General features: G+C 45.6%; 1 protein-coding gene across 1 annotated transcript; it reads right to left on the bottom strand.

The window, feature by feature from the left end:
* Positions 1–22,418: 22,418 nt before the first annotated feature.
* On the bottom strand, positions 22,419–48,931 carry S100A11 (S100 calcium binding protein A11). Its single transcript, XM_069218054.1, has 3 exons — positions 48,801–48,931; positions 23,795–23,953; positions 22,419–22,737 (listed from the first exon to the last, which is right to left on the bottom strand). Exons 1-3 carry the CDS (start codon positions 48,801–48,803, stop codon positions 22,576–22,578), a joined length of 324 nt encoding a protein of 107 aa, XP_069074155.1. The 5' UTR covers positions 48,804–48,931; the 3' UTR covers positions 22,419–22,575.
* Between the last annotated feature and the right edge of the window lie 23,158 nt (positions 48,932–72,089).

Genomic DNA, 72,089 nt, shown 5'->3' on the forward strand with positions numbered 1-72,089 from the left:
TGAGGAATTCAAACTCCTTTCTACATAGTCAAAGTGAGTTTTTGATTTACAATGTGGATCTTAAAATCTGCTATGGTTTTCTGCACTGTCTCCAATAACTGTTCTGTGTCCTTAATGCTGGAATCAGTAGCTATTTCTATTTCCTCAATTTCTTTTAATTCAGACTTGTTAATGCGTAAAGCTGTCTCAATAAATAATGCAAGCCAATCTCGAGAGCATTTTGTTCACAGCCCACTAAATTGTGTCAAATAGATTGTGTCAAATATGAAAATGACCTGTATATTTCTGACTTGCAGCCCTTGAGGTATTGTATTATTCTTCAAATGTTCAAGCAACACTTGGGCATATAATTGCGTATGTATGTTTTTCTTTTTGAGTTGTTGAAGTCTTTCGTCTTTGTCTAAATTGGTTGCTGTTGGGACTGCTTGGTGTTCTAATAATCTGTTGACCAGGCGGGGCCCGTCCTTTAGGGCTGAGGGGCCACGCCCCCCATCCTTTTGCCCCTCATGAAGAGTGTCTGTCAGGGTGAACAAAGGTCAGCCTGACAGACACTTTTCATATTCAGCTCTGACAGCCAGGAGTGAGACATGCGCAAATTGCGCAGACTCCTGGCTGCCTGAGCTGAACTTAGCTGTGCTGAGGAGGTCACAGCTCCTATGGGCATGACCTTCTCGGCTCAGCAAAGGTGCCTCGAGGCCCTCCCCTGGGTGACGAGGAAAGCGTCACCCATTGACTTCGGCCTGGGCGCTTCAGGTTTAAGCCTTGAAGCGCCCAGGGCGAGTGTCAATCAGTGACACTTCGTCACAGAGTTGGGTGTGGTCAGCAGTCTCACTGACCCCATCCCACTCTGTGACGAGGCTGGGACTGCTGCCTTCCCTCAATGGCTGACCTAAGGTCAGACAATGAGGGTAGGCAGCAGTCCCAACCCTCCTGGGACCTCGAGGCTGAAGGTAAGTTGTGTGTATGTGATGTTTTAAAATGAATGTTTGGTGCGTGCGTACATGTTTGAATGTTATGAGTGTTGTTAATGGATGTGCGTGCTTGTGTGAAAGAATGAGTGTGTGTGAACTTTTAAAATGAATCTTTGGTGCGTGCGTGCATATTTGAATGTTATGAGTGTTGTTAATGGATATGCGTGCGTGTCTGTGTGTGAAAGAATGAATGTGTGTGTGTGCTTCCCGCCCGCCCGCCTGCCCACCCCCTCCCTCCTAAAGCTGCCGGCCGCCACTGCTGTTGATCTGTGCTTTGGTATAATGCACTGGATGTGGTTCTGACATGTGTCTGGAAAAATGGCCAAACCAAGCTCAGGAAAGAGATTACTTGACTCTTTCTCGTACTTGTGTTACCACAATACCAAGTTTATATTCATCCCACACACCTAAAAAGGTGCAGTTAATCTCTATACCAACAAGGGGGTTTGCCCAAATAATCCCACATATCCTGGGCGTATAGATCTGACACACAGACAAACAACAGGGGGACAAGTGGGAATGAATTGTAAATTGTTCTGAATGAACGGTGAGAACATTAATCAGACACTGTACATGCTGGTGTATATACTATCATCACTGAAACAAAGAGTTTGTTCTATTTTTGAAGTAAGCTCAAGTTCCAGTGCTCGCATTTTGTTTTATTTTTATAGCATACGTATTCTATGTCGGGAACAGAGGCTTCGGATTATGCTTTTTCTTTCTTTACTGAGAAAATAACAGCTGTCAATGAAATATTAAAATCACAGAAAACTATATTTCCCAGTATCCCTTGTAGTCCACATCCTGCTCCGCCTGCTCCCGGTATATATGTCTGTGCGACCTCAGTCTTTCGCTTTCTTTGCTGCTTGCAGCCAAGTTGATTCATATATATATATATATATATATATATATATATATATATATATATATATATATTGATGTTTAATGTTTACTCAGGCTTACGCCTTGGGGATTATCTAATTATTTAAACCATTTCCCCATTATGAGTTTTGGCAGTGGAGCGGAAGCGGGGATTGCATGAGCCATTCGCAGAGGGCCGTGACCTCTTTCTGCTGCGGCGTCGCATATGCGTGTGGACTGATCATTGGTATTTTTCCTCTGAACGGTCCGCGTTCGGCGCTGATTAGCAACAGTGTTCTCTATTAAGTGTCAAGAACACCCGCTTGGGCACTCAGATTCAGGCACTGTCCTGACACAGCTCTGTCCCCCAGGTGGACGGAGCTTGAGCGAGCGCTTTCGTCTTGAGAACCTTGTCCTCTTTCTATGTTTATGTTCGCACGTGTGCGGGCGATCTTCGACCTCCAAAAAGTATCGGAGACCAGCTCTGGTGCAACGTTGCTCATTGACATTAACTTTGCTCCCCTTGATTGCCCAATGGGCACATAAATGTGTTAGGGCCTTGCCTTAGGGGAATGTGGCAGGTGCTCCCTCCACATTTATATTTGGGTCGACAGAGACATTTTGTCTTTCATTTTATGAAAAAGTTTCCTCCTTACTTGACCTGCTGGGACTATTTCCTCCCCCTCTGGACTCCCCCATATCCTCTTGCCTAACCAGCAAGGCCTACTACACCGAAGAGGACGAATACTTTCAAGAGATGGCAGATGTGCCTTTTGAATACCAGATAGAGGAGAGACTAGTGCAGGGCCTGGGGAATCATGTCAGGTCTCTGTTAATCAGGCTCCTATAAATGCCCTTAAGCCATTTACTCAACCGCTTGTTTGGGCAATGAGAGTTGATGGGGAGACCCCCTCTCTGAGACACAGAGAAACCCAGACTTTTGATGTGGGCCTTGCCCAGAGAGCCTCAGTGGAACCTACCTCTTCAGCTGAAATGTTTGAGCAAATGGCAGCATCAGTCCTTAAGGGTCATGAATATGGATCCATGGCCTCCTTAGAATTTTCTGGGATCTTCCTAGTCCTTTCTGCGCCAAATGCAGATGCAATCCAATCCACCTCTTCTCACTCTTCCGATTCTGAACAGGTGCAGGATGAGCCCAAGAAACCATCCGAACGCAAACGAGAGACCCACTATCTGAATGGAGAGTCCCTAGTTCACAAAAACGTATTTTTCGATCCAGATAATATTATACACTCACGATCCACAGAGTGGGTACCATGTATGGAAGTGGCACATTATGTGCAAAAGAGGTTGTGAAAGAGCTTCAACGTGGTCGTGTGCAATACTTTGCATTCAGAGTGTCCCCGCCCCTCTCTGTTAGGCAAAGTGGCAGATACTCCAGAATTAGACCCCAGTATAACCATGCTTCTCAAAAAAATTGCGAAGTGCCTAGATCGAGTGTGGAGAGGTTGTCAAGACAAACTTCTCAACATCTCGGGTCCTATTACTAAGATCCTTGAGTTAGCAGTACAGGCAAAAGACTCCAACTACCAGTTGGACCCTGAAGCTATTTAGCGTGGGCACAGAGGGGGATATGTCTTTTGGGAAATGCTAACTGTGCTATGTCCACGGAGCATCGGAAGTCCTTTCTGATGCGTATTGACCCTTAGCTTGCCCCATCAGAAGCAGGTACTATGGCAAACAGCCTATTGTTCGTGGACAAATTTGTGAAAGATGTAGGGAAGGATGTGGCTACCTTCTCCATTCTAGATAAGGCCCAGACATCTATGAAGAGGCTGTTCAATGGGGGCCTTTTTACCAGGGCCGGGTGCTACCGAGGCAGGGCGCCTGGCTATTGTTTTTACCAGGCCCCAACAGGATGCCCCCAGTCGGGTCGAGGCATTTACTACATCTGGATTCTACCCTACCCGGAGAGGTCATGGTTGCGCCTACAGAGGTGAAGTCGAGGTGGTTTCAATGCAGCGGACGCCACAGCATCAGGTGAGAGTGAACTCCTTTTCAGAAGTTATTCTGGGAGGTTAAAATGGCATCTTTTATCTTGAGAACACATTTCTCAGGATCCATGTATCTTATGGTCCAGGGTTACAAGATGGGATTCTATTTCCCCCCACAGCTGGAGTTTCTTCTCTATCCACTTCTTTTTTCCCCAGAGAGCAGTTGCATAAATGACAAAATTGGGTCGCTACTTCACAAACACGCAATAGTCGAAGCGGATCCCCACCAGGCAGGTGTTGCCAGTACAATATTTTTGGTACCAAAAAAAGGCGGGGTTCCCGCTAGGGCCTCAATGTAAAGACTTTCAGTTCCCGGATAATGTACCGCCATTTCAAAATGTAAAGTGTCAATTTTTTAAGAGATCTATTGCAAGAAGGCAGTTGGCTTGTATGATTAGATCTCCAAGACGCCTATTTAACTATTTAACTGACCTATTTTACACTCCTTGCAGTTTTTTCTTCAATTTTGTTGACAAGACCAATGGTACATGTTCCCTGTCCTTCCCTTTGGCCATTCCTTGGCCCCTTGGTGTTTCACAGAACAGTTGCGGCCGGTGGTGCAATTTTCCAGGAAAGAGGCTTGCACCTCATCATCTATCTCAAAGACATTCTGATCATGGCCCAAAGCAAAGAGTAGTTTCTATTGCATCTGTCCTAGACTTTCCAGATTCTTCAGGATCTGGGTTTTCTGATAAACTCTGACAAATCGATGAGCCCCCCTCAATGCATAGAATTCTTAGGCTTTCAGGTCGACTCAATCAGGGCTCAGTTGAAATTACCTCTAGCGAAGCAGAATTGGATGAATAAAGAGTTGAGGAGAGCCCTTGCCTCTCCGACTATATCATTGAAGACACTTGCTTGTCTGGTGGGGCATTCAGCCTCCTTGATCGAGGTAATTTTTCCGAGTCCTCTGCGGTATCGTGCCCTTCAATGTCTAAAGATCCTACATCTTTGCAAGGGGCTCTCCTATTCGGAGCAGGTACTATTGTCAGACGAGGCCAGATCGGAGATAATCTGGTGGCTGGAACACATGGATGCGTGGAACAGCAAAGCCATTTCACGTCTTAGTGATCAAATCGGATGCCAGCCAATGGGACTGGGGAGCTCGGTGTGGAGCAGTGGAGATGGAGAGGGGCAGTGGTTCTCGGAAGAATTGAGTCTCCATATTAATTGTCTAGACCAGGGATACTCAAAGTGCGGCCCCTCTGACCTTTACATGCGGCCCCTGGGGCAACAGGAGCACTGGGCAGCTGTTTGCTCAACTCCGCACTAACAAAAATATTAAATACACACACAATCTTTTATTTCAAACTTAATTGGTGCTAAAGAAAGGAAGAAGGGACTCCTGCACTTAAATTTGGAAACACCTTCATTTTTAAAGACATCTTGCAGCATAAGTGTAAAACTAAGACAGTCTCTTCAAAATTAAGTGTATTTAGTTAACATGCAGAATCTTTTCGCCTTAGTACAATTTATTTTATCAGTGCATTGAGATGTATTCCTTTTAAAGTGATAGTTTTCAAACATAAATTTGGAAACATTAATTATTTCCCTTACCCTCAGAACACCACCAATAGTAAATTAAAGAGGCAAGTCACTTGCTATGTGCACTTTATGGGTGGCCTGGGTTCCTATCATACATAAACAACATTATAGTTTATTAAATCAAACATAGAAGCAGGTTTTGTGCAGCGCACCCCATTAATCATGTATTTCGAGGTCATCTTAAATGTAATAATGCAGAAAAAGGAGGGAAAGTGACACTAAACAATTGCCTAGGATCACACAATTTGGAAAAGTGGGTAAGCTGGGATTAATTCTAGGTTTTCTGGTTTCCCATTGTTTATTTCAGCCACTAGATGTATATCCTTTGTTTCCCCTACACCTACCTTGCCACCAATCCCCCTAGTCACCCCACCTGACCGCCACCACCCTGGCATCAGTGCAGCCCCCAGGTACATCACAGACCAAACTTTTTGGCCCCTGGGAAATTGTTTGCAAGTACCCATGGTCTAGACCTTCGAGCTTCTAGCAGGGGGCTTTGTGATTTGCTCCCTTTTTCCCCTCAAGGCAAGTTGTTGCATACTGCTACGTATGGACAACATAGCAGTGGTTCGATACATAAATGGCCTAAGAGGGACCAGGACATATTATGATCCACACATAGCAATCCGTCACTATACAGACACACACGAGTCCGCCAGCCCAAAGGTCGGTGATTAACTGGTGGTATCCAAACCCACACCGTTACGCCAACAGAGCTACACCCACAACATTATGACCCACGAATCACAGCGGACATTCAGTGGCGGTAAACCATTGCTGGTACATACCGCTGTGCTCAAAATACACACACACATACAAAACACCACCACATTGGACAATTCAAACTACACACACCTGACACCCACACCTACACCACACCCACACAACTAGAAAACACACACCAACATTACCCACAACCCTTTACGAATACAAACAAGTGCCACAAGAGAGATAGCAAGACCACAGACAAGACCACAGCCACACACCACCATCACCAATACACCATCCACTCACCTAACATCACACACCCCAACACATCACCCTACACACTCTCATCCACACCACTCACACTACACCCATGGCACCACAACGACACCCCAGGTTCTCAGAGGAGGAGCTAAGGGTCATGGTGGTGGAAATCATCCGGGTAGAGACACAGCTATTCGGATCACAGGTGCAGCAGACATCCATTGATAGGAAGATGGAGCTATGGCGGAGAATCGTGAACAGGGTTGGCGACGTGGGACAGAACCCCAGAACAAGGGATGACATCAGGAAAAGATGGAACGACCTATGGGGGAAGGTGCGTTCTGTGGCAGCAAGACACCAACTATGTGTACAGAGGACTGGCTCTGGCGGCAGCCATTGTCCCGGTTTCTAGCCTCCCCCCTTCAACTTACTCTACCCAATCCCATTCTCCTCAACCCCAACCTATCCCAAGCACACAGGCAGACCAGCATGCATACAAGACAACACACAGGAGTGGTTCGGCAAACACAAGCACCACACATCATCTTACAGGCCCTCACACAAACACCATCCAGATGCAGACATACCAACATCCACTTCCTCCGCTGTGTCCCCCTCCTCCTCGTCGTCCACCTCCATCCCAGTTGCATCTACACTCGCACCTGCACTACATCCTCATCCACTCCCACCATCACGCCTATCACTACACGCCCCTCACTGGCAGTCACCACTCCCACATCCAAGCACACGTCCTCTGAGTCCTCTCCCACTGTGCCTGTGCCCCCTCCTCCCAAAGTACACAAACGCAAGCACTCAGACACCCAACAGCCATCCACCGCACAACAGCATCCAGCCTATGCACCTGCACCCAAAATAAGCAGACACCTTCTACAACCACTTCCTCTTCCTCCACTCCCAAACATTCACCCTCTTCCCACCCCAGTTTCCCTAAGAAGCTTTTCCTCTCCTCCGTTGACCTCTTCCCTGACACCCCCACCCCCTCCCGTCCTTCATGTCGGGCCAGGGTGGTCAGAACCCAGGCGAGCACCTCAGCCACCCAGTCCATGGCCACAGTAGTGTCGACAGCTACTCCAGCTGGGATAGGATACCAGTCAGCCACACTGAAAGGGTGCCTGCACCAGCCGCTGCAAGGAAGGCTAAGGAGGCACCACCAGCTGCGTCAAGGAAGTAGAAGGAGGCACCCCCAGCTATTCCAAGGAAGAGCAAGGAGGCACCCCCAGCTGCTCCAAGGAAGAGCAAGGAGGCACCCCCTGCTGCTACAGGGAAGGGCAAGGAGCAATCCCGGCTGCTGACAGGAAGTACAAGGGGCCTGCACCAGCAGGCAGGAATGACAGGAGGCCTGGTGCTGGGACTCATTTGGAGCCCCCACCACCAACAATGGTGGTTCAGCCGTCTGAGGCTGCAGGGGAAGAGCTGGAGCCTCCCCCCACCACTGCCAGCACCGCCACCAGCACCACTGCCAGCAGCCCCTGTGGGCAGCTGTCCAAGGCTGCAGGGGAAGGGCTGGAGCCTCCCTCCTACCACTGCCCGCTCCGCCACCAGCAGCAGCAGCCCCAGTGGGCAGCCATCCAAGGCTGCAGGGGAAGGGCTGGAGCCTCCCCCCACCATTGGCAGCTCCACTACCAGCAGAAGCAGCAGCCCCTGTGGGCAGCCATCCATGGCTGCAGGGGAAGGACTGGAGCCTCCCCCCACCACTACCAGCACCACCACCACCAGCCGCAGCCCCAGTGGGCAGCCGTCCAGGGCTGCAGGGGAAGGGCTGGAGCCTCCCCCCACCACTGCCAGCTCTACCATCAGCACCGCCACCAGCAGCAGCAGCCCCAGTGGGCAGCCGTCTGAGGCTGCACCTCAGAGCCTCCCCCACCACTGCCTGCACTGCCACCAGCACCACTGCCAGCAGCCCCATTGGGCAGCCGTCCGAGGCTGTAGGGGAAGGTCTGGACCCTCCCCCCACCCCTGCCAGCAGCAGCAGCCCCTGTGGGCAGCTGTCCGTGGCTGCAGGGGAAGGACTGGAGCCTCCCCCCACCACTGCCAGCACCGCCACCAGCACCACTGCCAGCAGCCCCAGTGGGCACCACTGAGCAGCCGTCACCGCCGGCGGACGGTGTGTAGTCCTGCATCCATGGGCTGCTGTGCGGCCTGGCCCCTGCAAATCCTGTGGGTCTGACACCCAGGTGAGAGACTGTGACCTTGCACTCCCCAAGATCTGCATCACAGGGTACAATGCCCACTCCAGAACCAGTGGAAGAAGCCATCCACTCTCCCCATCCTCCTCAGGAAGAAGATCACTGGGGACCATGTCCCCTCCAGAACCAGTGGAGAAGTCATCCACTCACCCCACAATCCACAGGATGAAGCTCACTGGGCACAATGCCCCCTCCAGAACCAGTGGAAGAAGCCACCCACTTGAGAGACTGTGTCGTTGCACTCCCCAGGACCAAGCAGTGGGCAAACCACCCACTTGAGAGACTGTGGCATTGCACTCCCATGACAGCGCACAGGGCATGTTGCCCCCTCCAGGACTAGTGTTGTTGTACCATCTTCCAGCTGAGGTGCACCCCATTCCCCGTCCCCCTGAGGTGCCTGTCTGTTTTCGACCTGATGCCCCTGCAGTGTCCTCTCCATGTTGTTGCAGGAGTGCGGTGGGCCCTTGGCCTATGTGTTGTGGCCCTGTGGCGCACGGCCATAGAGGACTGGGCAGTGTCCCTACATTTGTACATATGTATATAGGTTTGGCCTTTTGATGCACTTATTCATAGTATTTTATCGTATTATACTCACTTTCTTCAAATCATTTTGTCCTTGCATTAATCCTGAGGGGTACAGGGTAGATATTGTATTGTATTGTAATAGTATTTATATAGCGCTTACTACCCCTGACGAGGTGTCAAAGCGATTTTTGGTGAGTAGCACGCTACTCCAGAACCCAAAATGAATTTGTGGTGGATTAGTATAAGGAAATAGGAGTACAGTTTTAGTATTATTATGAGTTAATTTGAGCTGCGGATATGTGAGTTTGTTAGCTGGATTGACTGGAGTAATGGAGGGGTGAAAGACTGAAGAATCCAGAAGTGTTAATTGGGAGCTTATGGTAATAGGATTTAGGCTTAGGATGAGTAAAGGGGGTTGGAGGAGGGAATAGTCTGTGGAAAGGGTTAGGGAGATCATAGTAGCAGGGTGAGATAAAGGAGGGAGAATTTAGTAGGGTTGTTTGGGAGATCATGGTAGTAAAGTGAGGTTTGGGTGACTTAAACGTGGAAGAGGAGGGAAGAGCTTAAGCAGGGTTATTTAGGAGATGGAAGTAGTAGAATGGATGTGGGACTAGTCAGAGTGGAAATGGAGGATAGATTGATAGAGACATGGCACATGGTGATGGAAAGGCAGTGTTAAATAAAATGAGAGCAGGGATTCATAAGTATCTAATATAACAAGTTATCTAGAAGTTTTGCAATGACCTATGAACATGTTAAGCATAGAATAACATACATACACATATATATAGACACACATACATACACACATGAATACACACACATATGTACATACATATACATATTTAAATCATGAGTAAATATACATTAGTTAAACAGGTTTTAAAGAGTATGGGTAGTTTATTGTTATGACATAGTAGCTATACATATTTTCTAAAGAACTATATATAACTAGAATATACACATAATCAGATAACAAATATTTATCGGCATATGCAGTCCATAGCTGTTTGAATATAGTGGTTATGAAGGAAAGAGACAACTCTTGAGTAGTTTTCTGAAGACAAGATAGTTATCTGTGGCTCTTATAGTTGAGGGTAATGAATTCCATAGTTTGGCTGCTTGAACAGTGACGGATGTATCACCTATAGTCTTTTTCTTGTATGGTGGTGTTCTAAGGCGGAGTGGAAATCTTGAGTGCAGGTTTCTTTGTTGAAAGTATTTGGTTATTTTGTTTCTGATAAAAAGTGGTCCTGTTCCATGTATAGCTTTGTGGGTGATACAAAGCAGCTTGAAGGTGCATCTTCTGGCAAGGGGTGACCAGTGTAGTGCTCTCAAGGCAGGGGAGATGTGGGCTTGTGGTTTTACATGTATTAGTAGACTGGCTGGGGAGTTCTGAATCCGTTGTAGTTTTTTCATAATAGATAGAGATGATCCATGGTAGAGGCCATTGGCGTAATCCAGTTTGGATAGTACAAGCGAGATAGTAGCTTGCACCTTGTGTGGAAATCTGAGGTGGGGGAAGATGCGTCATAGAGTCTTCAAGGTGATAAAGCTTGTTTGTGCTAATTTGTTCACTTGGGCATTCATTGTTAACTTAGTCTATGGTGATTCCAAGGTTTTTAACTTCCTTGGCTAATTGAGGAGGTGGCCCGAGATAGTCAGGACAGGCGCACAGTGGGTCATACTTTTTCCAGTCACCACATACGAGTATTTCTGTTTTGGAGGCATTTAGTTTGAGATCGCTCCAAGTCATCCACTGATCAACGGCTCTGAGGCAAGTGAAGATTAGTGAGTTTTCAATGTTTTTGGGACATTCTAATTTAAGTAGTATTTGTGTGTCATCTGCATAATTGTAGCATGTGAGATGAAAATCATTGATCGGTTCTGGTAATGATATCATGTAGATGTTGAAAAGCAAAGGTGAGATGGTTGATCCTTGGAGGACCCTTGCTTTTGTGAGGTAGGGTTTGGACGAGAAGAGGGGTGAATAGATATTCGTTATTTTTTTAAGGTAGGATGTAATCCAGTCAAGAGCAGTCCCTTCTATGCCGGCTTCGTGGAGTCTTTGAATTAGGGTGTCATGGTCAGCCGTATCAAAGGCAGCCAAGAGGTCAAAGAGAAGTGCAGCAACTCCATTGCGGTCGACTGTGTTTTTAAGACCACCCCAGATTGCTATGAGTGCCAATTCAGTGCCTCTACCTGGGCGGTATCCAGTTTGGAAGTCTAAAAGTATAGAACTGTTTTCAATGAATTGTGACATCTGGGTGAATGCTGTTTTCTATCAGTTTGCTCAGGAAAGGTCCATTTGTGATTGGTCTGTAGTTGTTGGGGTCTAGGTTTGTTTTCTTTAATAACAGTCGCATGTATGCCTTTTTCAGGTCTACAGGAAAAGTTCCTGTAGTTAAAAAGTTGTTGATGATGATTCTTCTTACAGGTGTGGCAGCAGAAGTATATAAAAGAATGTTCTTGAAGATGTGTGGTGGGCAAGGGTCAGAAGGGCAACCGGAAGGTATGCTTGCTTTGACCAAATCCATAAATTCACCTTGTGATATTTGTTTCAAGGACTGTAGAGGCTTGGTTGGTTTATTCTTAGAGGTCATTTTAGGAAAGGGGTTGGTGCTGATGGTTTTCTTCTGTTTTAAATAGGAGTCCAATGTGTCTGCCTTGGTTGTGTAATGAGTTGCCAGTTTGTTTGCCAGATATGTTATGTTGCCGCTTCTGGTTGGGTGTATGGTGTTGGGGATTGGGGGTGTGTGTTGTGTGTGTGTGTCACTCTTTTTCCTCCCCCCTCCCTTGTGTGCTAGGCAGAAGTACTCACCGTGGTCGTCTTCGCCGGCGTTGTTGTTCATAATGAAGCAGAAGGTAGCTGAGCATGGGGAAAACTTGCAGCTCGGGCTCCATGGCGTTGTGGTTGTTCCAGAGTCTCCACAGGTGAGTCCTTCGACTTCTGAGATCGGTTTAGGCCAGGCTTTTGATGTTGTTGGTACCACCCCGGAAAAGGTGGCGGATAGGCTGGTCATAATAGAGTGGGCGATACATTGTCTTCCTCCTGGCTGTTGGCGGTTACCGCCGTGGTGCTGGTTGATTCCACCCTGGCGGTGGCAAAGCGGTTTCCGCTGTGGTCATAATTCCTTTTTTGTTACCACCGGCCTGTTGGCGGTATTACCGCCGCTTTATCACCGACTGCCAGGGTTGTAATGAGGGCCTTAATCTTTTCTTATCCCTTACTAAGGCCCTCATTACAACCCTGGCGGGCAGTGGAATAGTGGAGGTATTACCGCAAACAGGCTGGTGGTACCTACCTCCACTATTATGACATTGGCAGTTTGGCTTTGGCCAAACCGCCAATGTACCACACCGACCGCCACGGCGGTAATGACCGCCGGGCTGGAGACTTCAGTCCATGGCATTATGACCCCGCCTACCGCCATGGTTTCAGTGGTTTCGGTACTGCCACTGAAACCATGGTGGAAGGCACTATCAGTGGCAGGGAATTCCTTCCCTGGCACTGATAGGGGTCTCCCCTGCCCCCCCCCCCAGAATCCTCCCCCACCCGACCCCCCCACACATTTACAGACATACACCCACGCATACACATTCACCCACACATTCATACACACTCACAGCAACACTCATGAACATACATCCAGGCACACAATCATTCTCACGACAACATGCACGTTTACTCACACCCACTCATGCATACACACATGCACGCATTCACACACCCCCACTCACAACACCCCCCCCCCCCCCCATCTCCTGTTGGAGAACCCAACTTACCTGCTTGCAGGGGGCCCTCCGGCAGGATACAGGATGCGGCGCTGCTTTCAGCAGAAGCGTCCACCAGCAAAACACTGCCAGGCCATATCATGGAACATGATACAGTAGGCAGTGTTTTGCTGGCATTACCTTACCGCTGTCCGCCGCCATGACAGTTGACGGAATTCCGCCAGCCTTCTGGCGGTATTCTGTCTACGGTCATAATGCCATGGACAGCCGGTAGCCACGGCATGTTGGCGATTGTCGCTGTGGCGGTAGGCGGTATTTGCCACCAATGTCATAATGAGGGCCCAAGTTTGTCTAGATCTGATGTACATTAGGTTCCCCCCCTTACCCCTACCCAAGCCTATACAAAAAGTGTAAACTCCACAACTATACAATATTCTAAGGTAGTTGAACTGTCTTGGTAGGTTACCGTTAATTTCAGAATACATAGGTTTACGGTTAGGTAGCTTACACAAGTTAGAGAAGTGTGTTGAGCTGGATTAATCCTATGTTGGTGGAATTTATGTGACATCTGGTTTGAGTGCAGTTTCGTGGCTGCCCTTGTGCACTTAAACTTCAGAGTGCAATCTAACAAGTATGTTAAGGAAATTAATATTATTTGGTAAAGGGTTTTTTGTACATGTTTTGACGGAGGACTCAATTTTCTTCACTCTCCGCACTGCTCACATGCTGGTGCTATGAATGGTGGCATAGGTATTTGGGTGTTGGTTGTTTCTTCATAATTCATTTTTTTTGTCTGCCAACTTCTCCATTGAGGCAGTAGAAAGCCATACTATTTCAGTCCTTCTACAGCCACTTGTGCCCTTTATCACACAACCTCCTTTCAAAAGTTAGACCTAAAAATACTAATTTATTCTCTCTACCCATAGCAAAACATACCCAAGGATTACCATTCAATTCCACAGCAAAATTCAGCACAGACAGAAAGTTATTTTGCTTTACGTTACGAATGTTTACCACCTAGTAAATAGAGAAAAAAAAGGAAAGATAAACCTGGCATTTTACTTCAAGAAACCATAGGTCACATACAAACCACATTACTAAAATAGTTGGGTAGACAAAGTAAAATGCTGCCCTACGACCTCCATGAAGAATACAACAGTAACTTTAATAGCAAAAAAATATATATAAAATAAAAGACACTCTAGTATTCAACATGGAATTTTGACGAAGCAAGCGGATGGACAATTTCCAGACTTTCTGAAGATGACAAGGAGTCTTATGTAATTAACACCAATGCTCGCAAAACTCATGACCCAGCATTTTGGGCTAGACTGAATAAGAAAAAAAAAATGATCCCAGCATGGCTGCCAACTGATTTTAAGGGCCCTGGGATTGGGAGAAAGGGAGTCGTTTACCTTTAATGGAAAACTAGACATGTTCTACAAATGGAAATCCCAGCCCGTGAAATGTGCACCCTGTCAATTCCCACAAGGTGGGAAATGAAAAGGTCACTTACCCAGTGTACATCTGTTTGTGGCATTAGTCGCTGCAGATTCACATGCTGCGCATAGTCTGCCGTCTGGTGTTGGGTCGGAGTGTTACAAGTTGTTTTTCTTCGAAGAAGTCTTTTCGAGTCACGAGACCGAGGGACTCCTCCTCCTTTGTTTCCATTGCGCATGGGCGTCGACTCCATCTTCGATTGTTTTCCCCGCAGAGAGCGAGGTAGGAGTTGTGTATGTTAGTAATAGTGCCCATGCAATGGAATGAATAAGTATGTACAAAATAAAGTTTAAGTAATATTTTTACAAATGTACAAATGTTGAAGATTACTTCCAAACGGCTACAGGCTCCCGGGGAGGCGGGTGGGCGCATGTGAATCTGCAGCGACTAATGCCACGAACAGATGTACACTGGGTAAGTGACATTTTCAGTTCGGTGGCATGTGTAGCTGCAGATACACATGCTGTGCATAGACTAGTAAGCAGTTATCTCCCCAAAAGCGGTGGCTCAGCCTGTAGGAGTGGAAGTAGTTTGAAATAAAGTTCTTAGTACGGCTTGACCTACTGTGGCTTGTTGTGCGGATAGCACGTCTACACAGTAGTGCTTAGTAAATGTGTGAGGCGTAGACCATGTGGCTGCCTTACATATTTCGTTCATTGGAATATTTCCTAGGAAGGCCATGGTAGCGCCTTTCTTTCTGGTTGAGTGTGCCTTTGGTGTAATGGGCAGCTCTCTCTTTGCTTTAAGGTAGCAGGTTTGGATACACTTAACTATCCATCTGGCTATACCCTGTTTTGATATTGGGTTTCCTGTATGAGGTTTTTGAAATGCAATAAACAGTTGTTTTGTTTTCCTAATTAGTTTTGTTCTGTCAATGTAGTACATTAGTGCTCTTTTGATGTCTAATGTATGTAGTGCCCTTTCAGCTACTGAGTCTGGCTGTGGAAAGAACACTGGTAGTTCTACTGTTTGATTTAAGTGGAACGGTGAAATAACTTTTGGTAAAAATTTAGGATTGGTTCTTAGAACTACCTTATTTTTGTGTATTTGAATAAAAGGTTCCTGTATAGTAAACGCTTGAATTTCGCTTACTCTTCTTAGAGATGTAATGGCAATGAGAAATGCAACCTTCCACGTTAAGAATTGCATTTCGCAAGAATGCATGGGTTCGAAAGGTGGACCCATGAGTCTTGTTAAGACGATGTTGAGGTTCCATGAAGGAACAGGTGGTGTTCTTGGTGGTATAATTCTTTTTAGGCCTTCCATAAACGCTTTAATGACAGGTATCCTAAATAGTGAAGTTGAATGGGTAATCTGCAGGTATGCAGAAATCGCTGCGAGGTGTATCTTTATGGAAGAGAAGGCCAGATTTGATTTTTGCAAATGTAGTAAGTATCCTACTACATCCTTTGGAGATGCATGTAATGGTTGAACTTGATTACTATGGCAGTAGCAAACAAATCTTTTCCATTTACTTGCATAGCAGTGTCTAGTGGATGGCCTTCTAGCCTGTTTTATGACCTCCATACATTCTTGGGTGAGGTTTAAATGTCCGAATTCTAGGATTTCAGGAGCCAGATTGCTAGATTCAGAGATGCTGGGTTTGGATGCCTGATCTGTTGTTTGTGTTGTGTTAGCAGATCTGGCCTGTTGGGTAGCTTGACATGGGGTACTACTGACAGGTCTAGTAGTGTTGTGTACCAGGGTTGTCTTGCCCATGTTGGTGCTATTAGTACGAGTTTGAGTTTGTTTTGACTCAATTTGTTTACTAGATATGGAAGGAGAGGGAGAGGGGGAAAAGCGTATGCAAATATCCCTGACCAATTCATCCATAAAGCATTGCCTTGAGACTGCCTGTGTGGGTACCTGGATGCAAAGTTTTGGCATTTTGCGTTCTCCTTTGTTGCAAATAGGTCTATTTGAGGTGTTCCCCAAAGGTGGAAGTAAGAGTTTAGAACTTGGGGGTGAATCTCCCATTCGTGGACTTGTTGGTGATCTCGAGAGAGGTTGTCTGCTAGTTGATTCTGGATCCCTGGAATAAACTGTGCTATTAGGCGAATGTGGTTGTGAATCGCCCATTGCCATATCTTTTGTGCCAGGAGGCACAGCTGTGTCGAGTGTGTGCCCCCCTGTTTGTTTAGATAATACATTGTTGTCATGTTGTCTGTTTTGACAAGAATGTATTTGTGGGTTATGATGGGTTGAAATGCTTTCAACGCTAGGAATACTGCTAACAATTTGAGGTGATTTATATGCAACTTCGTTTGATGTACGTCCCATTGTCCTTGGATGCTGTGTTGATTGAGGTGTGCTCCCCACCCTGTCATGGAAGCATCTGTTGTTATCACGTATTGTGGCACTGGGTCTTGGAAAGGCCGCCCTTTGTTTAAATTTATACTGTTCCACCATAGAAGCGAGATGTATGTTTGGCGGTCTATCAACACCAGATCTAGAAGGTGACCCTGTGCCTGTGACCATTGCGATGCTAGGCACTGTTGTAAGGGCCTCATGTGCAGTCTTGCGTTTGGGACAATGGCTATGCATGAAGACATCATGCCTAGGAGTTTTAATACCATCTTTGCATGTATTTTTTGTGTCGGATACATGGCTTGTATAACCTTGTAAAAATTTTGAACCCTTTGTGGACTTGGAGTGGCTATCCCCTTTGTTGTGTTGATTGTCGCTCTTAAGTATTGCTGTGTTTTGCACGGCAGAATGTGTGATTTTGCATAGTTGATGGAGAAACCGAGTTTGTAGAGGGTTTGTATGACATACTCTGTGTGGTGTGAACACTTTGTTAGGGAGTTGGTTTTGATTAGCCAATCGTCTAGGTAGGGGAACACGTGTATTTGCTGCCTTCTGATATGTGCAGCTACTACTGCTAGGCATTTTGTAAATACTCTTGGTGCGGTTGTTATACCGAACGGCAACACTTGAATTGGTAATGTATTCCCTTGAATACGAACCTTAGGTATTTCCTGTGCGAGGGATGTATCGGTATGTGGAAATACGCGTCCTTTAGATCCAAGGTTGTCATATAGTCTTGTTGTTTTAGCAGTGGTAATACGTCTTGTAGCGTGACCATGTGAAAGTGTTCCGATTTGATGTAGATGTTTAGTGTTCTGAGATCTAAGATTGGTCTCAGTGTTTTGTCTTTTTTTGGTATTAGAAAGTACAGTGAGTAAACTCCTGTGTTCCTTTGTGTACGTGGTACAAGTTCTATTGCGTCCTTTTGCAGTAATGCCTGAACTTCTAATTCCAGAAGGTCTAAATGCTGTTTTGACATGTTTTGTGTTTTTGGTGGGACATTTGGAGGGATTTGGAGAAATTCTATGCAATAACCATGTTGGATAATTGCTAAGACCCAAGTGTCTGTTGTTATCTCCTCCCAAGCTTTGTAAAATTGGCTTAGTCTTCCCCCCACTGGTGTTGTGTGAAGGGGTTGAGTGACTTGTGAGTCACTGTTTGGTTGTAGGGGTTTTGGGACCTTGAAATTTTCCCCGGTTTCTAGGGAATTGTCCCCCTCTGTACTGGCCCCGAAAGCCTCCCCTTTGGTACTGTCCCTGGTAGGTAGACAGTGTTGATTGTGAGGTGCTGGCTTGTGTGGCTTGACCCCGAAACCCCCCTCTGAAGGGTGTTCTGCGAAATGTGCCAAAAGTGCCTCTGCCCTGCGGGGAATAGAGTGCGCCCATGGCCTTGGCTGTGTCAGTGTCCTTTTTCAATTTCTCAATTGCCGTGTCCACATCAGGTCCAAACAATTGTTGTTCGTTGAACGGCATATTGAGCACTGCCTGTTGTATCTCGGGTTTAAACCCGGATGTGCGCAACCATGCGTGCCTTCTTATGGTTACCGCGGTATTTATTGTTCTTGCAGCTGTATCCGCTGCATCCATAGAGGAGCGTATTTGGTTATTAGAGATATTTTGTCCCTCCTCGACTACTTGTTTTGCCCGTTTCTGTAATTCTTTGGGTAGATGCTCGATGAGATGCTGCATCTCATCCCAATGGGCTCTGTCATATTGCGCTAGGAGCGCCTGAGAGTTCGCGATGCGCCACTGGTTTGCAGCTTGTACAGCAACCCTTTTTCCAGCTGCGTCGAACTTGCGGCTCTCTTTGTCCGGAGGTGGGGCGTCGCCTGATGTGTGCGAGTTGGCTCTCTTGCGAGCTGCCCCTACTACAACTGAATCTGGTGGCAGTTGTGATGTGATAAAAGCAGGGTCTGTGGGCGGTGCTTTATATTTTTTCTCCACCCGTGGAGTTATCGCTCTGCTTTTGACAGGGTCTTTAAAGATCTGTTTTGCGTGCCTTAGCATTCCCGGGAGCATAGGCAGGTTTTGATAGGTGCTATGGGTGGAGGAGAGGGTGTTGAAAAGGAAGTCATCCTCAACAGGTTCCGAGTGTAACGACAGGTTATGGAACTCTGCTGCCCTAGCTACCACCTGTGCATACGCTGTGCTGTCCTCAGGTGGTGAGGGCTTGGTAGGGTACGACTCAGGACTATTGTCTGATACTGGGGCGTCATATAGGTCCCAAGCGTCCTGGTCATCTTGGCTCATGGTGGTATGAGCTGGTGAATGTGACGGAGTTTGTGCCGGTGATGTATGAGTTACAGGTGGAGGAGAGGGTGGTGGAGTTACTTTCTTCACCACTTTTGCTTGTGGTGTTTGTTCTTGTGTTTGGAACTCGAGTCTCCTTTTCCTCCTGATTGGGAGAAGAGTGCTTATCTTCCCTGTCCCACTCTGTATGAGGATCCGCTTCTGGGTGTGGTCTACGTCAGTGGATTGTAACTCTTCTTCAAATCTGTGTTTGCGCATTTGAGAGGACAGTGATTGTTCCTCTGAATACGAGCTGGCAGGTGGTTCGGTTGCTGGGTGTTTTGGCACCGAAACTGTGTCTTTGCTTGTTTTCGGCTCCGAGGAGAATTTTCTCTTTTTTGTAGTCGAGCCTTCTCGGCGTCGATCGTCCTCGGTGCCGCTGTCTCTGCGTCGAGCAGCTTCGGTTCCGCTGTCTCGGCGTCGACCCTTTTCGGCAGCACTTTCTCGGTCCAGAGATTGCTGCGTGCCTGTGTCTCGACCCGAGTCGGACGATCTCGGCACCAGTTCGCCCTTTTTCGGTGCCGATGGACGGTCACCTATTTTATGGGTTGAGCCATGGCCTGTTGGCAGTGGCGTCCCCTGGGCCTTGTCTGTTTTCCCGTGTGGTGCTTGTTTCGACGTCTTACTCACGGTTTCTTCGACGTCGAACTCCTCCGAGTCCGATTCATGGATGGAGAAGGCTTCCTCTTCTTCTCCTTGTTCCTCGAACCCTCGTTGTCCTGTCGGCGTGGACGCCATTTGCAACCTTCTGGCTCTTCGGTCACGGAGCGTCTTTCGGGACCGAAACGCACGACAAGCCTCACAAGTTTCTTCCTTGTGCTCGGGCGACAGGCACAAGTTACAGACCAAATGTTGGTCTGTATATGGATATTTGCTGTGGCATTTAGGACAGAATCGGAACGGGGTCCGTTCCATCGGTGTCGATGTTACACGCGGTCGGGCCGACCAGGCCCCGACGGGGGGGTCGAAGTTACCCCGAAGGGCTACCGGAGCTCTTCACGATTCGGTGTCGATTCTATCTAACCCGATACCGAACGAAACAATACCGACGTAGTTTTCCGAAGTTTTGACTATCTTTCCGTCCCGAAACCCGGAGCGAAAAGGAACACGTCCGAACCCGATGGCGGAAAAAAAACAATCAAAGATGGAGTCGACTCCCATGCGCAATGGAAACAAAGGAGGAGGAGTCCCTCGGTCTCGTGACTCGAAAAGACTTCTTCGAAGAAAAACAACTTGTAACACTCCGACCCAACACCAGACGGCGGACTATGCGCAGCATGTGTATCTGCAGCTACACATGCCACCGAACCGTTATTTACTATTTGAAATGCAGATAGTAGAATACAACAATCCGCTTGAATGGCCAATATGGGAGACATTTATCTGTTCTCTACAGAAGATCACACCCCCTAAAATAGGCTACACATTACAGATGTTATTAAAATCACACCCATTTACCTTGCCGATCTAAATCCAGGTCATCAAAGAGCTGGACTCTACCACGGCCATGACAAGATGTGAATCTCTTATTGGAACGCATCCCTTTTCTAATTTTGTGTCACTAAATGTTATTATGCGCAGATGTACCAAAGACATCTTAACTGGATGCATACTGCTCAGTGATTTCATACTGACTGCCATTTATCAACACTTCATTGGTGAAGCAGATCTGTGCACTTTCCTAAAAAATAAATAAAAAAATAAAAAAAGTGCACTGAGAGTACCTAACTTTCCACTCAGTCTCGAATATACCATTCCTAGGCAAGGTACCTGGGAAATTCGTGGAATCTAAACTCGAGCTCTTCATAAAAGAACTACTTACTAGAAGAGGTAATCTCTGGCATGGGATCCGGATGCAGTACAAAATCACGAGCACTAAAATAATGATCCCAGACCCCCTCTTCACTCTGGGCAATGGAGACTTGGGCATGCGCCTAGATCGATCACGGTGAACCACCTATCTCTTGGGAAGAGATGAAAGGAAAGAATGGGTATAAAGGAACATTTCTCCTTATGAGAAGGCTGTAGCCAAATACATCAAAATAAACAACTATTTGTACTAAAACACGTCTACCTAAAACAAAGTCCCACTAGGATCAATACCCATGTCTACCCCTGATCAATCCATACCTGGAATCCCAACCATCTATCCTAAGCCACTTAAACATTATATTACCACCGCCATATTAATAACTCCCAGCTGTACCGAATAGTTACCACCCTGAAAGGCAAAGGAGCACTATTATAGACTCATCATAATATTTTATGTCACATGACCAACTTTCATCCGACTCTAAACTCATAAAACCAGAATCCCTATTGACTATGCCTACCAAGGTGTCTACACTAGTACAAAACCGATTCAGGGAAATAAATCTGCTTCACTGCAACAAACTAATTGAATAGTTGGGCAAAGTCCCTGGAGTTCATCAAAGACAAAGCACTTGAATTTACAAGCATGCCTGAATGCTATGGCTAAAGGTGTGCAGCAGTACCTCAGTTTTCTCCACACATCAAATAATTCTGGAGTTTGCCTTCAATTAAGTGGTGCAGGCAGTTATACTTTTGGGACTAAACTATGAGAATTCTCTACTGCCAAAGGTCCCCAAAATGTATCTTGTTGTGTTAAAAGCAGTTGCACATGCAGCAGCCAGACTTGCGGAAGAATCTAGAAAATCTGACCACATCTAACCTTTTCTGATTTTACTTTAATTGCAGTCCATTAAAGCAAAGTGTATATTTAAATTGCATGCCTTTTCTTCTCAGAAAGTGCTCCATTTCACCTGAGAGCATGATACCATCCTAGGAGTCTCAAAATTGAACTGAAAACCTTACTCTTCACACGTTACATTTTTAAGAATAGCTCCACACTGGCCTTTTTAACTACGTACAGAACTCCGTATATTACTGCAGTGAACTCGCCTATAGATTAGCCAATTGACCTGAAGTCAGATAATACATTTATTTTGTGATAGATAATTTGTTATTGCATATTAATAGGTCTCGGAAGATGCACCATAACCCACGTAACCTCCCATGCTATCATGGTCCCTTTACACATCTATTAGATTTAACACATCTCTACTGTCCATGCTTTGTCAAACGGCTTGTGTGAAGTGGTCCAAAACTCTGAAATCATGTACGTATGATACAAAACATCTAAATAAACATAGGGGCACCATTGTGTCTCCTTTGCGGTGCAGAACCCATTGGTTAACCACCAGTGCACTTCAATGGGAAGCCCTCCCTGGGCAGATCTACAAACTCATTTACAAGCCAATAAGATCTTTTGAGGCAGAAATACTCCTGGTCTCACAAAACGTTAATTACACTGTATTCAAGCAATGCCTGAGGGTGCTGACCCAGAGTTCGAGAGCATGCTTTTGGTGCTGGGAACATGAGCTCTGGCAGATTCCTAAAGTGGCGTATAACCATATGTAAATCGTCCCTACTGTGATGGCATCCCACAACCCTCGCAAAGAGGACAAAGCACGGTGAAATTTGTATATAAACTTTATTTTTCTGTTTTTTTATTTTTTACAAATAAGGCAATTCATAGCATCCTGGTTGTGTTGTGGAATGTATACATGTTTAAGCAAAGTGTGATGTGGTATGTCTGTGCACACATGTAATGTGGCTTGGGTGTGGGAGTTCACGGCTTTGCTTTCATTATAGCCTCGTGGCAGGCAATCATCATGCCACCAATCAAGCTCAAAAACTCCTGGAAGTCAATCTGATTATCTTTCTTCCCATCAACACCACCGTCCAAAGATGCCATCATTTTCTTCAGTGTCTCTCTTGGGTTTTTCTGACTCTGTAAATAAAAAGTTACAAAATATAAAATTATTACCTCAAGTTTGTTAAACTTAGGATAGTAGTAGCTTTTACAAGATAAGCGATTAATCATTTTTAATTTGATGGCTGGCAGGGTGCGCACCAACAATATCAATGGGACAGAATATTAAAAATAAAATGTGTCCTGTCTACAGGGCCGAGGTACCCCTCCGGGGGCTATTTGTGCACTATATTAAATTAAAATAACCTAATTCACTAATTCACTAAATCCCCAATCCGCTGAACTACAAATAAGGCCCTTAATCACTACTCTTGTTAGTCTACTTACCAGTCGCTAAAAGTTTGTTTGGCTACAATACCTTGAAATCTGGAACCTAAGTAAGACCATTAGCAATAGGTAAATAAACAGGTGTCTGTGTTTGGGAAAACAACCTGAATGGATATTAAAACATGCTTTACACAGTTTGATAAAGCACTTCTGCAAATTCCACACACTGTACTAGTGCAGCCATTACCAAAACGATTGGCACTTAATTGACATGACTAAGAAGGCTGTTTTTGGTCGTTCTGTGTTTTTTACAACGGGCTTGAATATCACACTATATGTCTGCCACAATGCTTAAATTAACCAATACAGTTTGTTTTGTTTGGGTTAATTGTGAACTTGGCTTCAGTAGTTATGGGATCAATTTAATTGCCCGTGGAATGGATAAGTAAGCTGCACACAGATTTTCAAAAGATCCCATCATTATGCTGCAGCGGTTTGCAGTTTTTTTTCAGCTAAGTATTTTGCAAAGGGTCACAAGAGGTATAGAAGGTTTCCAATATTACCTTGAGTTATTCGGTTATAAGTGTTGATGATTATCGTCCCGAGACTGTGGGAAGCGGATGCCTCCAAAAGGTGGTACCATCTTTTTCACGGTCTCAGCTGTTCACCTGTGGTGCTAAATACTTTTGAGTTGAATGTAACTTGTACTACTGCAGAGGGCTTTTTGAAGTTCAGACCAGCAGTAGATGAAGGAATCTGAAAATTTAAACCTGGCTGCGAGATAGCAGGATAGAAACACACACTTTACCTTTGTGAAGCTCTTGAGCTCCGTATTCATGAAACGTTCAAACTCGTCGAATGACATTTTGCTGCGGTCCCCTTCCTTTCCTGCGTAGCGCTGAAAAGTGGTGATCAGGGATTCCATGCAGCGCTCCATTTCTGTAGGTGGATCTATACACATCTGTGCCTGCGAAGGAACAAGAAAATAAATAGTGAACATTTGATTCGAGAAAACAGCATTCCCTTACAAACTCAAGTGAGATTTAGAAACCAGACTGTGTCAATCAAGCAGAACTTTGGTAATGCCATAAGGGCATGGAGGTGTAGGAGTCTCTGCATCCCCAGACAGGGGAATGGAATTCCTATAGCCCAAAGCCCAGGGCATATTGTTTGGGGTCAAGGACAAGTTATGTTTATTTTGTCCTTAGGACAAGTAGGCCCAACCCCCTATAGCAAAAACCATTTGGCTGTCAGTTCACAGTACCACATTATGGAAATGGGAAGGGAATTGTTTGTGGTTGAGGTAATATCTGTGTCCATATGCTAATGCTGAGCGTGCATTCATGGTTCATTAATGCAAAGCCTTTATTATTAGGGTGACTGCAGTACTGACAGTGGTTCCAGTAAACAAATGTGTACACACATTTGCAAAGTTTTAACAATAGGAAGCTATGTGTAATGCTATTTGATTAGATGCAAATATTTGCAGAAGCTTGAAAGCAAGAATAACGATGCTTTGTGTAAAGAAATGGCTCCCTGTTGCAGTTACCCCCCACTTTTTGCCTGATACTGATGCTGACTTGACTGAGAAGAGTGCTGGGACCCTGCTAACCAGGCCCCAGCACCAGTGTTCCTTCACCTAAAATGTACCATTGTATCCACAATTGGCACACCCTGGCATTCAGATAAGTCCCTTGTAACTGGTACTTCTAGTACCAAGGGCCCTGATGCCAAGGAAGGTCTCTAAGGGCTGCAGCATGTCTTATGCCACCCTAGAGACCCCTCACTCAGCACAGACACACTGCTTACAAGCCTGTGTGTGCTAGTGAGAACAAAATGAGTAAGTCGACATGGCACTCCCCTCAGGGTGCCATGCCAGCCTCTCACTGCCTATGCAGTATAGGTAAGACACCCCTCTAGCAGGCCTTACAGCCCTAAGGCAGGGTGCACTATACCATAGGTGAGGGTACCAGTGCATGAGCATGGTACCCCTACAGTGTCTAAACAAAACCTTAGACATTGTAAGTGCAGGGTAGCCATAAGAGTATATGGTCTGGGAGTTTGTCAAACACGAACTCCACAGCACCATAATGGCTACACTGAAAACTGGGAAGTTTGGTATCAAACTTCTCAGCACAATAAATGCACACTGATGCCAGTGTACATTTTATTGTAAAATACACCCCAGAGGGCACCTTAGAGGTGCCCCCTGAAACTTAACCGACTATCTGTGTAGGCTGACTAGTTTTAGCAGCCTGCCACAAACCGAGACATGTTGCTGGCCCCATGGGGAGAGTGCCTTTGTCACTCTGAGGCCAGTAACAAAGCCTGCACTGGGTGGAGATGCTAACACCTCCCCCAGGCAGGAATTGTCACACCTGGCGGTGAGCCTCAAAGGCTCACCTCCTTTGTGCCAACCCAGCAGGACACTCCAGCTAGTGGAGTTGCCCGCCCCCTCCGGCCAGGCCCCACTTTTGGCGGCAAGGCCGGAGAAAATAATGAGAAAAACAAGGAGGAGTCACTGGCCAGTCAGGACAGCCCCTAAGGTGTCCTGAGCTGAGGTGACTCTGACTTTTAGAAATCCTCCATCTTGCAGATGGAGGATTCCCCCAATAGGGTTAGGATTGTGACCCCCTCCCCTTGGGAGGAGGCACAAAGAGGGTGTACCCACCCTCAGGGCTAGTAGCCATTGGCTACTAACCCCCCAGACCTAAACACGCCCTTAAATTTAGTATTTAAGGGCTACCCTGAACCCTAGAAAATTAGATTCCTGCAACAACAAGAAGAAGGACTGCCTAGCTGAAAACCCCTGCAGCGGAAGACCAGAAGACGACAACTGCCTTGGCTCCAGAAACTCACCGGCCTGTCTCCTGCCTTCCAAAGATCCTGCTCCAGCGACGCCTTCCAAAGGGACCAGCGACCTCGACATCCTCTGAGGACTGCCCCTGCTTCGAAAAGACAAGAAACTCCCGAGGACAGCGGACCTGCTCCAAGAAAAGCTGCAACTTTGTTTCCAGCAACTTTAAAGAACCCTGCAAGCTCCCCGCAAGAAGCGTGAGACTTGCAACACTGCACCCGGCGACCCCGACTCGGCTGGTGGAGAACCGACACCTCAGGAGGGACCCCAGGACTACTCTGATACTGTGAGTACCAAAACCTGTCCCCCCTGAACCCCCACAGCGCCGCCTGCAGAGGGAATCCCGAGGCTTCCCCTGACCGCGACTCTTTGAACCTAAAGTCCCGACGCCTGGGAGAGACCCTGCACCCGCAGCCCCCAGGACCTGAAGGACCGGACTTTCACTGGAGAAGTGACCCCCAGGAGTCCCTCTCCCTTGCCCAAGTGGAGGTTTCCCCGAGGAATCCCCCCCTTGCCTGCCTGCAGCGCTGAAGAGATCCCGAGATCTCTCATAGACTAACATTGCGAACCCGACGCTTGTTTCTACACTGCACCCGGCCGCCCCCGCGCCGCTGAGGGTGAAATTTCTGTGTGGACTGGTGTCCCCCCCGGTGCCCTACAAAACCCCCCTGGTCTGCCCTCCGAAGACGCGGGTACTTACCTGCAAGCAGACCGGAACCGGGGCACCCCCTTCTCTCCATTCTAGCCTATGTGTTTTGGGCACCACTTTGAACTCTGCACCTGACCGGCCCTGAGCTGCTGGTGTGGTGACTTTGGGGTTGCTCTGAACCCCCAACGGTGGGCTACCTTGGACCAAGAACTGAACCCTGTAAGTGTCCTACTTACCTGGTAAAACTAACCAAAACTTACCTCCCCTAGGAACTGTGAAAATTGCACTAAGTGTCCACTTTTAAAACAGCTATTTGTCAACAACTTGAAAAGTATACATGCAATTTTGATGATTTGAAGTTCCTAAAGTACTTACCTGCAATACCTTTCGAATGAGATATTACATGTAGAATTTGAACCTGTGGTTCTTAAAATAAACTAAGAAAAGATATTTTTCTATACAAAAACCTATTGGCTGGATTTGTCTCTGAGTGTGTGTACCTCATTTATTGTCTATGTGTATGTACAACAAATGCTTAACACTACTCCTTGGATAAGCCTACTGCTCGACCACACTACCACAAAATAGAGCATTAGTATTATCTATTTTTACCACTATTTTACCTCTAAGGGGAACCCTTGGACTCTGTGCATGCTATTCCTTACTTTGAAATAGCACATACAGAGCCAACTTCCTACATTGGTGGATCAGCGGTGGGGTACAAGACTTTGCATTTGCTGGACTACTCAGCCAATACCTGATCACACGACAAATTCCAAAATTGTCATTAGAAATTGATTTTTGCAATTTGAAAAGTTTTCTAAATTCTTAAAAGACCTGCTAGGGCCTTGTGTTAGATCCTGTTTAGCATTTCTTTTAGAGTTTAAAAGTTTGTAAAAGTTTGAATTAGATTCTAGAACCAGTTGTAGATTCTTAAAAAGTATTCCAACTTTTAGAAGCAAAATGTCTAGCACAGATGTGACTGTGGTGGAACTCGACACCACACCTTACCTCCATCTTAAGATGAGGGAGCTAAGGTCACTCTGTAAAATAAAGAAAATAACAATGGGCCCCAAACCTACCAAAATACAGCTCCAGGAGCTTTTGGCAGAGTTTGAAAAGGCCAACCCCTCTGAGGGTGGCAACTCAGAGGAAGAGGATAGTGACTTGGAGGAAAATTCCCCCCTACCAGTCCTATCTAGGGAGAACAGGGTCCCTCAAACCCTGACTCCAAAAATAATAGTCAGAGATGCTGGTTCCCTCACAGGAGAGACCAACACCTCTGAAATCACTGAGGATAACTCCAGTGAAGATGACCCCCTGTTAGCCAGGATGGTCAAAAGATTGGCTTTGGAAAAGCAGCTCCTAGCCATAGAAAGGGAAAGAAAAGAGATGGGCCTAGGTCCCATCGATGGTGGCAGCAACTTAAATAGGGTCAGAGATTCTCCTGACATCCTAAAAATCCCCAAAGGGATTGTAACAAAATATGAAGATGGTGATGACATCACCAAATGGTTCACAGCTTTTGAGAGGGCTTGTGTAACCAGAAAAGTAAACAGATCTCACTGGGGTGCTCTCCTTTGGGAAATGTTCACTGGAAAGTGTAGGGATAGACTCCTCACACTCTCTGGAAAAGATGCAGAATCTTATGACCTCATGAAGGGTACCCTGATTGAGGGCTTTGGATTCTCCACTGAGGAGTATAGAATTAGATTCAGGGGGGCTCAAAAATCCTCGAGCCAGACCTGGGTTGATTTTGTAGACTACTCAGTAAAAACACTAGATGGTTGGTTAACTGGAAATGAAGTGTGTGACTATGTTGGGCTTTATAATTTGTTTATGAAAGAACACATTTTAAGTAACTGCTTCAATGAAAAGTTGCATCAGTATCTGGTAGACCTAGGTCCAATTTCTCCCCAAGAATTGGGAAAGAAGGCAGACCACTGGGTCAAGACTAGGGTAACCAAAACTTCCACTGGGGGTGACCAAAAGAAAGGGGTTACACAAACTCCCCAGGAGAAAGTGGGTGACACTAGAAACAAAGAAAAAGAGTCCTCTGTAGGCCCCCAAAAACCAGAACAGGTGGGTGGGCCCCAAGACACAACCCAAAACAAAGGTGGGTACCAGGGTAAGAACTGGGATGCCACTAAGGCCTGGTGCCACAACTGTAAACAGTCTGGGCACCACACCAAGGACACTTCTTGTCCCAAAAACAAACCCCAGAACAAAATTCCTGGGGTAACCAGTGTAGCCATGGGAGATGACTCCTCAGATGAGGAGGTCTTCCTAGCCTTCAACTGGAAACAGGGCCCAACAGGTGAGTTGGAGATTCCAGAGGGAAGTAGACACTTCCACCACCTACTGGTGAATGGAATCCCAACCACTGCCCTGAGAGACACTTGTGCCAGTCACACTATTGTGCATGACAGGCTGGTGCTCTCAAACCAGTACATCCCAGGTGAGACTGCCAGGGTAAGAGTTAGCCTAGACAGGGTCACTAAGAGGCCTGTGGCTTTAGTGCCCATAGAAGTGGGTGGCACTCTTAGCTGGAGAAGGGTAGTAGTCAGTACAGACCTCCCCCTTGATTGTCTCCTTGGAAATGACTACCCAGAGGTTAGTCAGAGCTCAAGAGAGGAACTGGTCCAGTGCCAGTCCTCTCCCAAGGATTCTGGAAGTCCTGCCTCTGCAGTAAATGCAAGCAGGCCCCAGAAGAAGAAGAAAAGAAAACAGAGTAGGAAGGGTGGACAACCTTTAGCCAAGGTTACAGCAAGCCAAGGAGATTCTGCTCCAGTAGGGGAGAACTCCAAAAATGGCCCTGATAAAGTCCAACCTGACCCACAAGAAGTCCTGGCTAGTCAGGCAACTGTTAAACCTGAGTGGGTGGCTCCTCAGCTAACAGAAGAAAGAGTGGAAGAAGGGTGTTTACCACAAGATGTGGTAACCCCCCACTCTAATACAGCAGACAGGCAACCTGAACCCAAAGAGGCCTGTAACTTAGCCCCTTCCCTTTTAGGTGAAGAGCTAAAGGTGTGGTTCTGGGCACTGACAGCTGTCAGTGGCCTCTGCTGGGTGTTAGCCTTTATGGCTGCACTATCCTTAGCATGGTGGTCTGACCCCATGCCAAATAGCAAGTTAGGCCCCCTGACCCTATTGGTCATGGTGGGGTTACTCCAGCTCTGGGTAACCTCTCTGGGTAAGCTAGGGGTAACCCTGGCCAAGATAAGGTTAGCAGAGGTGGATACCTCTAAGACCAAAATAGAAAGAATGGGTGGAGACATTGAAGAGGCAGACAAGAGGCAATTCAGACTAGGTCCTATCACTGTGGAAGTAGGTCAGTTCCCCAAAGGGAATGACCTGAACAGAAGGATGTAAGGCAGAGTAGGCCCTGCAACTAACCAGCCTATTTCTCCTACTCTTCCTCGCCTGACAGACTAGGAAGACTCTCCCAGCTTGGGCTGAGTCTCCTGGCCTGTGGGCTGGGGGGGGCTTGTGTAAAGAAATGGCTCCCTGTTGCAGTTACCCCCCACTTTTTGCCTGATACTGATGCTGACTTGACTGAGAAGAGTGCTGGGACCCTGCTAACCAGGCCCCAGCACCAGTGTTCCTTCACCTAAAATGTACCATTGTATCCACAATTGGCACACCCTGGCATTCAGATAAGTCCCTTGTAACTGGTACTTCTAGTACCAAGGGCCCTGATGCCAAGGAAGGTCTCTAAGGGCTGCAGCATGTCTTATGCCACCCTAGAGACCCCTCACTCAGCACAGACACACTGCTTACAAGCCTGTGTGTGCTAGTGAGAACAAAATGAGTAAGTCGACATGGCACTCCCCTCAGGGTGCCATGCCAGCCTCTCACTGCCTATGCAGTATAGGTAAGACACCCCTCTAGCAGGCCTTACAGCCCTAAGGCAGGGTGCACTATACCATAGGTGAGGGTACCAGTGCATGAGCATGGTACCCCTACAGTGTCTAAACAAAACCTTAGACATTGTAAGTGCAGGGTAGCCATAAGAGTATATGGTCTGGGAGTTTGTCAAACACGAACTCCACAGCACCATAATGGCTACACTGAAAACTGGGAAGTTTGGTATCAAACTTCTCAGCACAATAAATGCACACTGATGCCAGTGTACATTTTATTGTAAAATACACCCCAGAGGGCACCTTAGAGGTGCCCCCTGAAACTTAACCGACTATCTGTGTAGGCTGACTAGTTTTAGCAGCCTGCCACAAACCGAGACATGTTGCTGGCCCCATGGGGAGAGTGCCTTTGTCACTCTGAGGCCAGTAACAAAGCCTGCACTGGGTGGAGATGCTAACACCTCCCCCAGGCAGGAATTGTCACACCTGGCGGTGAGCCTCAAAGGCTCACCTCCTTTGTGCCAACCCAGCAGGACACTCCAGCTAGTGGAGTTGCCCGCCCCCTCCGGCCAGGCCCCACTTTTGGCGGCAAGGCCGGAGAAAATAATGAGAAAAACAAGGAGGAGTCACTGGCCAGTCAGGACAGCCCCTAAGGTGTCCTGAGCTGAGGTGACTCTGACTTTTAGAAATCCTCCATCTTGCAGATGGAGGATTCCCCCAATAGGGTTAGGATTGTGACCCCCTCCCCTTGGGAGGAGGCACAAAGAGGGTGTACCCACCCTCAGGGCTAGTAGCCATTGGCTACTAACCCCCCAGACCTAAACACGCCCTTAAATTTAGTATTTAAGGGCTACCCTGAACCCTAGAAAATTAGATTCCTGCAACAACAAGAAGAAGGACTGCCTAGCTGAAAACCCCTGCAGCGGAAGACCAGAAGACGACAACTGCCTTGGCTCCAGAAACTCACCGGCCTGTCTCCTGCCTTCCAAAGATCCTGCTCCAGCGACGCCTTCCAAAGGGACCAGCGACCTCGACATCCTCTGAGGACTGCCCCTGCTTCGAAAAGACAAGAAACTCCCGAGGACAGCGGACCTGCTCCAAGAAAAGCTGCAACTTTGTTTCCAGCAACTTTAAAGAACCCTGCAAGCTCCCCGCAAGAAGCGTGAGACTTGCAACACTGCACCCGGCGACCCCGACTCGGCTGGTGGAGAACCGACACCTCAGGAGGGACCCCAGGACTACTCTGATACTGTGAGTACCAAAACCTGTCCCCCCTGAACCCCCACAGCGCCGCCTGCAGAGGGAATCCCGAGGCTTCCCCTGACCGCGACTCTTTGAACCTAAAGTCCCGACGCCTGGGAGAGACCCTGCACCCGCAGCCCCCAGGACCTGAAGGACCGGACTTTCACTGGAGAAGTGACCCCCAGGAGTCCCTCTCCCTTGCCCAAGTGGAGGTTTCCCCGAGGAATCCCCCCCTTGCCTGCCTGCAGCGCTGAAGAGATCCCGAGATCTCTCATAGACTAACATTGCGAACCCGACGCTTGTTTCTACACTGCACCCGGCCGCCCCCGCGCCGCTGAGGGTGAAATTTCTGTGTGGACTGGTGTCCCCCCCGGTGCCCTACAAAACCCCCCTGGTCTGCCCTCCGAAGACGCGGGTACTTACCTGCAAGCAGACCGGAACCGGGGCACCCCCTTCTCTCCATTCTAGCCTATGTGTTTTGGGCACCACTTTGAACTCTGCACCTGACCGGCCCTGAGCTGCTGGTGTGGTGACTTTGGGGTTGCTCTGAACCCCCAACGGTGGGCTACCTTGGACCAAGAACTGAACCCTGTAAGTGTCCTACTTACCTGGTAAAACTAACCAAAACTTACCTCCCCTAGGAACTGTGAAAATTGCACTAAGTGTCCACTTTTAAAACAGCTATTTGTCAACAACTTGAAAAGTATACATGCAATTTTGATGATTTGAAGTTCCTAAAGTACTTACCTGCAATACCTTTCGAATGAGATATTACATGTAGAATTTGAACCTGTGGTTCTTAAAATAAACTAAGAAAATATATTTTTCTATACAAAAACCTATTGGCTGGATTTGTCTCTGAGTGTGTGTACCTCATTTATTGTCTATGTGTATGTACAACAAATGCTTAACACTACTCCTTGGATAAGCCTACTGCTCGACCACACTACCACAAAATAGAGCATTAGTATTATCTATTTTTACCACTATTTTACCTCTAAGGGGAACCCTTGGACTCTGTGCATGCTATTCCTTACTTTGAAATAGCACATACAGAGCCAACTTCCTACACTTTGCTTTCAAAATAAAATGTTCACATAAAAATGCAAATATAAAAAAAAAATTGCTAAATTACTGTGACATTTTAGGTACCATTTCTTGGAAGCATCATTCAGTATGATGTTTTGATGCATGCTAGTGATCCCAAAAAATAATTTCTAATGGAGAAAAAAAATAATAATAAATCAGTGAAACCAGTTTCAACAAAATTCTGGGAAACATGAAAATAAACATTGGGAAAGCCAAGAGGTCAGACATTGGTGGTCATTCTTTTGGTTTTGTCAATGTGTCTTATTTTGACATGGCTTTTGTAAAACGTTGTTGTGAGACCTGCCAGGCCCTCACCATTGTAACAAAAACACTGGCAAAAAGCAAAAATATGTTTGGTTTCATAAAACACAGATTGCCTCAGAAGTTTATGGCACTGAACAAAACTACTTTGTGTGCCACTGTGTTCCCTGTGAAAGAGCATATTGCCATCATTCACAGTGAAGCCAGCTGAGAATTGTAATAAAAACTGATGGTCTTGGTTAGTAGGACCTGATTGGTGGCCCAGTTGTCAAATAAGTTTACAAAAATGCACCCATGATAAATGCTTTTTCTTTATTGCAGGTTTATATATTTCATGAATTTACAGAAGTAGAGAAGGGTATGTTAACCTAGAAAATGTTTGTGAACTTTATTTTAGCACAAGCAAATATGCATGTTTAGATATGCTCACGCGAAAATATGTTGTGTTTACAAGTTGACTTTCCCTCCAACCACATTTTCCCCCAACCCTGGAAGACCTTTTACTTCCACCCTGGTCAGGAGTAAATTTCTAACCTTTCCCAGTATGGAAAAAGATTAAACAAGTGCAAGTGAATACCCATAAAACATGCAAGTTAGTAGGCTTGCACGGACTCAAAGGGGGATGCCTCCAGTCCAAGTATGTAGATCTGCAGAAAGTTGGCAAAACAAGATAATTGCTAATATTCACACCCTACTATAGTACTTGCCCTAGCACAATCAGAGAGGCCATTACCAGAACTCTTATATAATGAGACTGATGCCATAATGTGTCACCATTTTACATGGCACCAAAGGGGCAAGTAGATTTAGGAGGGAACATGTCTCCTATGGATAAGTAGATATTTTACTGAATTCCACACTATCCAGAGATACTAACCTATGGCACAAGGTAAATACCTACCTGAGCATAGTCCACTGCTTCGCTTTAGAGAGCTTTCTGTGACGGTTTCAACTCTGGTAATCAGACTTTTTAATAGCCTTCAGTTTTGCAGAAAACCATTCTCTACTGCCTGTCTGACCCCCTCCCCTTTTGTCCTCCTCGTGATCCCTGCTGCACCTAGATATGGTTGTCTTTTGTGCAGGCATCAGAAATAATGGGCTGTGGTGCAGTCTTTGCCTAATGAGAATGGTTTACTTTAGGCAGTGGATGTCTGGAAAACTAAATGTCAGTTGGGAATGTACAACAAGCATTGCCAAAGCCAACAGCTCTGCTCAAAGAGGTCGAACTCTTTGCTTTCCCAATCCAAAGCGCTGGTACCTATTCTCACAATCACAAGGCTTGGCCAGGTTAGAACAGACAAAAAAGGAAATGAACACAGAAAAGAATAAGGTGGCCTGCTACTATTTTGAGGCTGCTGGGCACTCGTTAGAGAACATTTTTTTTTTTTTTTTACTGGGAAGCTAGGGGGAGTGGGGGTAATGACAAAGCATGGGTGGATGACTCGGAGTGCACAGGGGACCAAGTAAACTGCAAGGAAGCCTATAAAATGGTTCGTTCTAATGGAGTAAAAAAAACACAGACACCGCAAACCAAAATATGCAACCGAAACATACAAATGCATTCCAGAACACTGCCCTTAGACTCAAATGCTCTTGAGTGGGACAAACACAACTACAGGCAGAAAAGCTATTGATTCAAGAGGAGATACAACAATAGGCCTGCATACAGATAGCTGTCTGTAGGTGGGACCTAAAAATGGAAATGGTTGGATGAACGCTTGTCAAGATTCAATATCATTTTTCTTAGCAGTTGTCCTAGTTTCTTCCCTCCAGATCCCACGTGGGTCCAAAACACAGAAGTGGTTTAGTAGGTCTTAAGATGTTTTGATGGTTCAAACACCCTTCATGGGTGCAAGAAGGTGGAGCCATTCGCAATGTGAAAAAACACTATGGTACTCATTTCCATGTTGGAACATCCTGTCTCAGAGCAGAAGCTGCATTACGTGACAAACAAAAACTGACGAAGTAATGAATGATGGCACTGGAGAAAAACATCATCCTACCTAGATTACTATAATCAATTAGTTTCCTACAATTTAAAGGAGGATTTCTTTGTGACTTTGATAAAGTGTACACTGGCTCTCGGTGAACATACTGAATACAGTGATTTAAATACTAAAAGTTTTACACAAGAAAGAAAACGTAGGCGTGCCATGCTTTTAAATGTGTTACATAGAAACACAGTTTGATCACTTGAGATTTTGGGTGGTTATATCTGAAAAATATTAGTGATTGGCCAAATTTGGTTCTGGAAAATAGAAGAATTCCTCTGTGGAATGTTGTCCCATGGAGCAATCTAACATACAATGAAAGTAACTAGGAAAGATTGGCAAAAAAAATATTTCTGATAAGAGGAATACCAGTTGCACGACCCACTGTGGCAGCAACTCAAATTTGAGAAGACATTGCTCAATGCAAAACGGGCGACACCACAATAGGCGAGTCCAGTGCTTTAATAAATGGGTGATATTTATGGAGACAAAATATTTGGGCTAACAGTGCACGAATTCTGACAACATTTGAAGCAGCTGAATACTGAAATGATGTCCACTGAAACAAAGGTCGGGTGTGCCTTCTGGTAGGGAGCCACTCAGGACTGTATACAGAGCTATGAAGGAAGACAACCCAATACCAGAAATTAAGTGCCAACTAAATAAAGTGATAAACGAGTCTTTGCTGGAGGGTGAACGTTTACAGGAGTCCTAGGAGAAAAAAGGACTCTGGGATTAGCAGTGTGGTAAAGTTGATATGTTTTCCATTTCATTGAATAGACTTTTGTACGACAAACTGTTCAGCTTACTTACCAGTATGTAAGAGTCCTTCTCCTGCTTAGATTCTTTACATAGTTGAGCCTTCTGTGCCAGGGGCCGCTCCTTCACTATGGCGAAGGAGTGTTGCACCACTGGCTGAGCTAGAAGCAGAAAAATAAAACTATAGTTTGTTATTGTTTTATTTATCTGCTTCTGGCACTGCTAGGCCGTGGAAGGAAGTGTGTGTGGGGGCGGGTGCACCCAAGTACACATGTGTATTTGGCTGGCCATCTGAGGTCAGCCAAACACACATGCACACTTAGGTTTTTCCAGCCCGGCTGTGTTTAACAGCCGAGCTGGAGAAATTTCACAGAGCCAAGGCACTGCATGAGCGACAGTGACTGCCACTCAGACCAATCCAGACACTGATTTCATGCTAAGTTTGACGTGAAAGCAGCACCAGGATTGCTGGAGAGCCTGTGCTGAAGTCCCAGTGAATGCTGGGATACCACATGGAGGGAAGAGGAGCGTGCGGCGGTAGGAGACAGAGATGGCGGTAAGTTAAGTTTATTTATTTTAGCCCCCCCCATCCGTCTCAGTCCCCTACCCCACACCCGTCCATTTGAGATTCATGGCAGCCACTGCTGCTCTGTGCCTTCCCAGACACCCTTTCCAAGCCTATAATTCCCCCCACCTCTTCACTTCCTGTTTATTCACCAAGCCTTTAACAGATTTGGCCTGGACAGAGGGAAGGAGGGTGTAAGGTATCTAAGTGAGAGGTTGACTGAGTCAATCAATTCTCTGTAGGTAATTGAAGCATTACCCCCTTGCTTAGCTTCCTCACATAGTTAAGATGTAACCAAGCTAAAAGAATGCCATGACACTGTAGGTCGATAGAACCAAATTTCATTTATTGACACACTTCATACCACTGTTGTCACAGAAGACAGAACCTTAGATCCAAAAAGATCCTGCACTGCAGGACCCTTTATACTCCAGTACGGTTTGACAAAGGTAGACAGGATCCCATATATGGCTTCCCTACAGATTTCAGACAAAGTACCTTCATGACAACTCAGCAAGATAAGCACACATACCTCTAGTCGACCTGCCCTGTACCCCTAGGGGGCAAGGAAGTCCAAAGAAATCAAAGACCAAATCCACCTGCTTAAACTCTGGTTTCAGATATTTTCTGGCAGGTCCAAAGTACACTAATAGAGAAGAATTCTTCCTTTCTCTCTAGATATACCAGAACTGCCCTTAGGACGTCCAAAGTCTAACCGCATCTAGAAACTGATGATCTGGACGGAACACTGGCAAAATAACCTCTTGTTGGGAATGGAAAAAAAGGGTTCATCTTGGGAATAATGCCTGGGCTGGGTCTCAAACACAATTGTCACGAAAGACCCTAAGGAATGGGCCCTTCCATTACAGTGCGCCTAGTTTTCCCCACACTCTGACCGGAGTAATGGCCACTAGGATAAAAAAACACTTTCAATGTCATGGTTTTATCAATCAATTGGATAGGCTCAAAGGCAGATACTTCAATGCCTGCAAGACCAATGGCAGATCCCAGAAAAGAGATCAATGGTAAGGAAGGGCAGATATTAGAAAAACCCTTAAACAACATCTACACCATTCCCTGAGCATCCACCAGATTTCCCCAGCGAGTTCTAAAGGCCATAATCACCACCCACTGAATCTTCAGGGTAGAAAGGAAAATTCCTAATAAAAACCCATCCCAAAGAAATTGCAGAATTTGAGGAAGAGGGGCAGAAAGACAATAACTGCCTTTCCACACAACACTTCTGAAAAGACGTCCAGTCCAGGCAACCCCCCCCTCCTCCCCCCCCCCCCCCCCCCAAGGCCTCATTGATGCCCTCTGAGCCTCCTGACTGTCAGAATGAGTTGTAGAAGGGCTCCTCCTGAAGAATGTGTAAGGCTAGAGGGGATGGGACTGTTGATAGTAGCCATTCATGGTCCGGTCGTCATAGCTACTAGAAGATGATAAGATGAAACCAAGATTAGCTGGGCAAAGGGAAATCAGGGAACGCATACAGCAGACCAAACAGTCATGGACAGGACATAGCATCTATTCCCCAAGATGAGGCTTCCCTCATCTTTGAGCAAACTCTGAGAAGCAGAGCGTTAAGGGGATGCAAACAGATCAGACATGCCAGTCTCTGACACATCTGATTGAACGGGGGGTGGTAATCACTGCTCAACAGGTCTTTGCTGATATTCAGAAATCGTTGTCAGAAATAAGATGGACGTGACTCAAAGAAAAGATCTGGGCAGAAATGACTGATGTAGAGAGCTCTTGTCCCTTCTTGGCAATTTACATATGCCTTTACCATTGTTTTGCCTGTTCGGATTATGACTGAATGGTCCTGAATCAAATGTGAAAAGGCCTGGAGAGCCACAAATCACCTCAAGCTCCCTCCAGTTGACTGACCTGACACATTGAGGTCTCGTCAAAGACTCGGGACCTGTTGTGTACCCGTTCAAGCCCCTCAACCCTAGATGCGTGCATCGGTCGCTATGTCTAGCAAGTCTGGAGGATGCCAGATAATGCCTTTGAGGATGTTCAGCAGACCCTTCACCAATCCAGCTCCAATTTCATCTTCTTGGTCATTGGTAGAACAGACATGTCCCAAGAGGCTTGAGCCCAGTGCTCCAGTATGAAACATAGCTGCATGTTCAAATGGAACCAATCCCAGGGAACTATAAATACTGTTGCAGCAAAGTTTCCATGAACCCTTATCCAAACCGGCACCTTAGGATGAGTCATCATTGGGGTTAATACGAGACCGAATCTAAAGTACTCTTTTTACGAAACCTGTAAAGGTGCAGCTGACACTTATTAGCATTCATGAAAATTCATGCTACATCGTTTGGTGAATGGAATTGGACAATACAAGGCAGTTGTCAGATAGGACTGAACACAGATTCCCTGTTGATGTAACACTAGTTAAAGGAGCTGGTACTTTTGTAAATACCAGCGGGCTGATTTCAACCCAGAACAACCTGGAAGTGTAAGCCTCCTCGAGCAAAGAGCAGTAACCTTTGATGTTCTTGGTGACTAGGCATGTGCAATTATGTGTCCTGCAAATCTGCTGTTGCCAATCAAGTGTTTGTCATAGACTGAAGGAAAGACACCTTGCAGAGTTACCATATGAAATAAATGGTCTTTACCCAGTGATTGAGCCCCTTTAAGTACAACAGTGATAGATGGTCAGTGCTTACTTCAACCAGATCGAGGATGAATACACCCATGACCCCTTTCTTTAGAGGTACAGCAAGGTTTTCCTTCTTGAGCAAGGAGGCCAGAATACCTGCCCACAATGCCCTTTTTTGTAATGGCATCCTGGGTTCGAGGCTGCAAGTCCAACTTGATGAAGTAGCCATTGTGAATGATGCTCAGTACCTGTTGATCTGTAACAGAAATTCTCTAGGTGTACAAAAATTCCTTGATCCTTCTATTGCTTCCATGGTTGAAGGATGGAATAGTTGGGAGCACTGATGAGATGATCCTGCTTATCTCCGACTTTCTTAGTTGGTACTTGCGATGTTTTGCAGACTGAGGGCCTGATTTAGAGTTTGGCGGGGGCTTACTTCGTCACAAACATGATGGTTATCCCATCTGCCGTATTATGATTTCTATAGGCTATAATGGAATCATAATATGTGGGATGGGATATTAGTTGCACTTGTGATGTAGTAACCTCCTCCACCAAACTCTAAATCAGGCCCTAACACTTGAACTCCTTCTTGGAATACTCCCTAGCATCTCTGCTCCAAGGCTTGAAGTTCTGCACAGAAAACTGCTAAGCCCAGGAATTTGTCTTATTCTTAAAGGATTTTCGGATCTCATCCAGCTGGTCTCCAAAGAGCTTCTTGCCATCCAACGGAATCTTCATGAATGAGGCCTTCTCAGAGAATTCAGCCTTCCAGTCTCTGAACCAAAGATTCCTTCTGGCCATAATCACGGAGCTAGACACCACTAACGCTGCTTTGATCATGTCAGCAGATATAGCTGTCTAAAATGTTGATGATTGCTCCATCTGAACTATGATGTCAGAAACATCTCACTCTTCTTCATTGCCACGGCAAGATACTTGAAACCTTAACCACCACTGATGTCAAAACATAAGAAGCTCCCCTCAACATCTGATTTGCAGAGCCAAACATTTTTTTTTTAGACCATCGGTCACCTTTGTCAACCAAGTCCAATGAAGCACTATCAGAGTTCAATGATCAGAGTGGCACCAAAACAGAATCCAGCTCTATGGACTGAGGAACTATAGACTCTGCTTCTGCTGGAGTAAAGGACTTCTAAAGGAAGAGATCTTGGAACCTGATATTGATCGTGCTTCTTCCAACCTCTAATAGCCTCTTTGATCTTGGGGTGAAGCAGAAGAGCCAGTATTGCAAGCTCAGCAAATCTTTGAAATAGACAATAAGCATCCTCTTCCATCAGAGGAGGCTCGAAGCCCAAATTAATTCTAATATGGAGTAAAATGGCTGCCATTTCTTCTCTGGAAATATATTTGCCCCAGAGGTACTAGGCTTGTCCTATAGCGAATCACTGCCAGAATCTATGTCCCCATCTTTATGTTTAGATTTTCCTGCTTTCTGTGCCTAATGAGGCTTAGCAGCTAAGGATCTTGCCACTGCCTCAGTCAGTGTTATTAGACCAATCAATGACACCAATTATACACACAAAGTCACAACACCCCTGTTGGATTCCCCCGTCATGAACTCTGTCAACCTCAGCACGTATGTACATGGCCAGACAGGCTCTGTGGCCCAGGCCAGAAGGTTAATGACTGACAGGTCACAGGTGGGGTAACACTTAGCCAGCAGCCAAACACACAAGCTTAGATCAGATCGCACATATAAAGCAGCAACACTACAATGGTCCCTGGAGACTGGCCCCAATAAAGCACAAATGGCCAGTGGGACCATGCATTCCCAAAACACCATAAAGTTAGCTGCCATATGCACCCCTCAGGCCGGAATTCTGTACACAGCCTGGCTGGCCCCCCGTGTCCACACCTGCGTTTTCTATCTGGAACAAGTTCTTGTCAATAGTTTGCATATTTCACCAAGAAAATAATGTTTATCGCCCTCAGAGGGATGTATAAAACATGGGACATTTTGAGGTTCTGTGAGACAGTATTCCGGTGCTGTGACTGCCCTCCCGGCCGTAATGCTTAATTAAAACAAACCGTTAACTGTTTTTATCTAGGAACTAACAACACGCAGGTGCCGACTTAGCCACCTCCAAGAGTCTTTTGCGGCCCTGTGGCATACAGTTCCCAAATTTGCACGTGCTGCTCACCATACCGCCAGACAGATTGCAACAGGCCCCTTCACAGCAGTCTCTCCCTGGTGGGTGTCAATACAGTCTCTTGGAACAAGTGCATCTCACCCGCCCATGATTGGGGATGACAGAGAAAAAGAGGTAAGTGAGGGGCAGGAGGGACTTTTACGCTTGAAAAGGGTGTCGAGAGAGGCACGGAGGCCTCAAGTATTTAAGAAAAATAAGCGAGAGAGAACCGAGGGGGGGGAATAGCTTTTTATTTCTTTTGTCATGTATTTACCCAAGGGCATCCATGAGGAGCCTGTTCAAAACTTTCTATTATAATGTCCTCTTGGTCAGGCTTGTAAAAAACATAATTATGAAAATTTCAGCCGAAATGCCTCATTCAACAAACCAGGTTTAGAATGACTTCTGAAACATCTAAATAATTAACACCAGCTTGGGATAAGTAAACAACTTAATTACACAACCGACCTAGAGTACTAAGACTGGGTGAGCGAAACTAAAACAAAACCCATCTAAACGAAGTTGCCCTGAAGAAATGACAGATTGATTATTTTATTCCTACTCAAGAACATCACTTATTCGCATTGGACAGGAGGGCCACTTGCAGGGTCGTTACTGAGCACATCTTGTAAGTAAAGATCAGCAAGGCATATCCTACAGCCTTGCTGGTGGCCAAAGGACATGGTGTAACTTATCAGGGAAGCACGTGGAGTCTTCACCGTGGCAAAAGGTTTTGCAGACCCTCCATTTGTGTTAGCCTCTTTACTCGAACCGGAGGGCAGGGTCTAGTTTTTATAGTGCATATGCAACAATCAACTATTGTTCATAAATATGTAAGAGGTTTTTGGTCCACCCCTTTCAACTATTGGCTTGATGCGACATGCCTCTTCCTGCCACAGACTTACAAGTTAGTAAATTAAACTAAGAACTTTTGGCTTTGCCAGTGCTTATTCTTGCATGTATCACGGGTCATGGCGTCCTATTATTGTGAATGCTTAGGGCATATTAAACCAGAAACAATTGTTGCACAAACAGTGGCATACTGAAGATATTGCTCTGACCGGCCTTTGTGGGAACCACCTCCCTTGAATACACAGCCCCTGGAGATATTGATTAATTTTAGTATGAGTGGACTGTGTTAGGCATTTTTAAAGGGCTTTTTTTCAGGCCCGGCTTCCAGAGTTACTTTAACCCTTTGGGATATCCGATTCCTTCTTTACGGGCAACTTTGCCTAAAATTAGAACATTTAAACTGGCTGTGGACAAGTTTACATGGATTTAGGAGTTCCTCCCTCAGGTCTGCTTAGCTGCTGTGGCTATTTGGGCCTTGGTGAGATCCTCCATAAATCTCCCACCCCCATGTTCCCCAAAGGGTAGTACGCACAACCATGTAAGAGGTATCACCTACTCCTTCACTTCGCTTCACTCCACGCCTAATCACTGCTAAATGTTTGAAACAAGCTAAGAGCAGACTCCCACATATGCAGAACACTAACACACTTCCCACATAAGTCATACTAGATTCACACACCTCAGTCCTTGCACTGGTTCCTTATAAACTTAGGTGAGTCCTCACTCCTTTTGCCTCACTCCATCTCATAAGTGTAACAACGCAAACACAGAAAGAGAACCCTCTAGCCATCATATCTGACATTAAAACGTTCCCCACCCATGCCACCACACTTTCCAACAAAGCACACCTGCGACGTTGCATGGAACTAGAAGTGTAAGAACTTTGCTTAGAAGTAGTTACTGGAAATTTCCAAAAAAAAGACATAGAAAGCAAACCTGGCATGTCGTGCTATATTTAAGCCAAAATGCATGGGCGCATTTCGTGCTATAAAAATAGCGTAAACATAACAGAAATAGACGTGCGCGCTCAAGGTGTTCCCATGCTCCCGCAGTGCACTCGTGTTGCAAATGCAATATATTTATGCGTGAGGGTCGTGATAATTTCTTATTAATCGCACGTAACAAGTACAACTCGGAATTTCTGAAATAACAAATTTCGACTGAGCCTACCTGCAACTCATCCACGAGAGAGCTTTCATAGCCTGTCAGAGTATGAAGCGATAAATAAATGCTTATACAATAAAACACTGGTACAAGGCCAAGCCTAAACAGCTGTGTGAAAACAGGAAACAAATGTGGGCAGACAGACTGCCTAAAGAAATGGTGGGCAAAACATATTTTCCGATAAAAGAAGGGGCCAGCAGGAAATACGAATGAAAAGAGAAGGAACGTTTATATGGGAGACAATATATCGTTCTCCATAACTTTAAATAATCTCCACGGCAAGCTTTCTTGTATCGCCATGTCTTTATATCATATTAATTACTGCTAGTCAACCACAAGCAAATAACTAAATGAAGCTTGTTTTGTCTATTTCTTGGTTGTTTGAAAATAATAAAAATAGTTTTGCAGAATAAATTATGGCTGCTGCACTACAGATAAATACACTGAATGCTGCGAGACTAAACGCCAGCAGTTGTTTACCAGTTCAACCCATGAAGGAACACAACTTGAACGCTTCGATATAATCGGTAAAGGTTTAAAAGTAACTTCAATTAAGTTAAAGATGGTAGATGATCAGGCTTGTAATAAGGGTGTTCAATGCATGTAGTGCTACATATTAATTACCATTAGTCCATTTCCTGGGGAACCATGTTACATTTTAGTGGGAGAGAAGATAGTAATTCAAGAGGAAGGTAGAATTCTGTTGGTTTTCAGTCTTTTCATAAGCGTGAACTGGCCCGAAAGAACTTGCATTCCACTCTTGGGTGTGTCTGCTATGCACCTTAGAACTGCAAGCAGTTTAAAACGCATCCTTGATGTATTTGAAATACTATTCACCCCCCTCTAAAAATTATTCGTAAATGATAAGTGTGAAAGACTTGAGCACGTTGTGAATGCGCCTCCTCTAAAAGCGGTCTAAGTGTGGCATTTGAATTTGACAGCATTAAATGCTGCTGGTTTTGATGTTTGCACCATACAATTCAAAATGCCTTGTTGCCAGAAGTATTTTGATAAATAAAATTGTACCGTACAGATCTAAGCGCTCTAACACGCTTTTAACCACATTGAAGTGCCAGCACCGCTCAGGCAAATCTCTGAAAGCAGTCCCTACAATACTACTGGCATACTCAGACCACAGATTTAAGAGACTATGGGGGTCATTCTGCCACCCGCCAAGCGGGAACCGCCAGAAGACCGTACCGCGGTCAAAAGACCGCGGCGGTCATTCTCAGTTTCCCGCTGGGCTGGCGGGCGACCGCCAGAAGGCCGCCCGCCCGCCCAGCGGGAAACCCCCTTCCACGGGGATGCCGGCTCCGAATTGAGCCGGCGGGGTGGAAAGGGTGCGACGGGTGCAGGTGCACCCGTCGCGATTTTCAGTGTCTGCTATGCAGACACTGAAAATCTTTGTGGGGCCCTGTTAGGGGGCCCCTGAAGTGCCCATGCCATTGGCATGGGCACTGCAGGGGCCCCCAGGGGCCCCACGACACCCGTTCCCGCCAGAACCAGGCTGGCGGGAAGGGGGTCGGAATCCCCATGGCGGCGCTGCCTGCAGCGCCACCATGGTGGATTCTTCAGGCCAGGGGAAAACCGGCGGGAAACCGCTGGTTTCCCTTTTCTGACCGCGGCTTTACCGCCGCGGTGAGAATTGGCCTGGATGCACCGCCAGCCTGTTGGCGGTGCATCCGCGGTCCCCGGCCCTGGCGGTCTATGACCGCCAGGGTCGGAGTGACCCCCTATGTTTCTGATCACATTTAAAATACATGAAGAAACAATTAAGCAGCTACTTAAATCATGATCTCAGATCTCGAGTGTCCCCATCTAGGGTGACTACAATAAAACTCACCTAGCATGTCCCTGTTGCCTTATGGTACAGTATCTCCACCCTGAAAATCAAACTTGCTTAAAAAAAGTTTTGTAAGTAACTATTTAAAAGAGAAGACCAAACCCAAACTCATGAACTTGTCACAAATGACCTGGGGAAACCTGCTATTGGTTTTCGGTATGCATGAAGTTAGTTCTCTAGGGTTCACTGGGTTACCACAGACTGTAGTAAAGAAAAAGCCCATAATCCCTAATAAAGGTTCAAGGCCTAAAAAGTTGATTACACGACAGGCCAGCCTAATTACCCTTCAAGAGATGTTAAGTGATGAAATCTGCACCGCAGATTAATCTTTGTTAAAATACTGATCACCAGCAGCTCAGAAAGTTCAGCAGTATCTAAAGTAGGACAAGTTACTAACTCAAGTTTGACCCAACTGACCTACTCCAGGGTAAAGACTTTGAGAAAATTATCTCATCACCTGACATGAAGTGTCCTGCTTTGGGCCTAGCCTAGATGTGGTGGGAGTTTAACCAGGCCAGAGATCCACCTTCCTCTGCCTGAACTTGCCTTTGTCAGCATCGCCCGCCACACCCTTGAAGGCTGCATGCGACAGCATGATCACCACCTTGTACAGCTCAGCACTAAGCAAAGCAACTCCCTTCCCAAACCCAAAAGCTTTCAAATTTCCTCAAGACTGTTGCTCAGAATCATACCATTCCATCTGCTGTGGGCATCAGTAACCACTAGTGGAAAGTATATGGCCAGCATGTGAACCTCGGAACCACAAAAACTGTACATGAATACCAAAAATCTGATTTGTTGAGATACTCAAGCATGGAATTGGTATTCTTGAACGTTCCGATAATAACTTAGAAACGGCTTAAATATCCTACTTACATGTGCCTGTTGGGAATTGGATAGACTTTGCAGATTCGGCACAGGCAGCAAGGACAGAGGGACTTCTGATGTCCTTTATGTGCTATTTGTATCAGCTTAACTAATTTGTAATCAAAATGTATCCCCAGTTCCAACTACGCACACCTAGAGAGACTTCTGAAAATGTATTTCATTTACAAACTTCCTCTAATATATTCACATACAAACACACCCGATTCAGACAGTGGAGTCCCTTGTTTAATCCAAAAATGCTGTTACTTTAGTTGTCCCCAGGTAAAATGAAATTGCCTCTGCGTCAATGCAAGTCAACAAGGGAAATCAATTACCATGATTTTTTTCTGAATCTAATACCTTTTTCCTCTTTCCCCCCCATAAATGGCACATCACTAAGTTAACAAGCTTAGCAGAAATTGCATCATATCCCCTTTGACAGGTAGTGGCAGGGTTGACTCCTTGACCCAGCCCAAATTCCTCAACAAACTCCTTTTTATGCCGAGAAGTTTGGGGAAGGGCAAGTAATGGGTTATTTGTCGCTGTTGGCTTAGTTAGCCCACTTGCCTAACACCGCACAGCTGCAGCGCCTGTGAAGGTCCCTTGGCCTATGTAAAGCAGCAGTGTAATGATCTTGGCCACACAACCGTCTGCTGCAATAAAGTACGATTTATATTGTGTCTTATTTGACGCTTTTACAAACTGATGTACATTGCTTTTCAAATCACACTAAGACACAGGCATCAGTTTACAAACGCAGTTCACTTAACTCCTTCTAGGCGTATTGACCATCATTCATAACAACGAATGCCAAAAAAATGTCCGAGAATAAGTTGTCCATGACTGATCAATCATACTCCCTCATCCACTCCCTTTGTGGACCAAAATCCTTCCTGTCTTTTCTGGTGACCCAAGTTCCTCCTATTCTGTCCATGGACCCCTGCCCATCATTCCTGTGTCTAGACTCTCGCAGTCTTGCCCTGCCTCTAAACTCTTTTAGGGCCCAACGTTCTAATGCTGTGTCCATTTGTCAGAGTTCACGTCGTCCGACCATCGGCATCTACCCAAAGATCCTCTCACCGTCTCAGCTGTTTTAAAGTCTGGGTCTCTATATACACACAGACCCCGAGCCACCACTTCTATATAGAGAGTCATTTAGGCTCTCTATATACACTGGGCTCTCTATATACACTGGGCTCCTCGCGCTGTCTGCACAAGTGCCCGTGCGGCCTCAAACTCATCGGGCATTTGATCCTCCACGTTCGTCACACTTTGTCAATGTTCTCCAGTCTACTACGCAAAGTACCCCTTCTTCTCAAACCACGGCGTTCTTGTCTCAAAATTGTCGTAGTTTCTTCACTTTAGGAGAAAAATAGCTATTTCACACGACCTCGTTCTCGGGAGGTTTCTACTATCCGTCTCGAATGTATGGCTTTTCATTGACACTGGAACAATGAAATGGCCACCTAGCCATGCTAGGTTGTGAATGAAATGTGGAAACTACAAAACTGCTCGTGGAGATTATGTAGCAGGTGCTTTGACCCACCAAACTTTTGTGTAGTTTGGGATAAAAGACGCAGATCTGTGTCATGCTCTTGAATTGCAACTCCGACGCTACACCATAGCTACAACTAGTTTTATGACCCACGAAGTCTGTTAACTCCTTCGGTGACACACAGTACTAGCTTTGCTGAAATAGTGTACAACACTGGTGTGTACACCAATTTCAGCAAGTCTGTATTACTTTGTGTCCCTGCAGCAGAAAACCGAACACGCCCCAAAGCTCACCCTCTAAAATGGGACAACGGCTGGACGGTGAAAAGGCTTCAGAATGACAACCGGAAGATGGCGCTGAGCGTTCTCCCCTGTGACAGCACTGCTGCCAAGAAATTGCAACACCCCTGGCTCCAACTGTAAGCGAACGCTTAACCGACAACGTGACTAAGAACTTATTTTTGTAATATCCTTCCTCAGTTCATGTACTGGAATGTTGTAATATCCTTCCTCGGTTCGTCTTCTTTAACTGCAGCGACACTTCAGTTGTAATTTGGTGCGCCACGAATCACCTCCATTTAACTGCTTAAAAGAAATATGAAGCTTTCCTGATTATAAAGGCGAAGCAAACTTTCAGGTGCTAGGAACAATAACAACTAGTTTTATAAGAAATGTGTTTATTTTTTTTAAATCCACCCCGTCTTAATTTCAATCAATCCGCCATGTCTCAATGTTCAGTCCTCCGCAGCTTTGCCGCCCAGAGCGGTATCCATGCTCACAAACCTCAGGGGCTCTGAAGAGGCCAAAGGGTCGGTACTACGACAACAACCTGAATACAATGTAGACCAAGGATTCAGACGCCTCCCCTCCGCCAACCCGTGGGTAGGTGTTAAAAAAAAAAACGCAGACTGTGCTGCGAGAGGCGTTGCCAGGACCGTCTGAAGCGGTACCTTGGCCGCCTCCCTGCTCTCCTCCTCGAGACTCCCACTTCTTCACGGTGCCACCCTTGTAACAGCCTGCGCCAGAGGCGTCGAACGGCGCCCACTGCAGAATGTCATGAGAGGCCCGAGTCTCCCATATAAGATATTCTCTGACCTTTAACTGAATGGGGCCCCCTGAAGTGTCGGGGGCCCTCTGGAGTGTTGATAGAGCCAAGATGCACAACAGAATATCTTGATCGTTCTTCGGTTTCTTACCTGTGGTTAACGCGCCCGCAGCAGACCCCTGCAAATAAATAACCGGCGGGACAAACCCAGTATATCTACCCAGGAGAGAAAAGCGAGCAGTACCGAACTTCTCTTTTATGGTTTTAAAGAAAGCGCAATATATAGTTGAATCCATCTCATATTATAAAGCCTGTTGGACTGTTCTTTAAACATATAATTCAAACGTAACAGGCAAAAGCCTTCACGTCCCCTTTTCTTTGAGAGAATGGACCACAGGATATATGGCACCAGAACTTTTTAGTTCGGCTCTCAGGTGCTGAAAGACGAGGCAGTTTTTTTTTTAGCTGGGCGGCGCGTCGCTGTGGAAAATGCGAGTCAGACTTACCATTGTGAAAGTTCTGGGAAGGGCTGGCCGTGTGCGTCTGAACCGTCTCTGAAGCAACGAGCAACAAGCGGGGAGCTGCAGACAGCAGATTATATAGAGCTGCCTAGCTTTGTTCAGCCACACAGCCAACGCCCTAAAGTGATTTTTTTTTTACATTCCTCACTTCTGAGCACAGCCCACTGTAGAGAACACGAAGCTCTCACTTCCTGCTCTACCCTAAAAAATGGGCGGTGCTGATTTCTGCCGTGAACTGCGCTCCTCGTACCGAAGGCTGCAGCAAGAAAAACTCTTTGTGTGCAAAATAGGCCTTTACTACTCGTACACTTTCCTTATATGCCTTTTTTTCGATTGATTAATTGCTACAGCGCACACCTGATAGAAATTATACTTCGTTGTCATTAATGATAAAATGTTGCGCTGCACTACGTGGATCAGGGACCTTAACATTTCTTGTATGTCACATATTTCTGCTGGGAGGGATTTTCAGCCGTTTAGCTGTGGCAGAGAGTTTAAAATGTCCAAGAGTTCAATAAGTGTGAGCATGAAAAGCTTAGACTTCTGAACCAAAACATTAGTTTTAAAAGTGGGCAATACTTTTTGATGGGGTCTGTTGTTTACAATGAAGGTCACAGGGTCTGGGGTCCTGTTTATTTGAAAATGCAAGAAAGCGAGATTTCTCCTGTCTGCATGGAGCACAACCTCATATCAAATGAAAGTACAGCAAATTATCTCAATTGACTAGTAAACATCTGGCAACTTTGAAGCGACTTTGCGAAAAGCAACTTTACTGTTGCAGCTATCAGTAAAAACAAAACAAGTATATTAACATATTCATCTGTTTTGAAGCTCTGTTAAGTCGCATTAGGTGGAAAAGGTTAGCCCAGGTCTCTCCATAACCATACCTTTTCTCAAATGTTAACTGTGCGTGGTACTTCTGTAGCGTAAAACTAGTCAAAAAAGGCAGTATCAGGGTGGTATCTTCAATTCGTGCAGCAGGTGCCGTGGCAACGGTGTACAGAGGCTTGAGGGGCCCACAGACCGTGATTATTGCTAAATTCTGTTTCAAGTAGCAGCCAGGAGTCCCATTTCATTCCTTGCAGTAGGGCCTTTGGAACATTGGCTCTGCTACTGGGCAGCAGTGTGCTGTAAAGTGTCAAGGGTAAAGACACAGACGGCTTGAAATAGGGAAGCACCTGATTTGTGGTCTGTTATTGCATCATGATGAAGTGCTCTTTTAAGAGGTGAGTCTTCAGCTCGATCTTACATTAGAGGAAGGCATAGGCAGTCCTGATGGATGCAGGGGTATCATTCCAATTTCTAGGTGCATAGGTTGCAAAGGCCTGTTGCCATGTTTTGTAGGTCGAGCAAGCAAGCGCTCTGACCTGTTGCAATTTATCTATGGGCTTTTAACCACACCCATTACTATCACTCCTGCGTGGGCTTGCCTTTCAAAAATTATTTGTTATCACTGGTAAATGCTTTATTTTTGCCCCTCCCTGGGGCAGTTTAGTTACCGCCTTGGACATGGACCCGTTACATGGATAACACATTTGCCGATACGTTTGACTGCGAGCGAACTTCTTTTCCCCTTTGTGTCTCTCCTTCACCACTCATGCTCATGGCAGCCGTGGCACTTTTAATTGGTTCGCTTATGTCAACTGTTTTACTTTTCATTTTTAATTTAAGTGGCAAGAAAATTAATTTACAGCGTTAACAGCTCTAACTCGAGCAAATGTGAGACCCATTGCATTGCAAATGCTTTTTCTTTTTTAATTTTTCCCATCTGAAGGTGTCCTGCCTGTGGTATGCCATAAGCTGCCGGAGATGGTGAGCTTGTGATATAGGTAGTGAGGTGGTGCCGTTCATGATGGATTAGTAGATGGTCCAGCTGGTTTTGTAGATGTACATGCTAGAAAGGGGAACCCGTGGACTTCCATGAGGATGGGGACGCTACGCTGCTTTTTCTTCAAGGGTTTAATGAGGCATGCTGCTGCACTTAGGGTGCCCTTAAGAGGGGCCGGGATGGATTACAACTCAAATAAGGTTTTCCACATACCCAGTGCAAGATAAGATATGCAGCACAGCCTATCTTGAGTCAAAAGATGGAACAACAAATACAGCAGCTTAAAATAGCTGACAAATGGCTGAAGGATTCAATGGGACATGTCCTGAGCCATTGCTACAAGGCCCCTGCTAACCCCTTCTCCAGCCTTTAAAATTTCTAAGGTCAATTGCTAGCATACGTTTAGGTGTTTTTCATAGTGCATTTTCTTTTTTATATTAGCATTATGCAGATTTCTGTTGAGTGTTTAACTATATTTCCTTTCACCTCCATATTGACAATGTATCCCACTTTTGAAGTACACCTGAAAAGTGCATGTCCACATGCACAGACTTACTTTTTTTTTAAAATTGAATTTAACTCCAACATTAGCATTACATCCCAAAGCAGACCTCCTACATGATAAAGAATGCAAATTAATTCCTGAAGACCATAGAGGTAGTAGTATGAGAGATAACACACACACAATACCCAGTAATTGATAACACTCTCAAGTTAAAGGTTCCAAAACAGCAGCATAGCAGATAGAAAACACAGTACATACTGATCAATAGCACTTACACAAAAACACAGCCTACAAAATGCTACTTAGGGGCCCTTCAAAGATAAAGTGCAAGTGCATAGCAGGAGTTAATAGATTGCTAGATAGCAGGATGTTAGGACCCCCTCAAATCTATTGATCAATAAAGTGAAAGTACATAAAAAGTGCATCAAACCAGGTACTCCCCAGGGTTTCTTCCCCCCCTACACACTTCCCCCCTTTTTCACCAAAATGAAGATATAAGAGGACCACAGAATTAACCACCATTTCTCCCTGTCCCACTTAATTAATTCCCATCATAACCCCTCAATCCACTTGGTAACTGGAGTCCAAATTCTGTCCCCCCCCCCACCACTTGTTTTCTGTGCCTTTTCAGTCTGTACAAATTGATTTCCATATTCTAGGCTGCGACAAATCTAGTTCTCGACATTAAAAATGTAGGGGCATCAGGGTTAAGCCATTTAGAAGCAATACACAATTGTTCAACAGCCATAGCGATAAGTAATAAATATACTTCTCTCCTGAGGTCCTCAATATCTTCTGAGTTATCAGTGATGCTGAGGAGCATCATTACTGGAGAAATTCGGACCTGACCACCAATCACTAATCCCAAAAACCTCCCAATATCCTTCTTCAGTAATTCAATCTTAGGGCACAAATAAAACATATGTATAATTTTGGCTTGGTCTGAACCATACCTATTGCTCCCTCCCCCATATCGACCCCCCTGTCTTAGCCACCTTGGCCGGGGTGTAATATAAATTAAAAGCTGTCTTAAAATGTTGACTTCTTAACCCGGCCGTTAGCAAAACCTTACTACTCAAGTCCAGTGACTTCTGGAGATAAAGCCCCTCAGAGCCAAGCCTAGCCTTCCACCTAGAATTCTGACGATCCAAGTCATCCCGGTGGCCTTGTACCATTACCTCATAAATGCACCAATTCTATCCTGCCACCTCATCACCTCAATCAAGCGGATCTTTGCGACTACCTCTAATTTCTTTCTCCTCATAAAAAGAAAATCCTTTATCTGAAGAAATTTTAAAAAAATACTCTTTACCAAGCCAAAGGCCTCCTGTAAGTCTGCAAAAGTGCGAAGATGATAATACCAATATAAATCCCCTAAGCCTGCCAAGACCACCTTTGCCCATTACTCCATCATCGCATCTTGAAAAATATCCAGAAAAATAGGTGAGGCTGAAAAGGGTGTATAAAAGTTGAGCTTACAGATATTTAATTGCCGCCTAACCTGACTCCAAACCATATATGCTGCCCTTAAGAACTTGAACCTGGTTTTCAGCTGGGTAGTAGCTAGGTTCTACCAAAGCAAACCCTAGCTTCGGCTGCCAGAGCCATCTCATAAATGGTTGAGTACTCTTGTAAGCTCAACCCACCGAGTCACCTGTGACAAGAATACCCAGATTTTGGAGCATACATGCTCAGTAATAATAAGTGAAGTGGGGGACCGACTATCCACCTCGTGAGCGAAGCAGGATCATATATTTGGCTGCCCTCCTTGGTCTCCGGTACCCCCATAAAAAACTAAGACACGTACCCTCGAACTCTGCCAGCCATGCTTTACTAAATTCCAGCTGGACTGTCCTAAACATTTATAGCTCCCTTGGAATAATAGTCATCTTCAATACATGTCTTCTCCCAGCTAGCAAAAGATGCAGATGGTCAATTCTTTCCAAATCCTGTTTAATATCACCTCATAATGGTGCCATCCTTAATTCAGCTACTCCACCCACTGATACTATAATCCTAACTCCAAGATATACTTCCTAAGTCACCATCATGTCGGTCTCTAAATTCATTGCCTTCTGTACATAACACCTGGGTTCTACTCTTATTAAGTCTTTAACCTGAATAAGAACCATATTGTGTAGCTAATTCCCCTATTTTAGGAAGCACAGCAAAGGGATCTGTGGTGACTATAGCGATGTCATCTGCGTGAGCTAAAACCTTATAGTCAGCTTGATTAAGAATGACTGGCCTAATATGTGGGTTGCTCTCTAGTTTTGCTATAAAAGGATGTATATAAAGTGCAAATAACAAAGGTGAGCAGGGGCAACCCTGCTGGGTGCCTCTTAAGATCTGTTTATGGTCTGACTCTGGACCCATTTTATGAAGTTTAGACCTCACGGTCTTATACAGGGCCTTAACTGCCTTAATAACATCTGTAACAAATCCTTTCCACTCTAACACTGCCCACATAAATTCCCAGGCACATGATCAAAGGCCTTTTCGGTGTCCGATAGGGCTAACCATATTTTTGTTTTTAAGGCTTTGACCGTATCCAACAAAGTGATCACCCTCCTTACATGGTCAGTTGTACCACGTCCAAGTATAAAACCATGTTGCGGAAGCAATACCAGAGGGGCGATGACCTTCCCCAGTCAATTTGCTAAAACGTTGGCATAGATTTTCCTATTTGAATTTATTAGAGAAATTGGCTTGTATGACCCGGGGGACAAGGGCAATTTTTTTTTCTTCTTAAAAACAATTATATTAGTTACCTCCCATGATGGTGGGATTAACCAAGCTTGAACCTGAAAAAAAGCCTGAAGCATTTCCTGGTGGAGTACCCCAAAGAAGACTTTATAAAACTCTAGTTGGAGATTATCCGGCCCTTACCAAAAGCTGGCAAATTTATTGCCGTACAGATCTCATTCAAAATTATAGGATCACCTAATATCCCTTCATCTTTCGGGCTTAATGTAACCTTATCCAGACCTGTAAAGATCCTCATACCCACCAGTAGGGTCTCTATCTCCTCCACATATACAACTTAATAAAATCCTTGAAGACTTTAACTGCACTGGACGGGGATTCAAAAGTCAACCCGTCCTGGTTCCTAATGGTAGGGATCCTATGAGTGGGACATGCCTCCACAGTTGATCCCATTCTCCACTTCATTCTGTCTAATTCTTTGGCTAATAATCTTTCAGTAGTCTCCCCATACTCATAACATTCCGAGCAATGCTGGTAAAATTTAGCAGCCACCTCCCTGCTGAAATACTGATTGATCTTTGACTTTAAAATATCTATCCCTTACTGATCCTCTTGGAGATCTATCCCCTAGGTCAGTCTCCAGATGATTCTCTCCTCTACAGCCAATAAGTTTTGTATAGCCCCCAGATCTTGTGTGCTTTGCCTTCTGTTGATGTAGCCCAAAGCTGAGAGTTTCCCCCCTAATTCCTGCCTTTAAAGTATCCCAGACCTCACCCATCGGGGCCAGTCCTCTGTTGTTTGCCAAAAACTGCATTATCCATTCTCTCATAGTGTCCAAATACTCTGAGTCTTGCAAAAGCTTCCTATCAAATGACAAGGACCTAAAAAGTCTGTTAACCTGTTAATGGAATTTCCAGAACCAATGAGCTATGATCTGAAAGCACCCTGGGAAATATCTCCATCTTAGCCTGGCTAACAAGTCAAGTAGACACAAAAAATAATCTAACTGCACCAGTTACTGATGTGGAAGCAAAAAACGTAAAACCTAGATCTAGGGTCCTACACTTATCCCAAACATTAATAAGGCTGTGATCTTCAACCAGGCGCTGCAATACCGGATATACAATAGGCTTATTTCCTGACTATGCTTGACTCTTTGGTAGAAATGGGGCTTCCAGTTGGCAGAGCTATACACCCATGTCCAAGTAGGGTCCACAGCCCTAGTCAGGGTACGTCACACACAATCAAAGTTATCCCGTGCCCACCCTCTGGTAGCTTGGCACTGAGCAGTCAGGCTCAACTTAGAAGGCAATGTGTAAAGTAGTTGTGAAATAAATCATGCAATAACACAGTGAAAACACCACAAAAATACACCACACAGGTTTAGAAAAATATAAGATATTTTATCTGAGTGAATTAAGATCAAAACAATCAAGATTTGATAAATACAAGATGAAATATCACTTTTGTAATGATAAGAAGAATCTTAAGTCTTTAAAAAGCAACAAGTGTCTCTTGCAAGAATAATGTACCTGGTCTGCATCAAAATTATACGCACGGAGACTGCAGAGGTGGGTATGTGAGGTAAATGAAGGGTGTGTGTCGGATTTCCGGGCACACACAGAAGATGCGTCGATTATTTTCCGTGCGGCAAGGACTTTGCGTCATATTCTGGCGCGCAGGCATGAATCCTCTTTGCGATGCGGGGTCTTTTGATACCCAGAAAAGATGCGTGGAAATCCTGGGCGTGCAGGACAAAGTCACAGGTGCTGCATCGATCCGGTGGGCGATGCGTTGGAGTTTCTGTCGCACGGCAGGTGCTGCGTCAGTTCCTTCCACACAAAGTCAGGCTGCATCGTTCTGGCTCGGCGGTGCGTCGATCCAGTGGGCTGTGCGTCAAAGTTCCGGGTGCAACTATGGTGCTGCATCGATCTCCACTTGGGGAGCCGGGCTGTGTCGTTCCAGTTCCGCGATGTGGTAATTCTTTCATCGCTAGGCAGGCGGCGCGTCGATTCCGGTAGGCTGTGCGTCGATTTTGCAGAGGTGACGTCTTTTGGTGCTAAGACTTCAGGAAACAAGAGGCAAGCTCAATCCAAGCCCTTGGAGAGCACGTCTCAGCAGAGCCAGAGGCCAGCAAGGCAGCAGGGCAACAGTAAGGCAGCAGTCCTTCATAGCAAAGCAGTCCAGGTGAGTCCTTTGGGCAGCCAGGCAGCTCCTCTTGGCAGGTTGCAAGATCTGGTCCAGAGTATCTGTCACAGGAAGTGTCTAAGTTGGTAGGGAAAGGGACCCAGTTTATATACCCAAAAGTGCCTTTTGAAGTGGGAGAGACTTCAAAGAGTGGTTTTGAAGTGGACAAGGTCCCCTTTTCAGTGCAACCCTGCCTGCCAGGGTTCCAGTAGGGGGTTTGGCAGTCCATTGTGTGAGGGCAGGCCACTGTCCTTTGAAATGTAAGTGTCAGGTCCTCCACCTGTCCAGCCTAGGAAGACCCATACAATATGCAGTTGTGTGCAGGTGTGACTGAGCATCCATCCTGTTTTTGTGATTGTCTGGGTGAAATGCACAAGGGAGCTGTCAACCAGCCAAGCCCAGACGTGGATTGGAGACTGGCTGTAAGGCACAGAAGGATTTTAAGTACAGAGAAATGCTCACTTTCTAAAAGTGGCATTTCTAAAATAGTAATACAAAATCCAACCTCACCAGTCAGCAGGATTTTGTATTATCATTCTGTCCATACTAAATATGACATGTCTACTCCTTTCTGATCAGAACCTGCCACTCAAACAATATATGAGGCTAGCCCTAATGTTAGCCTATGAAAGGAGCAGGCCTCACAGCAGTGGAAAATTAATTTAGGAGTTTTTCACTACCAGGACATATAAAACACACAGGTATATGTGCTGCCTTTTACATACGTAGCACCCTGCCCTGGGGGTTATCCAAGGCCTACCTTAGGGGTGACTTATATGTAGAAAAAGGGGAGTTTCAGGCTTAGCAAGTACTTTTAAATACCAAGTCAAAGTGGCAGTGAAACTGCACACACAGGCCTTGCAATGGCAGGCCTGAGACATGGTTAAGGGGCTACTTATGTGGTTGGCACAATCAGTGCTGCAGGCCCACTAGTAGCATTTAATTTACAGGCCCTGAACACTTGCAGTGCACCTTGCTAGGGACTTACAAGTAAATTAAATATGCCAATTAGGTATGCGCCAATGTCCCCATGTTTTAAGGGAGAGGGCATATGCACTTTAGCACTGGTTAGCAGTGGTAAAGTGCGCAGAGTCCTGAAACCAGCAAAAACAGTGCCAAAAAGTTTTGCGGGAGGCAGGCAAAAAGTTGGGGGTGACCACCCTAAGGCTGTCAGATCTAACACTCTATTTTGATCATTCTTAACATTAAGATGAATATTTAGATCTCCACATAAAATGAGAGGGACCGTCCAAGAAGCCAGTTCTAAATCCAACCAATCTATAAAATCAGCCTTTTCCATTTCAGAGCCATAGACCGAGCTTACTGTAAACCAACCCTCACCCACACCACGTTCTACAATGGCCCACTGACCCATCTTTCAGATAGCTGTACGCCTATCTGAGAGAATAGATTTGTTAGCAAGAGCTGCCACACCTAAATACATTAAACTCTGCTGTGTACAGGCCAAGAGTGAAAACCCCATGTCCTTAAAAATCCCAAACTTATTCTACGGAATTAAGAATTTCCTGAATACAGACCAAATCCAAATTCATAACTCTTAATCCCAAAGCCATCCTCCCTCTCTTAGACATATTGTTCAGACCACAGATATCAACACTACAAGTACACAACTTTGAACCTGCCATTAGGTCTCATAGCATTACCCAGTCATTTCACATCTTTAGATATCCTTAAGCATCCTTTCACTAGCCCCTACAAATTTACCAGATGGGAAGCCCCATCTATCCTTACCAAAGAGGACATGCCCCAGAGAAAAATCCCCCAGTGAATCTGCTTCTGCTGCTGTTTAAAAAAGCCTCTTTTTCCCACCTTTCAAGTATTTTTATGATTGACACACTCAGGTCTGCTGTGATACCCACCGATTTGTAAACAAGACTCACAACATCATGTTGTGAGTCTTGTTTATAAATCGGTCCTCTTCCCTTTACCTCAAAGCACTAGATCATGGCTTTGAGGCCCAGAGAAGGGAGGCAAGAACTTTAGGGTTGCCACCTGGACAGTATTTTACCAGCATGGCCAATATATTGTCATGTATAAACCAGGGCAAACATTCGAAAAAAGGACCAAAGTCAACCAGTATTTTCTTTTGTTTTTTTACATGAACTGGAATGCTTACTACAGTAATTACGAGGACCTCCACCCTTCACCTCTTTCTACATCTCAGTGACAGTCCCTAAATGAAATGGGTATGCCCAGATGTGAGCCCTGTAGTTCACTGTACCACTAGACATAATCTGCTCTTTACTGAGGAAACCTAACAAGGCTGAAACTAGTCTGGGGTTGCTTGTGTTTCCTTTGAGAGCGGACATAATATGACAGGCCTGGACTGTTCCTGTGTGAGTAACACCACAATTGTATTCCATAAGGTTGGTACTTAACAGCAGTAACATGGTGAATACAATGTAAAAAATGCAATGGAAATGTGCCCAACTAAGGAAGTGCTTGAAATTAATTCACACATTCCTCTCAACACTTTCTGTATTTCCAGGAAAGCGAGTATCTGAACAGAACGTCTTGGGATATAACTTTTATCTGTTCCATCTACAGGAATATACATTAAAAAGATATTCAGGTGTAATGAAAGTGAGGAAGCAAGGCTAAAACTGAAGACTGTGAGCTACCTTTCTCAAGAAAATAGAAAAACTGGGAGGCTGTATAATTCTGCTGTTTAATATACAGCATGTATTCAAACCAGGTCAGTTGTGTGGCACAATAAGTTATATGCCGCACAATCTCATTCAACAGTTTTTAGTAGCAGCTTGTGGATTGTTTTTTAGCATAACAGAAATGATCAGTTACCTCTTCAAACAAAGCAAATCTTTGTTGATTTGACATGGCGATGTGCAGTCTGAAAAGTCACTGTGTAGTAAACAGGACAGGATTTTGCACAAAAAGTAATTAGTATCTGAATACATTAGCACTTTTGCAAACATGGCAGTACCTGAAATAGTTATTCTTTGGAAACAATGAAAGGAAACTTAAGTCTCATTCCCTGGGCCACTCAGTGCTTGACGAAGGTAGTGAGGCCCAAGGAAGGCGATCCCTATTCTGGGCCTCAGCAGTGAATCATCAGTGTGAGGCCCAGGTGAAGGTCATCTTCCCCTGGGCCTTGCAGCGCTTAGCTACAGCAGGGAGCCCACTGTGACAAGAATCAATCCTGGCACCTGTGTCAATAAGTTCTTAAAATGAGAAACAGGCTCCACACCTCACCCTCCCAATCTTTAGGATCTTCTTTCCTTTATGGTAACCCATTATCATTATCACATAACAAAACACTTTCCATGCTTGTGGTTTCATCAAGGTGATGTTGGCTTATTCCAGGGGATAGTGGGAATGGCAACAGGCAGGTCTCAACCAGTGTTCAGCAATGTGTTGAGGAATGTCTTGTCCGCCTTAGTAAAACATATGGACAGCTACATTCAGTTTCTCCATACTGTAGATTTGGCCAGTGTGAAGGCTGGTTTCTATGCAATGAGACATATCCCTCATGTGATTGGGGCCATAGATGGCACCCACATTGCATTAATACCACCCAGGGCTGATGAGCAAGTGTACAGAAACCATAAGAGCTTTCAGTCTGTTAATATGCAGATGGCCTGCTTAGCATACCAGTACATCTCTCAGGTGACTGCAAGGTTTCCAGTGTCTGTACACGATTCATACATCCTCAGGAATAGCAGTGTCCCACAGTTGATGGCCCTTCTACAAAGAGTGAGGGCCTACCTCATCAGTGAGTATGATTGTATATGTAATTATTGTTACCCCAGCCTTCCTACTCAGTCCGTATGTGACATAGTGGATAGTAAATGTCAGTTTACCCTATCCACAGGTGATTCAGGTAATCCCAATCTCTCCTGACTACTGACACTGGTGAAGAATCCAAGGACCAAGGCTGAAGAACAGTACTATGAGGCTCAAGAAGGGTGATCGAAAGAACGTTCGGTCTGTTGAAGGCAAGGTTCAGATGTCTGCACATCTCTCGGGGTTACCTGCAGTACTCACCACAGACGGTGTGCCAGATTGTGTTGGCCTGCTGCATGCTTCACAATCTGGCACAAAGGAGGAATATTCCATTCTGGAGGAGGAAGGAGTTAGGGACAATCCAGTGGCAGAGGAAGGAGGAAATATGAGTGACAAAGATGGGGATGAGGAAGTTGTAGGTACAAGGACACAGCTCATCCAGCAGTACCTCAGCCAACATTCTGGTACGTACATCTCTACATTTACCATGTCTCTTTCTGGAGTACAGGTTGGGTGTACTTTTTTATCCGTTCCTGATATTAGTAGGTGTTGATCTCATTTGGGTATCAGATGAGTGTATACAAGAGTGGTCTGACAAGTAGGTCAACAGTCCCACTGTGATGTTATCTAGTTCATCTGTCTGTGTTGCATATACTTCAGACATCCCATCTACTTCTTAACACATTTGTGACTACTACATTCTAGTATCATATGTTCATATGCATAGTTTGCTGCTTATTGTGACTTCAATTGATGTAAATACTTGGCATCCAAGGGTGAGAGCTGTGTAGTACAACTACAATGAGTGTGTATTACTCAGTTCATTACTGTTAGATGCAGCGATTATCTTGCCTCATAGTACCTGAACAGGGTTGTGGTCATGTGTGCAGTAGCATTGGATTGTCTATCAGTGTGTAAACCTACATTGTAATTTGTTTCCCCATCAATTGCAGAAGTGCTGTGGATGATGTTTGACTACTCTTCCCTCTCTGCTACCTAAGGACCCAGGGATGTGTGGACACTGACTTTGCTGTAGGGAACTAGATGTCATAATGATACATTCACATCTTCACTGTATATTAATACTCAATTTCTGTGACGTCACACTTTTGATGCACTATTACGAGTGAACACAAAACACCATAACTTGTGTGTAAGGGTATTTATTTTGAATACCAAAGGCTGAAGAGGGTGCAAATAAGTGGGACAATGGTGTTCAAAAACATCAGTCTGTTAGGCCAAGCAGTTGGTAGCACAGGTCCAGTATCCATGTGACATTGGAAAATGGGGCTGTGGCAGTAGAGCGTCAATAAGGTGTCTCAGTGGCACAGAAGGGAGACTGTTCTGGGGAGGCTCATTTCCTGGCAGTGGGGTAGGTCTTGGCTTCAGTCCCTGCAGGACGTCTGGTTCTGCAACCATGTTTGCGTGGGGGTTCCTCAGCTACAGGGGTGGCTCAGTAGTGGCTTGTTAGTCCTAAGGCATGACCTTTATCCCACCAGCTGCACCAGATGTACGGTCTGGTCAGTAAGTTAGCTAGTCAAAGGGGCCTGGTGGTGGGTGGAGGACTCATGCAGGACTGTGATGAGCTCCTGCATCAAGCCGTTCATGGAGGCCTTGGTGGCATTGAGGGCATGCCACTCCTGCATGGCCTCCTGGTGGTACTCCCTCTGCAGCCTCAGGGTTTCCCCCAGCATGCCTTAGATCTGGCCCATCTTGTCCTGGGATAGGTTTTATGCTCCCAGGACTTCTGCAAGTGCCTCATGAGCAGGTGGCTCTCTGGGTTTCCACACCCGGTGGCCCCAAGGTGCCCTCCCACTGGCCCAAGCCCCGTGTGCTTGTGTCTCTGGCATGGTGTGCCCACTCCCACTTACACCAGGACCTTCATTGTCTTGGGTGGAGGCTTGGTGACACTGGTTTGGGGGCATTGGGCAACAGGCGTTGTGCTGGCAGAGTTTGGGGGGGGCCTCTGTGGTGTCCTGGGGGAGGCTGGTGGATGTGGACTGCCCGGATGGGCCAGATAGGTCTTCCAGTTCCAGACATCCTGTTTCGCTGTCATCACTGGGGTCTTCATCTGGTGGAGGACTGGCTCTACGTGGCACTGGTTGACTGAAGACATTCTCAGTGGCACTTGCGGATAACAGGGATTGTTATTCATATCTACCTGATGTACTTTACAGGGGCTGCGAGATGAATGCAGTATGTTATGCCTCAGTACTCAGGTGTAGTTATACTAGGGGAATTTGCATTGTTGAGTGGCTAAACAGTGATGCATTGTAGGAGTTGTAGTGCTTCATGCTGTACATGCATTGGGTGCATTTGGATGTGTAGAATTGGGGATTATTGTTAGTGGGGTAGAGTGGCCATGCAGGATATCAGGATGCATGCATTACAGGTATACTTGATACATGGGGATTATAGGTGATTTACCAGTTTCCACTCCTCCAGGGATTCTACTGAGACCCTCAGGGTGCAGGACCGCCAAGACCTCCTCCCACAATGTGATTCCGGGCGAGGAGGTGGGGGCCCACCGCCAAGTCTTCATGGGACGATTTGGTGTCTGGATGCTATGGACTGGACCTTCCCCCTCAGGTTGTCCCACCTGTTCCGTATGTCCTCCTTTGTGTGTAGGTGGCTTCCCACTGAGTTCACCTTGTCGATGATCCTCCTCCTTAAATCCATCTTCTTTGCTATGGATGTTTGCTGGGCTTGTGCCCCGAACAGCTGTGGCTCTACCCTGAGGATTTCATCCACCACGGTCCTTAATTCATCATCAGTGAAATGGGGGTTCTTTTGTCGGGACATGGTGAGTGTGATATGTGTGTGAGTGATAAATATTTTAAGTGAAGTGTGATATGTGAGAGGTGTGCAGGTGTCTGTGATGTCTGTGTGCAGTGCGATTTTCAGAGTGGTCGTACAATGTATGGTAGTAGTTTGTCGTAGCAAAGGATCGTGGGTTGTATGTGTGTTTTATAGTGGGGGGTGGTGTGTGTATGTGTTTCAGGCGTGGGGTGTTCGAATTGGCCAATGTGGTGTTGTGTTGTAATGGAGGTTCTATTTCAGCCACTGCGGTCCGGACAGTAAATGGATTACCGCATCGCTAAGACCGCTGTGCTGATTTGTGGATCATATTGAGGAGCACAGACTTTTTCTGCCATGGCTGTGTGGGTGGTGGTACCACCTCTCTACCGCCATTGTTTGGCCTGACGGTGTCAGATTTGTGGGTGTATGTGCCAGGCTGAACGGTATAAACACGACTGAGAGCGGTTATAGTGGTAAATTAAGAGATTTATTTGTGAGTTTTCCCCTTTTCTTGTCTGTTCGTTCACAAAGTTACAGTTTCATTAGGGTCTTTGGGTGGGTTCTTCTGTTCTTCTAATTGTGTCTTTCTCTTTCTTCTTTGCCTCTTAGGTCGATGGGTCCTAGGTATCCCGTATGGCTCCAGTGAATTACCGGCAAAAGAAGGAGAGCGCCAAGGTAAGTAAAGAATTACGTCTGGGTTTGTTTTCAGAAGGGGAAAAAGGGAAGGTACGGGGGTGATATGGTAGCGTGGTAGAACACCCGTGCACTGTACACACCATAAAGCGGACGTGATCTGTGACCCACTGTGCCCGGTTATGCATTAGTCAGCTTCCTTTTCCACCCCCCCCTTCACTCCTCCCCGGTTCCCTTCCCCAGTGCTTTTTTTTAACTTTACACTCTCTTTTGTTCCCCACAGGGACCGTACCTTTGTAAGCCACGACCCTCCTGGGCCGTGGCTGGCTCCTGGGCTTCCTGCATCCGGCGCTCCTCCGTGAGTGCTCTTCTTCTCCTCGTGCCCGTCTTCTGGTTGTCTCTCCTCCGTTCCGACGCGCTCGTTTGTGGTCTCCGTTGGTCTGTCTCCTGTCGCTCCTCTCTCGTCGGTTCCGTGCACCACGTCCTCTTTTAGCTCGCCGGCCCGGAAGTCCTTAAGGGTTACCCTGGAAACAGGGAAACCCGGCACTGTTTCCAAGAGCGTTCCCATGTTTCCATGGGAACGCGGAAGTGACGTATCGGGTTCGCCCGATACGGAAGTGACTGCCGCTGTCGGGGACGGGATCGGGACGACCCGATCACACACCCCATCCCAAGAGCGGTCCTGATTGAGGACCGAAGAAGAGCAGGGAAATCGGGACAAATAATCAGCAGGGCCCTGTTGCGACCCAGGTATATGGCAGACCTGGAAGGAAAAAGGTTGTAGTTCAAGGAACCATCTTAAAATCCTAGATTTGGAATCCTTATGAGAGGCAAGCCAGGTAAGGGGAGCGTGATCTGTATACAGTATAAATGGCCTCCCCAAAAGATAATATTGTAAGTTCTCCACTGCCCATTTAATGGCCAAACACTCCCTCTCGATGATGGGGTAATGACATTCCCCGGGAAGAAGTTTCCTACTGATAAACACAATCGGGTGATCCCTGCCTTCCTCGTCAGGTTGAGCTAGTACCGCCCCAAGCCCCACATTAGAGGCGTCCGTGTACAGATGAAATGGTTTAGAGAAATCAGGACATTGTAATACAGGCTCCGCCGTGAGAGAGGATTTTAATCTCTCGAAACTATCCTTTTGATATTCCGTAAAGGGTACCAATTTGTTAGGGTGATGTTTTGATAAGAGGTCCGTAAGGGGGGCCGCAATAGTGGAATAACCAGGTATGAACCGACGGTAATAGCCCACTAAACCAAGAAAAGAACGCAGATCTTTCTTTGTTTTAGGGGTAGGGGCGTGCTTTATGGCTTCTACCTTCGTGGGTTGCGGTTGTGGTGTACCATGGCTAATTTTGTATCCTAGATACGAAATGTCTGTCTTTCCTAATATGCATTTCTTGGGGTTGGCCGTTAACCCTGCCCCTGCCAGGGTAGTAAATATTTGACGGAGGTGGTGAAGATGATCCCCCCATGTCTCACTAAAAATGACGACATCATCTAGGTAGGCTGCAGAGAATGTGTGGAAGGGTTTTAGTAATGTATCCATTAGCCTCTGAAAAGTAGCTGGGGCTCCATGAATACCAAAGGGTAACACTGTAAATTGATATAAACCGGATTGTGTAGAGAAGGCTGTTTTTTCTTTGTCTTCTGGGGAAAGGGGAATCTGCCAATAACCTTTAGTGAGATCCAATGTAGACAAATATTTAGCTCTTCCTAGTTTTTCAAGGACATTGTCCACTCGGGGAATAGGATAAGTGTCGAACATGGATATCGTATTGAGTTTACGGAAGTCAATACAAAATCTGACTGATCCATCAGGTTTTGGAACCAGGACTACTGGAGAGCACCAGGGGCTATTAGAGGGCTCGATTACTCCTAAGGCCAACATTTTCTTTATTTCCTCTTCTATGATATGTTTCCTCGCCTCGGGAATGCGAAAGGGTCGTAGTCTGACCGTTTGTCCTGGGGTGGTTCTTATTTTATGACAGATCAGGGAGGTTCTTCCGGGTGTCTCCGAAAAGACATGTGGGTACTGATTTAACAGGGAATATAATTGCTCCTTCTCAGACCTTGTCAGAGCAGCATTGACAGAGGGTGTATTTTCTTTGGTTTGTTTGTCACACAGGAACAGCTCTACGTCTAATTCCTTATTAGGAGATAAAAATTGGCCCATCTCTACTGGGCTGTCAGTCTCATCTGCTACTTCCCATTTTTTTAGGAGATTCACATGGTAAATTTGTTTTTTTTTTGGGGTTGACACTTAGTTCTATGAGGTAAGTGACAGGGGAGATTGCTCTAATAACCCTATAGGGTCCCTGCCATCTCGCCAGTAGTTTTTGCTCGGACGTGGGTCGCATTATTAAGACTTGGTCATTTGGGTGAAAGGTACGCAATTTACTTCCTATATCATAATAGTGTTTTTGTGTCTCTTGGGCCCTTTCCAGGTGTTGCCGTACATCTTCCCATAATTCCCGTAAGTGTGATTTCAAGTTTTGAACATATTCTAACAACGGCCTTCCTTCTTCTTCCCCCTCTTCCTCCCACGTTTCTACAGCCATATCCAAAAGGGAACGGGGTTGCCTTCCGAACACCAGTTCGAACGGGCTATGTCCTGTTGAAGCCTGTTCGTGGGTTCTAATGGCATAAAGAACTAAGGGTAATTTTTGGTCCCAATCCCTCCCAGAGTCCTCGACTACCTTCTTTAATAGTGTTTTGATGGTCCGGTTGTAGCGCTCAACCAGTCCGTCCGTCTGGGGATGATAAGCTGAGGTTTTTATTTGGGAAATTCCTAGCAACTTACATACTTGTTTCATGAGGTTCGACATGAATGGGGTACCTTGGTCAGTGAGTATTTCTCGGGGAAACCCTATTCGAGTGAATACGGTTATCATTGCCTGTGCTACTGTTTTTGTTGTCATGCTCGCTAGTGGGAGAGCTTCGGGGTATCTAGTCGCATAGTCTACGATAACCAATATATATGTGTGGCCTTTAGAGGAGGGTAATAGGGGTCCAATTAAATCCATCCCCACCCTACTAAACGGGATGTCGATGATGGGAAGCGGTAGGAGAGGTGCTTTCCTGGGCCTACCTGGTTCTGTGAGCTGACACCTAGGACATTGAGAGCAATATTTCCTAATATGTGCAAAAATTCCTGGCCAGTAGAACCTTCTGAGGAGATATTCCTCGTTTTTTTCTCTCCCAAAATGACCCCCTCCGGGTTGGTTGTGTGCTAGGACAAGGACTTGGTTCCTATAGGTTTCTGGGACTATTAATTGATGTTTGCGCTCCCCTGTTCGCGTAGTGGTAACCCTCTAAAGTAGGTTTCTTTGTATCAAAAAATAGGGACCCACCTCATCTGTTTCTTCAGTTTTCGCGGCTCTCCAAGCCTGAGCAAGGGTAGGGTCCTCTCTCTGTTGTTGACGGAAGCTTAGGGGTGCTCTATAATTCTCAGCTATAAGTTTTATGGGATGCTCAATCTCTTTGTGAGCCCGAAACTTCACTCTCTCGTCACGTTTCTCTCGGCGAGAAAGTTTCCTGCGGTGTGGGGGACACTCAATGGGGCTACTGGAAAAAGGAGCCTCGGCCCACCACTCCAGGTTCTCTCTCGGATTTTGGGTACAATTTAGAAGTTGTTGAAAATGTATGTAGTCGGTACCAACGATACACTCCTCAATGAGTTGGTCCATAATTCCAATAGGAAGAAAGTCCCGGTGTTTACCCCACTCTAGTTCCATTACCATAACGGGGTATTGTTCTTTGTCGCCGTGGATACAGCAGATGTTAACCCATTGACTAACTTCCTTATCTATAGGGCCTATTAGATCTTCACGAACGACGGATTGGCTACAACCCGAGTCTACGAGGGCACAGAGGGGCCGTCCATTAACTTTTATGGTTTGCTTAAACTTAATGTCTCCCCCTCCTGTACATAGGACTCTACGGCGGGTCACTCCTATCTCCATAGGCTCTACTCCCTCTAATTTCCTGGGGCACATGCGAGCTATATGTCCCCATTCTCCACAGTTAAAACATTGCGGTCCCTGCATGGGTTGACCTTCCCCTTGTTTCTGGGGAAACGGTTCTTCTAAAGGAAACCTCAGTGGGTGTTTGATGGGTGGTGTGATGGGTTTTATGTTGGACCTGGGCTGTATAACTCTCACATCGGCGGACCGGTGGTAGGCACAGGCCAAGTCTATGGCCATGTCTGTATCTACCTTTGGATGTTGTCTTATCCAATTTTTTGTAGCGGTAGGTAAGGAGTCCAAGTATTGTTCGAGGATGATTGTCTTTATGACCTCCTCTCTGCTAGTTCCTATTGGACCCAGCCATTTCAGTGCTAAATCTTTAACACAAAAATAAAAGGTTCGGGGGTCCTCATTCTGTCCCCATTTTACTTTACGGAACTTTACTCTATAGTACTCGGTATCGTGCCCCACCCGTTCCAAAATGCTATTCTTTATGTCTTTGTAAGGTGTCGTCCCCCCTGGATTAGCCGCTTGGTAAGCTGCCTGTAGGAGTCCTGTGAGTAAGGGTGCGATGTATTGTCCCCATCGTTCCTCAGGCCATTGGGCGGAGGAAGCCACTCGTTCAAAGTTGGTAAAGAAAGAGTTCGGGTCTTCCCCCTCCTGATATTTTTGTAGCACCGAACTGGGGACATTAGGGTGGACTTTACTGGCAGCTATTGTCTCCGTTAACTTTTTCATCGCTGTCTCATGTACCAGTTGGTTGTTTGCCAGTATAGTGGCTTGACTTTTGAGGGCGGACTGTAAGGCCTCCCGGTCCTCTTTAGCCTCTCACTGGTGAGCTTCCCATACCAACTGTAAGTGGCGCTGGCCTTCCGCCAGCTGTTTAATCATGTCCTCTAGTGTGGGACTTTCGCTCATTGTCTATACCGTTCGTTAGCCTTAGGGCTCTCTCAAAATCCCACTTCTGACACCACTGTGCCAGGCTGAACGGTATAAACACGACTGAGAGCGGTTATAGTGGTAAATTAAGAGATTTATTTGTGAGTTTTCCCCTTTTCTTGTCTGTTCGTTCACAAAGTTACAGTTTTATTAGGGTCTTTGGGTGGGTTCTTCTGTTCTTCTAATTGTGTCTTTCTCTTTCTTCTTTGCCTCTTAGGTCGATGGGTCCTAGATATCCCGTATGGCTCCAGTGAATTACTGGCAAAAGAAGGAGAACGCCAAGGTAAGTAAAGAATTACGTCTGGGTTTGTTTTCAGAAGGGGAAAAAGGGAAGGTACGGGGGTGATATGGTAGCGTGGTAGAACACCCGTGCACTGTACACACCATAAAGCGGACGTGATCTGTGACTCACTGTGCCCGGTTATGCATTAGTCAGCTTCCTTTTCCACCCCCCCTTCACTCCTCCCCGGTTCCCTTTCCCAGTGCTTTTTTTTAACTTTACACTCTCTTTTGTTCCCCACAGGGACCGTACCTTTGTAAGCCACGACCCTCCTGGGCCGTGGCTGGCTCCTGGGCTTCCTGCCTCCGGCGCTCCTCCGTGAGTGCTCTTCTTCTCCTCGTGCCCGTCTTCTGGTTGTCTCTCCTCCGTTCCGACGCGCTCGTTTGTGGTCTCCGTTGGTCTGTCTCCTGTCGCTCCTCTCTCGTCGGTTCCGTGCACCACGTCCTCTTTTAGCTCGCCGGCCCGGAAGTCCTTAAGGGTTACCCTGGAAACAGGGAAACCCAGCACTGTTTCCAAGAGCGTTCCCATGTTTCCATGGGAACGCGGAAGTGACGTATCGGGTTCGCCCGATACGGAAGTGACTGCGGCCGTCGGGGACGGGATCGGGACGACCCGATCACAGTGTATTCTGGCGATTTTTGTTTTTTGTGTCGTAATTGGGCGGGCTGATTACTGTGTCTGCTTTTTCTGCTTTTTAAAGTATTTTAGAATCATTTTTGTATTTATTGTCTTTTTTAAATATCATTGTTTTTATGTACTTTTATGATTATTTGTTAATAATATAATAAAGATAGATTGATTAATGTATGGAGGTAGATAATGCAAGGTTTTTAGGAAAATTGACAGTGACAGTATATCACAAGAAAACAGTAAAAGGTAAGACAACATTTAATTTTAGCATTAGAATTTTAAAACCAGCAATACGCAGAGAATACCGCAGGGCTTAAAAACTCTCTCTCACTGTATGTATAACTTAATATATACAAGTAAGTATAGTTAGAATCTAGTTTCCATAGGTAAAGCATTTATTGTCTTGCCTATAACTTTGGTGCCGTTGGATGAATCTTCAAGAAATTTTCAAAACTAGTTTGCCACTGACTTCTGCTGCTGTTTGGAAAGCTTCAAGGCGATTTATTAAGTTTGGGCCGAGAAAAAAAGGAGGGTGGTCCCAAAACGTGTTTTCCATATACAATTTCCCATAGGGATTTTAGATATGACTACAACCCGAACCGCTGAACGTAATTACACCAAATTTGGCAGGAAGCTAGATCTTGGCTTGAGGAGCGTGCTTTTTGTGATTTAAGGTAAATCTGTTCAGTAGTTTTGGAGTTATTTAGAGGAAAAAAATATATAGGTATCTAGGGACATGGATCCAAGCAAAAAGCAAGGCCCTGATTTGATGGCCACACTCTGAAAGGAAAGTTGCGGCCAACATTTTGTTTCTTGGCTGGACCCCTCGGGGGAGAAAAAACTTAAATAAAAACACACATAGGGGATCAGGATAGTGGTATCCTGAGCCTGTAGGACACATGGAAGGGTCTCTCTGTGCACAGTGGTGGTTGTATTCCAGTACAGTAGTTTATATATTACTTTATGGTAAAAAAAACATAGACATTCACCCAAAAAAAAAAACATAGGTTACAGGGAAGTTCTGGTAAGGTTCACTTCTTACCCACACAAACCATAGAAGTTCAGAAGTTATAGTTATACTAATGGTTATATTTATCTGAAGAAATTATAACTTGTGCTGGAAAGTAACTTTAGGCCTCAAGTTGTAGTTTCCTGCTGAATTTCCTTATTTTTGTGTAGGTAAATTGTGAACCTTATTAAAATGTCCCTATATATATATATATATATATATATATATATATATATATATATATATATATATGTATTATATAGGGACATTTTAGTATATATCATCAGAAGTCCTAAGAAGAAAGCTTCTCTCCAACAAATAAAAGTGATCAAGGAAAGAAATAGATAAAACTAAAAGTTGCCTGTGCTTTTATCATAAGGAAGAACAAAGGGTACTGATGATAGACAAAACCATCAGAGGCAGACAGAAGGTCGCTTTATGGGAACAGCTAACAATGCGGAGGGAAGCTTCTTTGGTATTTTCTTTGCCCATTCCCCTTTTCTATACCGTCTTCAGTTACTTAATGTGAGCTCCAGAATTGCTTACAGTGTGTTCCAAACCCTCCTTTAGGATAGGTGAGAGAAACAGGATACTGTCTTGCTAACTGTAACCTATCACTTCACACATATCCTATAAGCCTAATTCTGGGTCGTGTCCAGGTGGACTCAAAACGTCAAGTAGAACGTACCAATCAGGTTGTATCTGTAAGCCTGACACACAATATGGGTGTCATGCTTCATCATCGGGTGTAATTCTGGTCCCTATAAACCAGGATGGTCTTGACCAATTTCCAGGGAGCACTTTAGATAGTTTATCTTAAAGGGGTGGACTTGTTAAAGATAAAAACACCTACAGGCAATCCCATTTATTGGCATCTGCAGTGCCAGCAGCATACCAAAGTGAGTGCTCAGGAGAAATTATTTTAAGGGTGTGAGTGTAGTATTGAGAGGATTTGATTGAAATCGAGTTCAGTATGTCTGTTTGCATGCAAATCAGTGGGTATTGTGATGATGAATGATGTTAGTTTTCAGGCTCATGATGTTAGTTTTCTGAGATGCTATAGGCAGTGGGTCTGACATTTGACCTTTAAGATGAAAATTGTCTCGTTGGTAAGTGGAGAGGGACAGTGTGCCAGGAATGGGGGGACACAGAACAAGAGAACTCTGAACAGGAATGAACATGAAAGGATAAAAGGAGGAAACACTCTAAAGATGAGCGAGTACACACAGGCCATATTGCTGAGGTCAAGGTGATAGGAGGAAGAGATGGCCTGAAGAAGAGAGTGAGGATTAAAGTGCAGACGACCATTACTTGAGAAGAAAAAACTGAAAAAAAAGTGTTTTGAGGAACGATCAGATTGCACAGAACTGGATGTTGAGGAAAGGGAGAGTCTGAACAGTTGCAAGCTAGGCAATGAGTGACAAGGAGATTATTTGAGTATGTATGGAAATGCAAGAAGGCAGGGACAGGATGAGGAGGGCAGGCTTTGGACGGGGGCAGAATGTTATATGTTTTTTTGTGAATTTGAAAAGAGGCAGGCATTGTTTGTATCTAACTACTGGTAAGGAATCACAGACAAGCCAAATGTTTGAGGAGGAGAATCTAGTTTATGAAACTTAGAGGTTCTAAATCAAAATGATTGTGTGCTCCACAATCAGGCCAACCTGCCTAAGTTGTTTAACGTATGTGCTATCCACGTCAAAGCAAGCACAAGAACGTCCTTAAAAGTTAAACGTCTTGAGGGTCAGCCTACATGAAAAGGCAACCAATAGAGACTTGTCTTAGCAGTGGCAGATATATGGTGATCTCTTCTGGTCTCTGCCCCTAGCAGGCTACTAACATGTAGATTTTTATTGAAGGGAGCCAACGTGGATTTGGGAAGCAAACCAGGGGCTAAATCACTGAGCCAATACCGCAGGACGTTTAAATCCACAGAGCACTAGAGTGAAACTGTGAACTATATAGTTGGACGTTTGCTCACCACGTGAAGATTACAGAACTGCAGAAATAATTCATTTTACA

The sequence above is a fragment of the Pleurodeles waltl genome, chromosome 12 (assembly GCF_031143425.1).
Source record: "Pleurodeles waltl isolate 20211129_DDA chromosome 12, aPleWal1.hap1.20221129, whole genome shotgun sequence".
NCBI lineage: Eukaryota > Metazoa > Chordata > Amphibia > Caudata > Salamandridae > Pleurodeles > Pleurodeles waltl.

Bases quoted from the DNA above. Each gene is read 5' to 3' on its own strand.
- S100A11 (XM_069218054.1), bottom strand. The intron at 22,738-23,794 runs GTAAAGTGTGTG...TTTTATTTACAG, and splicing joins AGCTCAAGAGCTTCACAAAG to AGTCAGAAAAACCCAAGAGA.